The 60,948-nt window shown below is 48.9% G+C and overlaps 4 protein-coding genes and 1 non-coding gene across 7 annotated transcripts; 2 read left to right on the forward strand and 3 right to left on the reverse strand.

The window, feature by feature from the left end:
• Positions 1-11,419: 11,419 nt before the first annotated feature.
• CLTB (clathrin light chain B) lies at positions 11,420-30,618 on the forward strand. 2 transcript variants are annotated; one of them, XM_044917105.1, is made up of 6 exons: positions 11,420-11,810; positions 17,312-17,358; positions 25,089-25,206; positions 25,442-25,553; positions 27,240-27,293; positions 30,160-30,618. In XM_044917105.1, exons 1-6 carry the CDS (start codon positions 11,624-11,626, stop codon positions 30,329-30,331), a joined length of 690 nt encoding a protein of 229 aa, XP_044773040.1. In that variant the 5' UTR covers positions 11,420-11,623; the 3' UTR covers positions 30,332-30,618. The 2 variants fall into 2 exon arrangements, with proteins under 2 accessions (XP_044773040.1, XP_021556973.1); XM_021701298.1 differs by lacking the exon at positions 27,240-27,293.
• A 1,941-nt stretch (positions 30,619-32,559) lies between these two features.
• HIGD2A (HIG1 hypoxia inducible domain family member 2A) lies at positions 32,560-33,531 on the reverse strand. Its single transcript, XM_021701288.2, has 2 exons — positions 33,337-33,531; positions 32,560-32,976 (listed from the first exon to the last, which is right to left on the reverse strand). The coding sequence occupies exons 1-2, from the start codon at positions 33,488-33,490 to the stop codon at positions 32,810-32,812; spliced, it is 321 nt and encodes a 106-aa protein (XP_021556963.1). The 5' UTR covers positions 33,491-33,531; the 3' UTR covers positions 32,560-32,809.
• A 93-nt stretch (positions 33,532-33,624) lies between these two features.
• On the forward strand, positions 33,625-38,059 carry NOP16 (NOP16 nucleolar protein). Of its 2 annotated transcripts, XM_021701267.2 has the most exons (5): positions 33,625-33,885; positions 33,980-34,088; positions 35,377-35,446; positions 37,343-37,449; positions 37,658-38,059. In XM_021701267.2, the coding sequence occupies exons 1-5, from the start codon at positions 33,779-33,781 to the stop codon at positions 37,799-37,801; spliced, it is 537 nt and encodes a 178-aa protein (XP_021556942.1). In that variant the 5' UTR covers positions 33,625-33,778; the 3' UTR covers positions 37,802-38,059. The 2 variants fall into 2 exon arrangements, with proteins under 2 accessions (XP_021556942.1, XP_021556952.1); XM_021701277.1 differs by lacking the exon at positions 35,377-35,446 and having other exon boundaries at positions 37,658-38,041.
• A 4,330-nt stretch (positions 38,060-42,389) lies between these two features.
• ARL10 (ADP ribosylation factor like GTPase 10) lies at positions 42,390-48,982 on the reverse strand. Its single transcript, XM_021698570.1, has 4 exons — positions 48,742-48,982; positions 47,865-48,066; positions 44,625-44,800; positions 42,390-43,260 (listed from the first exon to the last, which is right to left on the reverse strand). The coding sequence occupies exons 1-4, from the start codon at positions 48,922-48,924 to the stop codon at positions 43,087-43,089; spliced, it is 735 nt and encodes a 244-aa protein (XP_021554245.1). The 5' UTR covers positions 48,925-48,982; the 3' UTR covers positions 42,390-43,086.
• A 10,289-nt stretch (positions 48,983-59,271) lies between these two features.
• LOC123325385 lies at positions 59,272-59,378 on the reverse strand. The gene has a single exon (XR_006540398.1). It is a non-coding gene; the product is annotated as a U6 spliceosomal RNA (small nuclear RNA).
• Between the last annotated feature and the right edge of the window lie 1,570 nt (positions 59,379-60,948).

Genomic DNA, 60,948 nt, shown 5'->3' on the forward strand with positions numbered 1-60,948 from the left:
AAGTGGGGGGACTCTATTTTGGGGCAGTAAAGAAGCTGAAAGTTGGGAGAACAAGAAAGACAGTTGCAGATCTTAGAGAAGAAAACATCAGGGTGCCTGGGTGGTTCAGTTCATGCAGGGATCGAGCCCTGCATGGGGCTCTCTGCTCAGTGGGGAGCCTGCTTCTCTCTCTCCCTCTGCTCCCCTGCTCCTGCTCTCTTTCTCTCTCAAATAAGTAAATAAATAATCTTTAAAAAAGAAAAGAAAAGAAAATGTCAATTTAGTGCTCAGGCATGAGGAGAGAGTCCCAGCACAGGCAGATCCTTTAGTTGGATGTCCCTGCAGCCTTCATGTGGCCTGTGAGGGCCTGAATTTCCTGGGCAGAAACAGGCAGTTCAGAAACAAAGAAGGATGTCACAAGAAAATTGTGAAATTCCAAGATCGACAACTATGGTGGAGGAATCCTCCTTCCCTGCCCCCCTGGGATCCCGTGCCCCATCTAGAACCAGCCAGAATGCACCAAAAGTGCCAGGACTTCAGAATGCTGTCTCCTCCATTTTGGGGGATGTGTGTTTCATTGTCAACCAGAAAGTTCTCCTCCAACTCCTTTGGAGAATAAAATTTTGTTCAAAAAAATGTCTCTGTCTAGTTTCAGCAACTCCATTAACTCTCACACATCCTCTAAGGAGAATTAACTCTGCTTTTCATAAGCAATGGTGTTAATCCTTTACAGACACATTTGGGTTGGTTTTTTTTTTTTTTTCAGACTTAAGAGGAGATACCTACTTTTCTACACTGACCATGAAGGAATAACAGGGTTCAAAATACCCTCCCACTGTAAACAACTGAAAAACTGGACCAAATATGTGCTAGAATTATTTTTAAGATATTGACAAGAGATGGCACAGAACTGTGATCCCTGCAAGAAGAGAAACAAACAAGATGAGCCCTGTGATTTTTCAGGCTTTCTCCCTGAAGGAATTTCTAAACTGTTGAGTAAGAAAGGGGAACTTAAAGAGGGCCCAATGGTCTCAAGAGTCAAGGAGATAGAGATAAGAGTTTGGGAAGGTTGAAGTACCTAGGGTTTACAGGGCAGGGTACTGGAAAGAGGGAGCTAGGCAAAGCAAGTATTCAGGAATATGCATGGAAGGTCCCCATGAATCTTTGGCTAAATAACAATCTGCTTGTGATGATGTGATCTTATATATAGAAAACCCTAAAGATCACACACACACACACACACACACACACACACACACACTGTTACAACTAATAAATGAATTCAAAAGGTAGAAGGATACAAAGTCAACACACTAGTTTCATTTGTATCTCTTTATACTAACCATGAACAATCTGAAAAAGAAATTAAGAAAACAGTTCCATTTGTATTAACATCAAAGAGAATAAAAGGGGTACCTGGGTGGCTCAGTCAGTTAAACATCTGACTCTTGATTTCAGCTCAGGTTGTGATCTCAGAGTTGTGAGATTGAGCCCTGCGTTGGGCTCTGCACTGGGCATGGAGCCTGTTTAAGATTCTCTCTCCCTCTGTCTCTTCTCCCCCTGCCAAAAAAAAAAAAGAGAGAGAGAGAGAGAGAATAAAATACTTGGGAATTACCTTAACCAAGGAAGAGAAAGACTTGTACAATGAAAAATACAAAACACTGATGGAAGAAATTAAAGAAGTCCTACATAAATGGAAAGACATCCAGTGTTCACAGATTGGAAACTTAATAGTGTTAAGATGTCAATACCACCCAAAGTGATCTACAGGTTCAATGTAAATTCAATACATATCAAAATCCTGATGGTATTTTTGGCAGAAATAAAAAAGAACCATGGCAAGAAAAAAATTTCCAAAATTGATATGGACACTCAAGGGATCTAATACAGCCAAAGCAATCTTTAAAAACTGGAGGACTCACACCTCCTGATTTCAAAACTCACAGCAAAATTACAATAATTAAAATAGAGTGATACCAGCATAAAGACAGACATATAGACAAATGGAATAGAATAGATAACCCAGAAATAAAACTTCTGCATATATATTCAAATGATTTTTGACAAGGGTTCCAAGACCATTCCATAGGGAAAAGACAGTCTTTGGACAAATGGTCCTGGGAAAACTGGACATTCCCATGCAAAAGAATAAAGTGTGACCCTTACCTAACACCGTATGCAAAAATTAACTCAAAATGGATCCAATTTAAGACCTAAAACAACAAAACTCTTAGAGGAAAATATGGCATAAAAGCTTCCTGACATTGGATTTGGCAATTGTTTCTTGGATATGACACCAAAGGCACAAGCAACAACAAAAAAGGCAGACAAATTGGACTTCATGAAAATTTTAAAAATTTGTGCATCAAAAGACACTGTCGACAGAGTAAAAAGGCAACCCACAGAATGGGAGAAAATATTTGCAAATCATATACCTGACTAATATCCAGAATACAGAAAGAACTCCTAAAATGCAACAACAAAAATAAAAAAAGCCCAATTCAAAAATGATCAAAGAACTTGAATAGACATTTCTCCAAAGAAGATATACAAATAGCTAACAAGCACATAAGACACCAAGCATTAGAGAAATGCAAATCAAGGCATAATGAGATACCTCTTCACACCCATTATGATGGCTACTATAAAAACAAAACAAAACACACTGTCAGGGACATGGAGAAATCGGAACCCTTGTACACTGTTGATGGGAATGGAAAATGGTATAGCTGCTGTGGAACTGCATGCTGAGGAACTGCAGATGATACAGCAATTCCACTTCTGAGTATATACTCAAAAGAATTGAAAGCAGAGTCTTGAAGAGAGATTTGCACGCCCATATGCATAGCAACATTATTCACAATAGCCAAGAAGTGGAAACAACTCAAGTGCCTATCAACAGGTAAATGGATAAGCAAAATGTGGTATATACATACAATGGAATACTATTCTGCTTTAAAAAGGGAGGAGATTCCAACATATATACAATATGGATGAATTTTTAGGGCACTATGCTATATGAAATAAGCCAGTCATAAGAAGATAACTTTATGATTCCACTTACACAAAATACTTAGAGTATTCAAAATCATACAGACAGTAGAATGGGGGTTGCCAAGACTTGGGGGAAGGGGAGAATGGGGAATTATTGTTTAATGAGTATAGAGTTTCAATTTTATAAAATGAAAAAGAGTTCTAGAGACGAATTGTGGTGATGGTTGCACATCAATATGAGTGTGCTTAATGCCCTGAGACACACATTTAAAAATGGTTAAGATGCTAAATTTTGTTATGTGTATTTAACATAACAAAAAATTAGAGGGATGCCTGGGTGGTTCAGTCGTTAAGTGTCTGCCTTCTGCTCAGGTCATGATCCCAGGGTCCTGGGATTGAGCCCCACATTGGGCTCCCTGCTTGGCGGAGAGCTTGCTTCTCCCTCTCCCACTCCCCCTGCTTGTGTTCCCTCTCTTGCTGTCTCTCTCTGTCAAAATAAATAAAATCTTTTTAAAAAATTAGAAAAAAGATAAGCTATTTAAATAAAAATGTCAATAATATATTGTGTGGTTTAAACTATACGTAGAGTTAAGATGTAGAATAACAATTGCACAAAAAATGGGAGGGAAGAAATGAAATTACACTTCCATTTGTTGTCAAGTTTTTATAAATGAAATATATTACATTATTTAAAGATAAATTCTGATAAGTTAAAGATCTGTGTCATAAAACCTAGAGCAATCATAGACAAATGAGCAAACAACAACAGCAACAAAAAAATACACAAAGAAGCATAGTTAATAAGCCAATAGTGAAGGTAAAATTGAACCCTAAAAAATATTCAGGCAATAAAAAGGAAACAAAGAACAAAAAGCAGGAGGAAAGAGAGAAAACCAATAGCAAGGGAGTAGATTTAAATCTACTGAGATTGATAATTATATGAAATGTAAATGTTTAAATACTTCAGTTAAAAGGCAGAGAATATCAGACTTGATAAATAAAGCAAGACTCAACTACAGGCTTTCAGGAAGAAAATAACTTTATTTTATTTTTTAAAAATTTTCCAGTTTAGGGGCGCCTGGTTGGCTCAGATGGTTGGGCATCTTGCCTTCTGCTCAGGGCATGATCTCTAGGTCCTGGGATTGAGCCCCACATCGGGCTCCCGGCTCAGTGGGGAGCCTGCTTCTCCCTCTCCCTCTGCTTCTTCCCCTGCTTGTGCGCTCTCTCTCTCTCTCTCTCAAATGAATAAATAAAATCCTTAAAAAAATTTTTTTTCCAGTTTATGGGTTTGGTATTTTTTGGGTGGGGGATTGACTTTTGAGCCTTATTAATGTTGACTGACAATTTTTTAAAAAAAAGATTTTATTTTATTTTTATTTATTTATTTTTAAAGATTTTATATATTTATTTGACAGAGAGAAAGAACACAAGCAGGGGGAGTGGGAGAGGGAGAAGCAGGCTTCCCGCTGAGCAGAGAGCCCGATGCACGGCTCCATCCCAAGATCCTGGGATCATGACCTGAGCCGAAGGCAGATGCTTAACGACTGAGTTACCCAGGCATCCCCAAAAGATTTTATTTTTAAGTAATCTCGGGCTTGAACTCACAACCCCGAGATCAAGAGTCACATGCTCCACCAACAGAGCCAGCCAGCTGCCCCATGAGTGACATTTTATATAAACGTTTCCTTTGTTTTTTTTTTTAATTTTTTTTTTTTAAAGATTTTATTTATTTGAGAGAGAGAGAATGAGACAGAGAGCATGAGAGGGAGGAGGGTCAGAGGGAGAACAGACTCCCTGCCGAGGAGGGAGCCCGATGCGGGACTCGATCCCGGGACTCCAGGATCATGACCTGAGCTGAAGGCAGTCGCCCAACCAACTGAGCCACCCAGGCGCCCAACGTTTCCTTTGTTTTATATAGAAGTCTAAATTTACAGAATAATAATGGGGGGGAAAACCCACATCAACACATTACCCACATTTGCCCATGTTCCTGCCATAATTTGAGAACTTTGCTTTTTTTCCGCCTGGCAGCATGGGCCTAATTTACAGGGCACTAAGTATATAATTGGAAAAGAAAAGAGTGAGGTTGCCCTATTTCAAAACTTAATTCCAAGATCCAAGTCAGACGAAATCAACCCATATTTCTGCTAAGGGTTTATCCCACGAGGCAAACTACTATCTTGTAGCTTGCCAGCCAAGTTGGCTGAGTGCCCCTGAGTACTGGACATAGCCTTTATTTCCTGATTTAGGGTCAGGCTTACTTTCCACTTGTTAGGCATGCCTCTGTGCGTCCGAGATTGTGGACTCCAAGGTGTGCCTTTGCCAGATAGCTAAGCCATTCAAACCAGTGCATCTACATTCACCTAATCCATCCACCTCTGCCTCGTCTCAGCGGATGCTCTGAGTTTGCACCAACTCACAGGTCTTGACCTTCCTCCTTTCCTCTCCAGGGTGCCCAAACAACTGCTAGTGGCCACTGCTTCCCAGGAGGGGTGAGGATAAAGTAGGAAAAACTGAACCAGATCTAGAGCAGAGCACCAAAACACACTTGGGAGAGGCTTTAGCACACCGGAGAGGAAAAATCACTCTAAATGCAAAGACACATTTAATGCATGGGGAAAGATATCATGCAAATGCTAATCATAAAAAGGCTGGAATGGCTATATTAATATTAGACCAAATAGATTTTGGAATAAGGAGTGTTACCAAGGATAAAAAAGATCTTATCATCACAGTAAAGGATTAAACTCATCAGATCTTACAGTCCAAAATGTATATGTACCTAATAACAGAGTCTCAAAATACTGAGAAGCAAAAACTGATAGAACTGAAAGGAGGAAAAGACAAATCCACAATTACAGGTGGAGATTTGAATACGTCTCTCTTGGGGGTGCCTGGCTGGCTCAGTCAGTCAGAGGAGCATGTGACTCTCAATCTCAGGGTCTTGAGTTCAAGCCCCATGTTGGGTGTAGTAGAGATTACTTAAATAAATAAACTTAAAACAAAAACCATGAATACTTCTGTCTCAGTAATCAATAAAACAACTATAAGGCAAAGCAGTAGGTATATGGAAGACAAAGAGCACAACCCACTACCTTGACTTAAGTAATATAAGACACTGCACCCCAAAACTGCAGAATACATATTTTTTTCAAGAGCATATGATAGACTCCATACTGGGTCATAAAACAAGCCTCATAAAATTTCAAATTATTGAAATCATGTAAAATATATTCACTGTAAAACTCCCAAGTCTTTGTAAATTAAACAACACACTTCTAAATGACTAAGTCAAAGGAAAACTCATGATGGAAATTAAAACTTATTTTAACTAAATTAAAATTAAAATACAATATATCAACGTTTGTGAGATGCAGCTACAGTTTTATGATTTTAGCTTTTGTATTTGGGTCTATGATCCATTTCAAGATAATTTATGTGTATGGTATGAGATAAGGATTGAGATTCATTTTTTTTCTATATGATGTCCACCTGTTCAAGCTTCATAACTCACCAATAAGAAAACAATCCAGTAATGTAAAATGGTACAACCACTTTGGAAAACAGTTTGGCTGTTCTTCTTAAAGTCAAACATACCCTTTCACACAACCGGCAATTCCATTCCTAGATTTTTATGCAAGAGAATTGAAATTATGTCCACACAAAGATTGTATATGAACTTTCATAGCAGCTTTAGGCATCATAGTAAAAACTTGGAAATAATTCTAATGTCCATCAACAAGTGAAAAGATACACAATTTATGTTATATTCATACTACAGAATTCCACACAGCAGTGAAATATTGACACATGCAATGACATGGATGAAGTAACAACAAGTAATCTGTGGTAACCGAAAGGAGTAGTTGCCTGGGGCTAGGGGTTGTGTTTAGCGGGGGGAGTTGACTGAGAAGGGGCACAAAAGAACTTTCTAGGGTAATGGATATGTTTCATATCTGGAGTGTGCAGGTAGTTACATAGGTATACATACCTGTCCAAACTCAGAGAATTGTACACTTAACATGGGTGCACTGTATCAATTATAAATTTTATCTCATAAAATTGATTTTTCAAACAGACTTAAGAAGCTTAAATAAATGCAATGTGGAGACATTGTTTGGATCCTAACAAGCCAACTGCAAAAAAAATTTATGACAATTATGAAAACTGACTGGATATTTGCTGATACTGATATTGTTAAAATTTTTGGTCAGTGATAATTATATTGTGGTTATATTGAAAGAGAGAAAAAGAAGTCCTTCTCTTTTAGGGAAGTACTCATAGATGAATTGATAAAACATGTGAGATATGCTTTAAAAGAATTAAAGCACAGGACAGTGGAATGGGTGTGGATGAAATAAGTTTGGCCAAATATTGATAACTATTGAGGCTGGGGGATGGGCACAATGGCATTCGTTATATTATGTTATTATAATTAAAATTTCATTATTGTACTAACTTTATTACCATCCCCACATTTGTACATAGTGCTATACCTATTTGCAATGTGTTGACCTTGTTTGGGTCCTAAATGAGCAAATTCATGATAAAAAGATATTTAAGGGGCAATTGGGGAAATTTGAATACTGGCTAGCAAGCAGCTGACATTGAGGAATTTGGGGGAGAAAGTTTTTTGGTGTTATAATAATTCTGTGGTGTCAAAAAGAAGGTAAAGATGAAGATGGGGGAGGAGGAGAAGAAATTGCAGCCACAGCAATGATCACACCTGGCATCCAGATCCTGGTTTCTTCATTTTCCGCTCAGAGGTACCAGGAATCCTTGAAGGAATGGCTTATTCTTAAGCCTGGAACATTTTGTTGTGCCAGAAAGTAAGAAAGTGTTCAAAGATGATGAAAACATTAAAAAAAACAACAACAACAACAAAACCCAGGAGTCAGCTTGGAGAGGCTCCCTCCTGACCCGATCTTGGACAATTTAAACACTAAACACAATTTAAACACATGATAGCAAAGTATTACGGCCCATGGGATAAAATAAGAGTGTGTGAACCCATGGAGACTGAAACAAACAAATGTTTTCCCTGTAGTAGAGAGCCAACTAATAAATGTATAAGGAATGACAATGGTAGAAAATTACCATTTGGCAACTATCATTGTAATACCTGAATCATGCAAAAATCAATAGATGCGCTAATGAACGAATAGGTGAAAGTCTGAGGAGTGACATAAAATTTACATAGTCTTAATGTACCTCTCCACAGGATATTTGTTAATTACAAAAGGAAAAATAGTGATTTTGCCGTGGAGAAACCTGACACCACCTTAACCAAATGATCAATGTTAACTTCACCAGTAACTGGGCAAATTGACGTGATGTGCTTCCCGATACAACACACTGAGAAGTCAGCATCACATCCTGGCTAATCCTGCCAAAAAGTATTTAAGCTGAATCTAAATGAGGAAACATAAGACAATTCAAGCTGAAGGACAAAATAACTGGCTGGTAATCTTTGAGACATCAATGGTCATGAAAGACCAAGAGAGGACCTGCTCCAGACTAAAAGAGATCAAACAGATAACAATGCAATGCGTAATCTGAAGATTTTCTCTTCCTCTATTGGGGCATTTGCTGAAATCTAAGTTATGTCGATTAGATAATGGTTTTGTATCAATATTAATATCTAGATTTTGATCATTGTATAGTGCTTATGTAAGTGAATGTCCTTATTTTTGGGAAAACTGTGAAATATTTAGGGATAAAGGGGGCATCATGTCTGCAATTTACTCTCCAACAGTACGGGAAAAATAGAAAGAGAGAAGAAAAAAGGATAAAGCCAATGTGATAAAATGTTATCCTTTGGGGAATTCGATCAGAGGCAGATGGGAATTATTCGCAATTTTCTGTAAGTCTGAAATTATGTCAAAATAAAAAGTTGGGAAAAAAGTGAAACAACAACAACAACAACAACAACCCACCAACCCTTGAAAGTAAAATCAACCAATCAAAAACAAAACAAAAAAGAAATTATTAATGGGAATGTAAAATGGTGCAGCCGCTAGGGAAACCAGTATGGTAGTTCCTCAAAAAATTAAAATAGGAGTACCTGGCTGGCTCAGCTGGCAGAGCATGTGACTCTTGATCTACTCTTATGTATACTTGAAAATTCCCTTAAAAAAGTTTTAAAAACTTCTCCACTTTAGACTTCATAAATTGAAATTCAGATTCTGTGAGGTTGCCCCATATGTTTTACTCAACTTTATTTACTGATGTCTTTTGACCATTACTGAGTTTCACAATTAAATGGAGAATTAGAAAACCAGGATTGTCTTTAGAGGTCTACAGATGGAGGTGTCAAGGTACTGGGAATCTTCAGCACATAGAAATGCTACATGGTCCAAAATATAACTTTAATAATGATTTTTAATATTAATGTAGAAAAGTGAGGGTAATGTACAATGTAAAGCACAGCTGCAGAATAATCTGGACCAGTAGCTTGTATAACTAAAACATGGAGTTCAATGCTGCTGTTGACTAAATTAGTTGGGCTCCAGAAGGAAGGAGGAAGTGGGAAGAGGGTCTACGGTGGATTTGCGCGTGGATATGCTGTGTTGTGTTGCCTGAGCTACTGACTGAAGTCTCCAGGAATCAGATAAGAACAACCTATGGAGGTCACAATGGGCACAGAGCTCATAGTCCTTCTGTCTCCACAAAACCTGGAGTTGACATTTATGGCTGGTTTGCTAAACTAGGAAACTTTCTGGTCTTTCCAGCCCCTGAGCCTGTGGTTGGGGGGAACAAGATGTATGTGATTATCGTGGAGTAGTGTGCTTGGACCAGGTTGTGCAGGGGCTTAAGTGTTTTTCTTTTTAAAGATTTTATTTATTTATTTATTTATTTAAGATTTATTTATTTATTTGAGAGAGAGAATGAGAGAGAGCACATGAGAGAGGGGAGGGTCAGAGGGAGAAGCAGACTCCCCGCCGAGCAGGAAGCCCGATGCGGGACTCGATCCAGGGACTCCAGGATCATGACCTGAGCCGAAGGCAGTCGCTTAACCAACTGAGCCACCCAGGCGCCCTAAAGATTTTATTTATTTGACACAGAGAGACACAGCAAGAGAAGGAACACAAGCAGGGGGAGTGGGAGAGGGAGAAGCAGGCTTCCTGCAGAGCAGGGAGCCCGATGTGGGGCTCGATCCCAGGACCCCGGGATCATGACCTGAGCCGAAGGCAGACGCTTAACGACTGAGCCCCCCAGGTGCCCCAAATGTTTTTCCTTTTTGCACTCCTTATAAACAACTATATTCTCATAAGATTGAGACCTACATAGAAGTATTACTGAGCAAAAGGGAAATTCCCCTTCACCCCAACTCTGCTTCTACTCCCCACCCGTTAAGAAAACCACTACTCACAGTTTAAGGCACATCTTTTCCTTCTCTCTTCCAGTTCATAGTTGACCTTCAAGTCTCAAAATCAGAAAGAGAAAAATCCCAATGTCCAAATCTGATGGTGGTTCTCTGGGTCTCCCAGGGAGTGTTTTTTAATGTGTTTAAATGTTTAATGTTTAAATGTCGGAGCACCTCACCCACGATGCTGTGATGGGCCATTTACCATCTACTGGTCTCACAGACTGTAATCTCTCCTTGACCAAGCTAGCTTTACTGCTAGGTTTTGTTGTCCTGGTGCTTGGTGGCGTGCTGGCAGGGAGGAGGCAGAGACTGTTTACTGAGGGTGGCTGGGTGGAGTGGCCCGCTGCCTGGATAAATTAGGTCTGCATTTCTCCAGCAGTTTCATACTTAAGGGATATTTAAGGGACCCAGCCTCTAAGGTAGAGGCCCAGTCAGGTCATCCAAACTCTGGCGGTCTGAGCTGAAGCCACCCTAAATGAAGAGAAATGTGGAAGAAATGTACTTTAGCCACAAGGCCTAGTGGGGACAGCCCTGGACTTGCAGGAAGGAGGCAAGCGGCAGTGGGACATAGTGTCACCTCTCCAAACGTAGTTCTCCTCCTCTTATAGAGGGGGAGGCTCACTATGATAAGATTCATAATATTTGCCCAGCTTAGGCAAAGAAACTTGTAGCATGACTCAGGAGCAAGGTCTGCGCAGTGACGACCCCCTTGGTGCTCCACCGGCCAGGGCTGCCTGCCCGCGGTGGATAAATTAGGTCTTTCTCAGGCCATTTAATACTGAAGGGACATTTAAGGGGCCCAGCGTCTCAGTAGGGGCCCAGCCGGCTCATACAAACTCTGGCGGTCTGAACTGTTCGTGCCCCGGCCACTTCGCCCTGGTCCGCTTGCCTCTAGACCCGGCGGGCGCTGTGCCTCGTCCTGGTGTCCTGGCAAAGAGCTAGCTGCCCCGGCCTCCGGGTCCCCGGGACTGCGCCGCCGTCCTGCTGCCGCCCTCCTGTGGCCGCTGCGAGGCGACCTCCGGCCGCGCTGCGGGCCCCCTCCCTCCGCTGGTGACATCACCGCATTCCCGTCCCGGCTCCTCCCGCCTGCAGCTGCAGTGACAGGCGAGCCGGGCCCGGTGGCGGAAAGGAAGTGTGGGGCCGCCGCGCCGAGCCCGTCCCAGCCGAGGCCGGCTCCCCGGGCGGCTCGGGTGACAGTGTCGCGGCCGCCGGGCGCAGCGCGGGGCACGCGCCGGGCAGAGCCGAGCGCCAGGCCGACGCTTCAGCAGAGACGCGGGGAAAATGGCTGATGACTTTGGCTTCTTCTCGTCGTCGGAGAGCGGGGCCCCCGAGGCGGTCGAGGAGGACCCGGCGGCTGCCTTCCTGGCCCAGCAGGAGAGTGAGATCGCGGGCATAGAGAATGACGAGGGCTTCGGGGCACCTGCCGGCAGCCATGGGGCCCTCGCGCAGCCGGGACCCGCGAGTGGGGGTGAGTCAGTGCAGGGGCCTGGGAACTGGGGGGCCTGGGGCTCGCACCCGGGTACCTGGCGGCGCAGACCGGGCCTCGGGGCCCTGCGGGGGAGCGACAAAGGGCCTGGTATGGCAGGTCAGGTGCAGGCCTGGGGCTGTGTGTGTTTGAGAGGGACCTGGTGGAAACGCGGAGGAATCTTCTTGGAGAGCTTCATCTGAGGCCCTGCCCGGGGCTGTGAACCTGGCTCTGTGCACAGGAATTTGTCAGGACATTTCAACCCAGGGCCAGCTCCACCACTGCCTGGCCCTGAAATCCGACACAGTCCAGCCCTCAGAGTCTCTCCTGAGCCTCCCCCTTGCCTGGTCGTCCCAGGCCCCCAACTAAGCCCCGCAGGTATGGGCAGAACACAGACCTCCCGGCCCCTCAGTCTTAGCTCTTCCCTACAGCTGGCAAAGCAGGGAACGCTGGGTGCTCCAAGAACTCACAAACCTTCCCTGGGGGAGCACCTGCATCCTGCAATCACTGCGCTAGGCACTTTACTTACATTTAGTCATTTCATATGCATTGTCAAACCTATTTCAGAGGTGGCAAAACTGAGGCTCAGAAGGTACCCTACTGAAACAACTAGTAAGTGGCAGTGAGGATTTAACCTGTTTCTGTTGGACTCGGAACTGTCTCCGCCTGACCGCACTGTCTTCCATATGACTGGCTCTGGGTTAGATACCAAGGTGGGGGCAAAGGCACAGAAGTCTTCAGTCAGATGTGGTCCTGCCCTCCTGGGGTTTCTAACTGTCTATGAATGGTTTTCTAAAGGTGGTCCAGGGCTACTGTGGTTAGCTTTAGATCCGGGTTCAGGGCCTGGTCCCTGTGATAGCATGTTTATCAAGGATATTCCTGTTCTGGTTCTGGCTTGAAAGGACAGTTTCTTAAAATATTTAGTTAAAGAGTAGATACCTTCATGGGCGCATCCAGAACACGCCATGCTTCTTGTTAATGTTGTTGTTTTGGTGGAGGTTTATGGGCCTGTTGGAATAAGTGATAGCTTATATTGAAAAAAAAAAAGTTTACAAGTTAGGTTCCTTATAGTCATATTTGTATTTGTTCACCCTTTACTGAGTGCCTACTATGTGCCAGGACCACTGGGGATACAGAAATGAATAAGACAATTTCTGTGGCTTGAGGAACTTGAAGCATCTCTATACCCCTTGATATAAGAAATGAACAAGCCTTTTGTAACATCTAAGAAACTGGAGGCCCAGAGAGCCTGAGTGTCTTGCCCAAAGTCACACAGCCATGAGTGGCAGACCTGGGACTTGATCTAGCTAGCCCTCCCAACTCTGGGCCCCACACTCTTTCAAATGCTGTAGCAGTCACCCTAGGAGGTGGTGGGCTGGACGGCTGGCTTTTGCCACCCAAGCAAGCCAGTGGTGGAGGGCTTCTGAAGCAGCAGCTCCTGGCACCTGGGATCCTCACACATCCCAGGGAATTCGAAGGAAATGCCTGCCTCTATTCATTATTCACTAGTCCACACCGCCTCTGTGAAACCACCAGCTTTCTCAGTCTGGCTTGGCCTGGAGGAGGCCCCGCTGAGAAGAACTGATGTCAGAACCTCTTGAGAGAGAAGGGCAGGTAGAGCTTAGGCTGAGGGCAGCCAGAGGCCCTGGGAGTTGAGCAGGTTGTGGCCTCTCCCAGGACAGTGGGGCTCCAGGGGCTCACAGCCGGGATGGGAGGTTCCCTCTGTGGCAGGGGTGGGGGCACAGATTGACCCCAGACCGGAGAAGGCAGGGGGAGAAGCAGACATGGCCCTCTGAAGGTCTTCCAGACTCATACCTGCTGAAGCTGCAAAAGTTCAGCTGCCCTCCTAAGTGGGGCCTGAGGATCAGGAAAGTATTATGGGATGGTGGCTCAGTAGGTGGCCAGACAGGATGGGATTGATCTGCCCTTCCGAGGCCTACGTGGTGCTGAGCAAGTAATCTTCTCTGACCAGTGATGAATGCCAGAAGCTCTGATGGGGTGGAGAAAAAGTGCCTTGGCCTGCTGGGAGCTGGGAGAAGCTGGCTTCCGGAGCTTCGGCCAATCAACACCTCTGAGTCTGTTCTCCTAGATGATGCCCCTGTGCTGAGTGCTCTGCTGTGGGGCTCCTGCTACCCCGGGGGGAAAGAGGTGTCTGGTCTAGGCCTGAGCCGGAGCCGCATTGAGTCTCTCCTCTGGGGCGGGATCTGGGGCCAGCAAGAGCAATGGACACTTTGTTTCCATTCATCAGCCTTGGGTAGGGCCTAGCAGGTTTACATTTTCGCACCCAGATTTCTGAGCCCCAGCCTGGCTGTGTCCCTGACTTGCCCAGTCAGTTCCTGGCAAGCCTGTTTCCCCTGCTGGGCCTCAGTAAGCTCCCAGGAATGTTCTGGACCCTGTCTGCCCTTGTTCCAAAAGAGGTCAGGAATCTGAGGGAAGCAACGCCCACGGGGTTATCCTTGGGCCTCATATCTGCTGTGCTCCTGTTCTGCAGGCCTCTGACTGTGGACGTAAGATTGTAAATGTGCAATAATCAGAAAGCACTGTGGGAACAGATACTCAGTTCTATGTGTGGGTGGGTGTGGATTCTCAAAGAGGCTGAAATTTCAAATCCAGAGGAATGTTCACGGGACTGAGAAACTGAGGCAGAGAGACTTTCTGAAGACCAGGGTAGGCACCAGCACTGTGGACCAGGGGCCCAAGACTGGTCTGGTCAGAGTGGGATGGGGTGGTGCTCCTTCCACTTCCAGAAAGGCCAAGCATCCAGCCTGGCATCATCGTGAATGACACTGATAATGTTAGGCCCTGAGGAGGGGCCCCAGGAGAAGAAGCCCCTTTGCAGAAGATGCTGCCACTAAAACCCCATCGCCCCCTCCCCCCAACTTAGGGACCAGGCCACCCATGCAGGAGTAGCCCTAGGGAATGAGTAGGGATGACAGGAGACAGTCGGTCAGAATCAATCACTGTTTGAAGATTTATATCAACCAGGGATTATTTCCATAAGATTAAGTATCCCTCTCTTCAGTCCCCAGGCTGAAATCAGTGTGGCCCTTGCTTGCAGCCCTTTCTGGCTGGTAAAGGTGTACTCGTCCATCTGTGGGAAGCTCGTGTGGCTTCCGGGGGCTCTTTGCTGGGAGGCATCACAGTTTCCGAGAGGCCGCAGGCAGGCCTTGCAGGTCACGGTGGACCCCCAGAGAGCAATTCGTCTTGCATTTAGCCAGTACTCACTGCTCGCCTGTTCTGGGCAGGAGCCCTTAGGAACTGAATAGGATACAGAGCCTGGCTTGACAGGGAGTGCATGGCCCTTGGGAGGTCACAGATAATTGCATAAAAGGGTGGGGAATGCTATACAATATTGTGGGGTGTCCCAGAGGTGAAACCTTTCTTCAGTGCCTAGAGAAGTAGGGGAAGTAATGGAGGACTTCCCAGAGGAGGTGACTTGTGAACTGGGTCTTGAAGAATGACTGATTCAAAAGAGTATTCTTTTGAGAGAAAAGGGAGGAAGAAAGGCATGAGTTGCAGACTGGTGTGTTTGAGGAAGGAGGAAGCTAGAATAGTTTTTTGGGTTTTTTTTAAGTTTATTTATTTACTAGAGAGAGAGAGAGAGAGCGAGAGCACACACATAGCAGGGAGTGGCAGAGGGAGAGGGAGAGACAGGCTCTGCCCTGAGCACAGAGCCTGATGTGGGTCTTGACGTGCTTGATCTCATGACCCCGAGATCACGACCCCAGCCGAAACTAAGAGTTGGACGCTCAACCGACTGCACCCCCCAGGCGTCCCCAGAATATTTGTGAGAGGGACTGGTGGGAAGTGAGGCAGGAAAGTGGGCAAGGCCAGAGTGTAGAAGTTCTCATGTGCTATGGTCTGAGGTTTGAGGTACTCATTCAACAGATATTTATTGAGTCCAATTATGTGCCAGGCACTGTTTTAGATGCTGGGTGCTGGCATTGGGCAAGACAAAGTCCCTACCCTCACGAGGGGCCATTCAAGTGGGGAAGATAGATAATACGCACCTACACAAATAAACGTGTCAGGCTGTGGTAAGTACCGTATGGAAATACTGCAGGGGCAGGAGGGTGGGCTGGCAGAGCAGTAGGTGTCCCAGGGGACCAGGGAAGGCCACTGCTAGGACAGCGTTTGAGCAGAGGCTGAAGGGAGTCAGGGAACAGCCCACGTGGTATGGGTAGGAAGGCCTTCCAGGCTGAGGGAAAGTCCCTGCCGGTCCCCAAGGCGGGAGCAGACCCTATAGGCCACCATGGTCCATGGGAGGTGGGTTTCTTTGTCATTTGTTTTTATTATATTTGTAAGCAGAGGAGTGACGTAGGTAAGTGTATGCCTTAGAGAATGTCAGCCCTTGGCTTTTAGTTTGAAAGAGGGTTGAGAGAGGGTGAAGCTGGAGTCAGGTCAAAGGCCTGCGAGCGGACAAAAGCCATCCGTTCTTTTTCTGATGCTTTTTTTTTAAGATTTTATTTATTTATTTATTTATTTATTTGACAGAGAGAGAGACAACGAGAGCAGGAACACAAGCAGGGGGAGCAGCAGGGAGAGGGAGAAGCAGGCTTCCCGCGGAGCAGGGAGCCCGATGCGGGCTCGATCCCAGGACCCTGGGATCATGACCTGAGCCGAAGGCAGACGCTTAACCGACTGAGCCACCCCGGCGCCCCTTTCTGATGCATTTATTGATGTTTATCTAACACCTAAGTTTCTGAGCTCTTACTAAGTCGCGGGTACTGTGCACGCGTCTGGGGAAGACACTGGTGAGGAGCAAGGACCCAGGTATGGTCTTCTAGGTGTTTGCCACCAACAGGGCCGACAGACTGGACAGGGGACAGAGAGCAGAGGACAACTTTGAGGGTCACCGTTGCAGCAAAAGCCACAGGAATTTGTGACTAATCAGCTGTCAGGGAAAGGGACCGGGAGGAGTCACTGTTGAGGGCAAAAGAAAATCCTCTGGGAGGAGCGGAAGGAGGAAAAATGGGCCAGGTGCTGCCTGGTGGGGGCTGCAGGTCCTGCTCTCCCAGGTGGAGCCGTTGCTCAAGGCACCGCGGGGACAGGCAGGGACGCGCTGGGCCCCTCTTCTTAGCGCTTACAGACACCGCCCTGAGCTGACAGCGTCTCTGCCTGCTCAGCAGGCGCGGGCTCCACACACAGGCCATTGCTAGCCGGGGCCGAGCGTCGACTACGTTCAGGTAGGTGAGGGGCTGTTACTGGCTGGTTGGCTGTTGGCAACCACATAGCCTCTCTGAGCCTCAGTTCCAGTATCTGTAAAATGGGTGGATAACTTCATCACAGAGTTGTGGTGAAAAGCACATGTGACAATGGCTGCGAGAAGTCTTTGTGAACAGTCACGGCTTGAGCCCAGCTTATTTAGGTATCCAGTATGTCTACATGGGGAGGGGCTTGTGCCTGGACACAGGCAGAGGGTGGCTCAGGGCGCTAATGTAAGACCACCTGTGCTCGCTTTAAGCTGAGCAACGAATAATGCCATTTCTTTGTTCTCTTTCTAGCTGGCTCTGAGGACATGGGGACCACGGTCAATGGAGATGTGTTTCAGGTAAGCAAGATTCTGTCATAACAGTGGTAGGAACTGACAGCCTGGGTCTCAGTAACTTATGGCCCCATCATCGGTAGGATTAGGGCTCCAAGTTATTCTATTCATTATGTCTGATGCATTGGGATGGGAACATAGCCATGGGTTTTGACATGTTTTTCTTTCCTTCCTTCCTTCCTTCCTTCCTCTCTTTCTTTCTCTCTCTCTCTCTTTCTTTCTTTCTTTTCTGTCGTGTGGGGAAGGGCACGAAGAACAAGGACCACTATAGACAGGGATTGATGGCGTGCAGCCTCAGGTTGCCCATGGTGATGTCCAGCAGGGAGAGATAAAGTGGCCCACGGCGGCGTGGTGCACGCTGGGCCCTGCAAGCATCTGTGCCACTGGTGGGAAGCTGGACTGAGTGGCCGTGTCTGAGCATTTTTTTTAAAAGATTTTTTAAATTTTTAAAAAATGTTTTATTTATTTATTCATGAGAGTCAGAGAGAGAGAGAGAGAGGCAGAGGCAGAGGGAGAAGCAGGCTCCCCACTTAGCAGGGAGCCCGATGCGGGACTCGATCCAGGACCCTGGGATCATGACCTGAGCCGAAGGCAGACGCTTAACCATCTGAGCCACCCAGGCGCCCCTGTGTCTGAGCATTTTAAGTGCAGGTCTTTGATCCAGAGATTCCACTGCTTTGAATCTTCCCTAAGGAAAGAATTGGACAAGGACTCCCAGATTTTTGCAGGATTATTTACAAAAGTAGACAAACTATGTGGTGAGCATAGCATAACATAGACGGAAGTTGAGTCACTATGTTGTACACCTACAATTAATGTAACATTGTATGTCAACTGTATTCAAATAAAAAGTTAAAAAAATAACAGACAAACTGAAATGACTTAAGTGTCCAGCATCAAGGGCCTGGGTAGGTAAATTGGAAAACCATGCTGTTGTTCAAAAGAGCAATCAGAGCTTTCTGTATTGACATGAAAAGATGCCCACAATATATCAGGTGGAAAAGTCCCTTGCAGGATAATATGCACAGTGTGATCCAGTTTTTTTTATTTTAGAAATATGTTTGTGCAAAATATCTGAAAGGATGTGCACCAGCTGTTAACAGTGGTTAAGAGTGGTTAGCCCCGAGGTAGGGGGGTGAGATAAGAAAAAGAAAAGGCTTTCACTTTCATTGGATTGTTTTAAAATTCCTCATAATGGGGGCGCCTGGGTGGCTCAGTCTTTAAGCGTCTGCCTTCGGCTCAGGTCATGGTCCCAGGGTCCTGGGATGGAGCCCCCCATGGGGCTCCCTGCTCCGCGGGAAGCCCGCTTCTCCCTCTCCCACTCCTCCTGCTTGTGTTCCCTCTCTCACTGTGTCTCTCTCTGTCAAATAAATAAATAAAATCCTTTAAAAAAATAAAATTAAAAAAAAAATTCCTCATAATGATCTTATACCCACCCCACCCCCCACAACACCTAGAAAGGATATTTCTAGTTAGACTACTTCTTTCTGTCCCCACCTCCTCCTTCCCCACATTTATACACAAATGGGTTTAAGAGTCCTTACACTGGGAGAACTTGGCCCACAGATGGCATCCCCAGGACCCTGCAGATGGAACAGTCCCCCCCACCCATGCTTGGGTGGGGTAAAGTCTTCACTGGATGAGGCTTTATTCCCACTGGACTGGGTCAAAGACCCTTGACCCCTGGGGCTGCAGCTTCAGGATCTCCTGAGCCCCACCCTATTGGGGCGCTGGCCTCCCAAGTCCTCAGTGGGGAATAAACAATACTTTCTTATGTAAGAGGGATAGGCTGGTACCTTACACGGGGAACCTAGCCAAGTCCCGTTTCTGGAAAATTACTCAACTATCAGCAAGCTAGAAAAGTCAGTCTTTAGGACTCTCGGAGCTTTGTGTCTCCTTAGGCCTGAGAGGACCCAGTAAACAGTATTTACTCCTGTACAATTCGGTAGATCATGGAGACCCAGGCTGCCCCTATCCTGGGCACACTCAAAAGGACTTCACTTGACCCAAAAGGTCTATGTCCTAAAGTGGACCTGGAGCTGGAGATACACTTAGAACTGCAGAAATAGCTAGAACACTATGAGCAAGATAATATTTCCCCTTTCTGTAGGTTAGGATCTTGAGGCTTCTCCGTCCCCAACCCCCCAGCCTTACTTTTTATTTGGTGGATATAGGAAACCCCGGGGCCTCCTTCCCAGTCTTAGTGGGAACTCTTATTCTCACTGCTACTAATAACCCATGTATGTTTATTTGTAAATCATTTCACTCCATGCCATCCTAGAATCCTTACAGGCAGGGGAGGGGTCATGAATGAGGTGAGTCACTGAGGAACTTAGTGGCAAAGCTCAGGTTCTCCTAGATCTCCTGCCCCTGATCTGGTGCCCTCTCTCCCATCCCTTGTGCTGGAACTGGCCTGCCACAGTGGTTGGATCTTAGGCAGAAAGCCCCTGTAGACTTTTTTAGGATTGACCATAGACCAGGGTGTGGTTCATGCTGAAGGAGGAGGGTAGGGGGAAGCCTTGCGTGGACATGCCCAACACTTTCAAGGGTCCTGGGCAGAGCTCTCTGGCTACATTCTTATTCTTTCCTGGCAACCTCTGGGCCACAAGGGTGTCCAGCTATAAACCTAGTCCTCAAGGCGTAAGGATAAGTCTGCCCACAGCTATTCCAGTCCCATCTGGCACTGCCAGGGACACGGATAGAAGGCCCCTGCAGACTTCCCTCCTCCTGCACAAACTCTCTCTCCCCCCACGCACTGCCATCATCCGCCTCTGAGCTACTTAGAGGAATCAACAGCTCAGCTTAGCTCAGCTTTAGCTGGACAATCCCAAAGACGGATATGCCTCATCCTCCTGGCTGTCTCTGGCGTCACAGCACATCCTTGGCCAGCCTGCCCCACGGAGGCTCTCATGGTCATGTCCAGCAGAGGGGTCCCTCAGCAGAGGGGTGCCAGGGAACTGGACCAAGATAAGCCTGGCCTGACTGTAGCCTTTTGGTCCTGGCCATTCCTGCCCCCTTCCCTGTTGAGCTTGGGCGGGGAGTGGGGGGGCGGTGCTCAGAGCATTCCTGCAGCCACTGGGGAGCCCGCCTGGGCTGCCAGCCTGTAGCTGACCCCCAACCTCACTGCTCACTGGGGGGGACCGGGCCAGGAAAATTAGTCCAGCAGGGCCAGAGAAGAGAAGCCAGCAAACCGCTTTTCAGGACTCAGCGGGCCGGCAGCACCGCGGTGCGCTTCCTGGTCGGGCCGCAGCACAGGCGGGTGTCCGCGGGGTCTGCCGGCTGACAGTGAACCGCGGAGTCGGCCTCGCTGATCGCGAACTGCACAGCCCCGCCGGCCCTCACCTGTGCGCATCCTCCGCAGCTTGCAGGGGCCCCACTTCATCCTCGGAGAGCAGTGGGATGTTGCCTCCCCCATTTAATAGGCCGTGAGACCCAAGGAGCCCAGCGAGAGCACTTCTCAGAGGTCACACATCCAATGCGTGGCAGGAGGGGACTTTTCCGCCAGCTCCCATGCCGTGGGCGCCGTGCACTGTGCTCGGGGTGGTGGATGTGGCGGCAAATCCGCCACTGTTGTCCTCAAAGAGCTGGCTTCTGACAGAGGACAGAGACCTGGAAAGAAGTGATGGCAGCGCAGGATGGTAAGGGCTCAGATACAGGGGTGGTGTCAAGCGCTAGGGGTCCGAGCTCTTAACAATGCGTCAGGCATCACCCAAGGGCTGTAAGTGTATTAGCTCGCTTCATCCTCCCAACACCCCCGTGATGGAGGTTCTGTCTTTATCCCCATCTCACAGACCAAGAGCAAGATGCACAGGGAGCTTTAATAGCTCGCTCTGGTTCCACAGCTGGGAAGGGCTGGGACTTGAACCAGGCTCCCGCGCCAGGTGCTGCGCTCAGTCAGGGAGTGCGACAGGGAGGGCCGCTGGAAGTGGGTTTCCAGGCTGCCCAGGGGCACGTGGGTGGTCTTGGCTGATAGGAAAGCATGTGCCAAGGTACAGAGCGTAAGGCACTCTCTGTGGGCCTTGCCTGGAGCCTGTGGCCTGCTGCAGACAGTGGTGTGCCGGGGGAGCGCAGAGAGGCCAGAGCCGCAGGGCTGGTGTGATGGGAGGGGAGCGCCCCCCGCCCCCACCCCTGGGCACAGCTCCCAGCCAGAGCCGCTAGTGGGCTGCGGGGCCGATGCACAGGTGGAGGAGGCTCATCTAGCTTGGCCGAGCTTCACACCCTGAGCCTCGGGCATGGCCACCTCTGGGCACAGTGTGCTTGGAACTACACTGACCGGTGCTCCGGGATGTGTGATGCCCTTGGATGTGCGGTGCGGCTGCTCCAGGGAGTCCAAGTGGCTCCTCGAGGCTGCTCCTGCACGCAGGCTGGGGTGCTGTGATGGGCTGCGGCAGAGGAGTTTGGATGGAATCAGTAAGGCCTGGGCTTCATTTGTGGCTCTTCCCAACCAGAAGGGCTTGGGCTACTCTCTTGACTGCTCTGAGTTGATTTCTCACTTGTCAAAAGGGGATAAGAGGCCCTGCCCTGCTGTCCCCACAGGGCTGTTGGGAAAAAGTGCTCTGCAGCCCAGGGAAGCTTCTTGTAAGTTCCTGGCCATGCTACTAAGTGAGCTGAGGGGTGGCAGTGTGTGGGTGTGAGAGATGGGGGATGGGGTAGGGGGCACTTGGAGGAGCGGGCACCGTCTCTAATCTTGGGGAAGTAGACTTATCAGGGAGACAGAGAGTGTGTCACAAATCACGTGATGCTGAAGTGACTTTTGTCCCTGCTGAGCTATGTGGCCAACATGTTTCACACCCAGGAATTCAGCTGGAATCTCAGCTCTGCCAGTTCCCAGCCTGGTGACCTTGGGACTCTGCAGCTAGAGTTTCTCTACCTGTAAAACACAGATGATAAAACCCATCATGTAGGGTTGTAAAGATCAAAGAGATCAGTTTAATTGTGATTCCTCTGCAAATTTTAAAGCACTAAAACCTGGGACTCTTAATTTTAGGGTAGGCTTTATGGGTATGGTGGGCCTGAAGGACACCAGTGTGACAAAACTCCTGCCTAAGAGACCCTTCTCCAGCTCACATCCCCCACCCCTTCTCCCATGCCTGGAAACATCGCTGTACTCAAGTTTCCCAGAGGCACTGGTCCCACAGGGTCCTTATGCTTCCAGTTCTGGTCTAAAATGGCCTCTCCCTGTCTCTTCCCATCCTAGTCTGCCCCCAGACTAGAATTGTGTCCGCCCTTGTCTCCGCTCTTCACCTGACTTGTGTTATAGTGCGTACCCCAGCCATGGTCCTCATTTGTGAGAGACTCCCTCTGCCAAACTCCCGGGGGACAGGTTGTCTTTTTCATCCCTGTCCCTAAGCCTGAGCATATGCTCATTCATTCAAGAAATGTTCTAGAGATCCTCCTACAGCCAGGCCTTCCCTGTTCTAGATTCTATACAGAGACACGGAGTCTCAGTCCTTATGGGGCTCACTTACTTGGGGCTGGGGGGGGGTGGAGACAGATAGTAAACATGTAAACATGGCATTTCAGATAGCCGGAAGTGCCGTGAGGAAAATGAAACACAGCACCTTAATAAGCACGTATACACAGAAGTAACTGCAGTTGTCTGCACATGGCATATCCTATAGGATTGGGTGGGGGAGGCCTGGTGGCCTGGCCTCAGGACAGGGTTGTTCCCGGAAGCGGGCAGGGTGGGGCACACTCAACATTAGTGATCAACTTCTGTTTTCCAGATTAGAGCCCTGGAAGGGCCCCTCGGGTGTGGTGAGAGGCTGTCTAAATTGAAGTGTAATTCTGTGCCAGAAAGAATAGGGCCGTGCTCCAACCGTCCCACCCAAGGGTGGGCCTAACCCCAGGGAGGTGCCAGGCTACACACCCTGCCCTGGGCCCGCCCTTCCCTCTCCCCCCAGACAGGGGGAGACGCCAGCCCTCATGTTCCCGCTGTGTGCTCCTTCACCCGGGCTGCCCACACCCCTTTGGGCAAACGTTTACCCAGCACATCTGGCTCCGGGGATATGCATCCATGCATACACTGCTTACTGAGCACTGATGTGTGCCAAGGACAGTGGGGAGCACCCCTGGGCAGAGGGCGGCACCGGACACTGTCTCGTGGGGTCAGGACATTGAACACCAATGTTACTGAGAGTTTTTTTTTTCTCTTTTAAAGATTTTATTTATTCATTTGAGAGAGAACACAAGTTGGGGCGAGGGGGCAAAGAGAGAGGGAGAGGCAGAAGCGGACACCCCGCTGAGCAGGGAGCCCGATGCAAGGACCGATCCCAGGACCCCAGGATCATGACCTGAGCCGAAGGCAGACGCTTAACCGAGTGAGCCAGCCAGGCGCCCCTGTTGCTGACAGTTTTGATGAGTGCTTGAAGGAGGAGCACAGGGAGTGATGAAAGGATGGGGTAGGGGTTCAGAGGCTATACATAAGGTCCTGCTCTGCCCACCGGGAGCTCCGGGTCCAGCAGGGAGACTCGTGCAGAAGGTGAAGGGGTGTAAAATCTGCCAAGGGGGGTGGTGACTCTAGAGGATGGAAGAAGATTTCATCAGCTGAAGAGGGGAGGAGAGGGCACCAACTGCAGCTAGAGCGGGAGGAGCCAGACGCCCGGGGTGGCAGGAGTGTGTGGGGTGTGTGCTGCTGGAATGTGTAGGTGCCGAGTGTCAGAGGGGGAGTGGCAGGACATGGGGCTGGACTGGAAAGGGTCTTTGGCTTTGCGAGACCACAGGGGGTCACAGCCTTGCTGGGTTGAGCTCTGAGCCCCCAGCACTTGAAGTCCCTAGCTCTGGCAGGCCGCCTGGGGAAGTGGACAGAGCCCCGGCCTGGGAGTCAGAGACCTGGACGCCCGCCACTACATCATGCCATCGCTCCTGGCCTCAGTTTCCTTCCCTGTAAGATAAGATTGAATAATAATTCTAGCTACCACTCACAGAGCCATTACTCCACACCAGGCCCACTTCTAGATGTCCTACAAAGACTGTCATGTCAAATCCTCACAACAGCTCTTAGAGGTAGTTTTATTATTATTCTCATTTTTGGGTAAGAAAACTGAGGCCCAGCAAGGTTGAGCAACTGGTCCCCGCTACACATGCATCTAGTAAGCAGTGTAGGTGGGATCTGAAGCCCGACAGCCCAGGTTCACCACTGTGCAATCTCAGCCACGGCCATCCTGCCCGTCCCAGGGCTGCTCATTCACCTAGCAGATGTTTACTGAATATCTTCTGTGTGCCAAGCACTGTGCTGGGCAAAGGGGACAGAGCGATGAGCAGGCTAGACAAGGACCCTGCTGTCACGGAGGCAGAGAGTGGACAAGCAAACATAAAGTGAGGTCATTTTGGACTGTGTAAGTGTTAGCAGGTGAATAAGGCTGCAGTAGAGACTTTAATAACAGGGACTCACTGTGTGCCAGGAAGTGTTCAAGGTTCTGTACATTTTTAAATCCATTTCCTCCTTCCGTCAGTGTGAAGGGGTGGCTACTCTTATTGAGCCTGTTTCATGACCAGGAAGGTGAAGCTCACAGGGGCCGTGTCAGTCGCCCAGGTCCCCCATGGGAGAGCGTCGCTGGTGAAGGCACAGCGAGTATAAAGGCAGGGTATAGTCACGGGAGGCAGCAGGTGGGAGGCTGCTGGGGATGACTGGCAGCCACACGTGGTGGCGGGGGCGGGGGGGTCCTGGTACTCAGCAGCAGAGGCAACAGGGCAGGTACGCAGGCTGTGCACACTGCTGTGTGTTTGCGCCCTAGGAGGCTAACGGTCCAGCAGATGGCTATGCGGCGATTGCCCAGGCCGACAGACTGACTCAGGAACCCGAGAGCATCCGCAAGTGGAGAGAGGAGCAGAGGAAACGGCTGCAGGAGCTGGGTAAGGGCAGGGTTGAGGCTGGGAGCGGCTCCCAGCTGGGTTGGCTGTTTGGGACATGTGGGGGTGGGGAAGCCTTAGGGTACAGGACCCCCACTCGCACTGCCTTAATGTGGGTATTGGGTGAGGATGGGCCCTGAGGCTGCCTGCCAGGGGGCGGGGGGAGGAGTAGCCAGGGCAGCTGTGCCCTCACATTCCTACTGCGAAGCTGCCACTTACTCTCCTGTTGGGGTCACAGATGCTGCCTCCAAGGTGACAGAACAGGAGTGGCGGGAGAAAGCCAAGAAGGACCTGGAGGAGTGGAACCAGCGTCAGAGTGAACAAGTCGAGAAGAACAAGATCAATAACCGGTGAGAGGAGCTATGGGGACGTGAGGGGGCTATGAGGACATGAGGGGAGTTACAGGGACATGAGGCCATGTGGACAGTGAGAGAAGTTAGGGGATGGGGACTGTCTTGAGGAGGGATGATTTGGTGGCAAGAACACAGAGGCAGGAGAAGCTGAACCCCTCAGGGCTGCTTCCTCAGTTGCTGGTGGTACTCAGAGCCATCAGGGGTGGAACGTCGTTGAGCTGTCACCTCACCAGGATAGAGAGAAGCAAGTTCTGCGGGCAGCAGAAGAGGTCTCAGGACCCCGGCATGGGAGCCAGACTGCCCGGGGCCCAGCGGTTAGTGTCACAGAAAGCACAGGCCTGGCTGGGAGTGAAGAACCAACCTGGGGACAGGATTTTACTGCTTGTAGAAATGGCAACACCTCAGCCCAGAGACGCTAGAGGATAAAAGGAAGTTAGTGGCCTGTATAACTGAGAAGGCCAGGGGTGGGACTGTAATACTAGGCTCAGGGGCTCAGACAAAGTCAACTGGCATTCATGTTTACTGTCTCTCGATGCTGCTTTCCCCTCTGGTCCTGGAATGGGGCAGGGCGGTGGGGGGAGAGATGGCCACCATCAGCTCCAGGCTTCTGCTATATTCTTTCCGTAACCTCTGTGAAACTAGCATCTTGTCCCAATAGCTCCAGCTGAAATCCTCGAACTGACCCTTATTGGTTTGGTGTGGGTCCTGTGCCTGTCCCTGGCCCAGTGACTGTACCAGGGGAGGGACTCTCTGATGGACCCAGCCTGGGCAATAGTCCCATTCCTTGGGTTGTACACGGGGTCGGTCTCACCCAAACCACAGGGACTGAAGTGGGGCCAGCCTGATCCTGCCAATGACAATCAGGGTGCCCTTCCAGGGAAGAAGGGGGATGGATGCTGGGCTGGCAGACACTGGATGCCCACTAGAGAGCACGTTCAGGGAAATGGTCTCAGACCACTTCTGAGACTCTGGCCAGCAGCTCTGCCTTTGAGGCTGTGTCCTTCAAGGTACCTGGCTGGCCCGGAAAGGCAAGGCTGGCCCTGGGAAGCTGCCGCACTTCTGTTCAGGAAGCTGCTGTGGGCCAGGCTCTGGGTTGGGCACTGGGGAGACAGAGTGGGGAAGGACCCAGTCTGTATCTTTGAAGAGCTCAGAGGAGAGAAGCACACATGTGCAGGTGAACTCACCAGTTCACCTCTCTAGGGGAAGGCTGTGGAAGCAAGGGGTGTGGGTGGGGGAGGGACCTCTGTGTCTAGGACCTGGGCTTTGAAGGATGATTAGAAGTTCATTAGGGCAGGGTTGGGCGAGAGTGTTCTAGACCAGGGAACAGCATAATATGAAAGGCTGTTGTGTCTTGGGCACCAGGGAATGGTAGGGAGAAGGCAGGAAGGAGGGGTCACAGGTGGAGGGCCTCCAATAACAGGGCTGGACAGAGGGGGGTGGTGAGGAGCCTCGGAAGGCTCGTGAACAGAAGTAATATGATCAGGGCAGTTTTAGAAAAGGCACTCAAGCCCGTGGAGGATCCCTGCTCTCCTCTCTGGGTTGTGGATAGTTGCTAAGACTTACAGGACTATGCTTCCTAACGCTCTCCAACTGGAGGTACTAATGCTGTCTCCCTTTCTCTTTAACCCTCTGCCTGTCTGTCTTGCCATCTGTCTTCCCCCACCTAACCCTTTTCCCCTCAAGGATCGCTGACAAAGCATTCTACCAGCAGCCAGATGCTGATATCATCGGCTATGTGTACGTGTCTTTGCTCCTCTGTCAGGGGGAGTGGGAGAGGGCGAGGGCCCCTCTGTATGCCTTGGGTGTCCTGCTTGTGGGGTATAAATGAGTGTGGCCAGGCGGGGGCTGGGGCTGGGGGCGGCAGGGCAAAGATCAGAGCAGGAGGTGGTGCAGGCACCCACCTTCGCCTCTATCCCTGCAGCAAGTGTTTATCGAGCATTTATTCTGCCTGAAGGCAGCTTTGCTAAATCAAAGCAGAACACAGAAAAGAATGCACTGGCCATCCCAGGTGGGAGGGGCAAATGGCAAACAGCCCAACTCCGTCCTTCTGAGATGCCTCTTAGGGCTGGGAGGTGGGATGAAGGAGTCTTCCGTTGAACAAAACATTGAGTGCCAGAGGCATAAAGAAGAGACGCTCCCACGAATACCCCCATCCTCTACTCCTGCCCCCAAGCGCACTGCTCCTCCTCAAAGCTTCAGCCCAAGTTTGGCCACCAGATCCTGCCTAGAGCACCGTGGGCCTCTCACATGTTCCTGTTTGGGGGCTAGCCAGGACTGTGCCTAATCTGGATTGGAGATGGCAGATGGTGCCCCGGTTGATGGGTAGTTGACAGCCTGGGGGGGGGGGGTTGGCATGGTGAAGGGGAAGGAAAAGCAGTGACAACTGTGTGATGTCTGCCACGAGCATGTGTGCCAGGTATTTGCTGTTCCTCACTCTGGGGTCACCCTCCGCAGGCCTCTGATGCTGTCTAGGCTGGCATTTCTCTCACAAGAGCACAGGACCCACTAGAGAAACAGCCTTGTGTTCCTTCCTTCTGTCCACTCTGCCATCTGTCCGGTACTTATTGGGACTTGCCCAATGCCAGTGTCTGTTGGAACAGGAATAAGCCATGGCCTGCCCCACAAGTTGCTCATGGTCAGGAGAGTGTTGTCCTAAGGGCCGTGTGGAAGGGCACGCCGAGCCCTGGGAGCCACTGTCTGCTGGGGGAGCCAGGGCAGGCTTCGGAGAGGCGGGACCTTCAGCTGGACCTCACAGTGTAAGAAGGGATGAGCTTGGTGGTGAGGGCAAGAAGAGGACCAGGGCAGCCTCCGTGAGTGGGGTGCGCGGCTACGGGGATGGCTGGGAGCTGAGGACAGGAGGCCAGCGTGGGGCTAGTTGCAACATGCCTGGTGGGCCAGGTCTGCAAGCTGGGACGTGATCCTGAAAGCAGGAAAGATCCATAGGAGGTTTCAGACAGAAGAGTGGGGACGACAGGACCATCGGTGCTGGGGAATATACCACGTAGGGGGTTCAGCGCTCTTGTTGCACTTGAGGAAATAGCACCAGGGGGTCCTGAAGAAGGGAGGAGTCTAGACCAGTGCTTCTCAGACTTTTCTGTGCCTTAAAATCACGGGGGACCTTGTTCAAAGGAGATTCGGATTCAGCAGGGCTGAGGCGAGGCCGTGATCCTGCATTTCCAGCAAGCTCCGTGGCGACGCTGGAGCTGCTGGACCACACACCACACACTGAACAGCCAGGTTAGCGGACAGCCTCTTGTTGACCTAACAGGGACGGCTCCGAAGACAGCACCCCTCAGCCCCACCGCTCATCCAGCTCCACGCAGTGCCTTACTCTTTCCCAAGCCTGCACACACTTGCCACTTTGTTAGAGTCTCAGGCCGGTGAGACGGATCAGCGAGGTGGAGGCTCTGCTCCTCCCTTTCTAGGTTAGGAAATGAGTACACAGAGGGAGAGCCAGGTCACCTGATCCAGAGCCAGCTCATCCTTGGCACAGCCTGTGGGGATCACTTGGAGAGCTCCCTGCCTGGCAGGTGGCAGAGCTGATCCTGTTTGAGATACGGAAGGGGCCACAAGGAGAAAGGGGCTTTCCAGGGACCCTTGCTGGCCAAATAGGACATAGACCCAGCCCTCTCCACTGAAGATCTTTTATTGTTTTTCTCTTAATGAGTCCCACATTTGGGTTTGTTCTCTACACTGTATTTCTCCATTGTTCCTTAATCAGTGGCTTCTGTAACTGTCCACCAGAACTTCTGATGAAGAAACCACCAGTTTTCAGCCTAACTTGATTCCAGCCAAAAGCAGAGACTCCCATGGAGTATTCCCCAGGCTGTGACTCCATGGAGATAAGTCATTCTGGGCTAAAAAGAGCTCTATAGTCAAATATACTTGGAATGTGGTAGATTCTATTTGCATGTTACAGTCCACCTGGGAAGTTCAGGATGCACATTAGCACATTAAAGGCTGTGAAAGTTTTGTTTTGAAGATCCTCCTTAACTGGATTTTCCATGTGTATTTGACCACAACCCTTTGCTGGAGAACATTTATAGAGTCCACAGAACACTGAGGCAATGCTGAATCACGTACTTCAGTTAATAAGGTGGTTGGTTAATGTCCTACCTCTGCTAAGTTTTTGGAATAGCTGAGGTACTGCATTAGTTCCTCCAAGGGTCTTTAGGTGTTGGGATTCGCAGGTTGGGAACTCTTGCTGGAAACGTAATGAACAGAGTGCTAGGCTGGGCAGGGGTAGGGGAGGGGGAAGAGGCTACTTTAGCTAGGGTGGCAAGGGACAAACTTTCTGAGGAGGTAAGACCTACATTCAGACCTGAATGAAAAGAAGTGGCAAGCTATGAGCAGGTCTGAGGGAAAGCATTCCACGAAGAGGTGACAGCAAGTGCAAGGGCCCTGAGGCAGGACCAAAGTAGGCTTCCTCCGATGCCAAGGCTGTTCCTGGGGGCCTGAAGTCACAGGGCACAGGGCTAAGAACTCTGGATAGACTAACCCGGAGTAGGCCGGGCAAAGCAGCCTTTCTCAGTGGGAGCAGAGCATCACTGATTCAGGGGAAAGGAAGACAGCAATGAAACCTCTGTCCTGTCTCTACCTGCAGGGCATCTGAGGAGGCTTTCGTGAAGGAATCCAAGGAGGAGACGCCAGGCACAGAGTGGGAGAAGGTGGCTCAGCTGTGTGACTTCAACCCCAAGAGCAGCAAGCAGTGCAAAGACGTGTCCCGCCTGCGCTCGGTGCTCATGTCCCTGAAGCAGACGCCGTTGTCCCGCTAGGTGCCTGTCACAAGCATGGCCACAAAGCATGGGCTGGGCCTGGGCACAGGAGGAGCCGCTGCTTCGGCCAGGATTGGGGCACAGCGCCTCCAGCAGCTGCTACCCACAGCCTGTTCTGTTCCTCCCCATCTCCTGAGGCTGGGAAGGGGAACCCTCCCCCCTGTCACCCCATTCCCTCCTGGCCCTGTGGCCCAGCCCCTCACACCTCCTCTTGGTCCACAAAATTGTGACTGTCCCTCCTGATGTATTTTTTTTTTCTTGGCTTAAAGGGTGTGTTGTTAACTCTTTTTACACTTATTTATTATCATTCTCATTTCTCTGGAAGCCATAACTGGTGTCAGGGCTGAGTTTGTGCTTAGAATTTTCCCAGCTTCGTGGCCTTGGGAGAAGGTGAGGCTATCCCCCTGGAAACTGTCCCAGCTGGAAGGAGGTGTCCCAACCTGTGTATGTTTGCTGCCCCCCTCTCCAGGAGGAAAGACAATCTCTAATGGAATGCTTTTGCAACCCTGATCCTTTCTGATCCTTCAATAAGCCTGTGATTTAAGGATTCTGTTGTCGTCGTCATGTAGCCATGGTCACCAAGGCTCCCAGACAGTCAGCAGCTTTAAGTGGGAGAGAAGAGGCAAGACCAGAGGTTCCCAATGGTAGCGCCCTCTAAGTCCGGGTCGAGGCTGGTGAAGGTAGCTGCTGCCAGACTCCGTTCCTTGGGTTTGGCCAGTACCCTCTGGATGTGGAAGGCTCACCGCTCTCCCTCCTTCAGCTGTCCTCCACCCTGTAGATTTGGGATAAATACTCAGTGACCACACCTTCTTCTTATTCAGCAGAAGTTGCAAACAGGCTGTGTTTAAGCCACTGTGACCTGCACAATGTTTAAAAAGATTTGAGTAACTGCCAACTGTCTTTATTTTCCTAGAGCTGCCATAACCAAGTACCACAGTGTCTGGCTTAGAACAACAGAAACTTACTGTCTCACCATTCTGGAGGTCTGAAGTCCGAAATCAAGGTGTCAGCAGAGTCACAGTCCACCTGAAGGCACTAGGGAAGGATCTGTCGTACAGACTTCTCTCCCAGCTTCCAGCAGCCTCAGGCATTCTGTGACTTGTAGGTGCATCACTACAATCCTGAGCTGATCTTCACATCATCTATGCATTGTCTGTCTTTGTGTCCAAATTTCCCCTTTTTATAAGGACACCATCAGAATGGATTAAGGCCTACTCTAATGACCTCATTTTAACTTAATTACCACTGTAAAGACTCTATTTCCAAGTAAGATCACATTCTGAGATTCTGGGTTAGGACTTCAACATATCTTTTCTAGGAGAACACAGTAACACCAACAGCTAAAAATAGTGGCCTTCCTCTTTAGAAGTGCCATAGTCCTCACCACTTCCTATGCCCTTGAATCCATCATCACGATGTACTGCTTTACATTTATAATCTCTGCCTTACAGCTGAGAGACCATGATGGGAGCAAGAAACTTAGTGGGGCCCTTCTCATACACTCCTCCACTTAGAAAGTTAGACTGTGTTAGGGGGCCCAAAAAGTGGGTGTATCTTACTTCCTCTTTCCTTTCTGGCAGCTTGCAGCTGGTGTTGAAATTGATGGGAGTCACACATGGAAGGAACCTGGGTCCCACCGAATCAACACTTTAGATCTGACCACAGTCCAGGAATATATGTTTGAGACTTTACATGAATGAGAAACTCAAGGTTGTCTCTTGTAGAGTTCACTCAAGGTCCCCAGCCTCTTTTCTTCCTTAAAACACTAGGTACACAAACCAGTGGCAAGCTTTGTGACTATGCTCTTACCACTCCACCAGGCTGCTCCTCTGAGCCTCAGTTTCCTGTTCCGTAAGATGCATCAAGAACCAAGCAGAGATGGTCTACATCAGTGGAGCCCTAGATGCTCTCAGGAGGTGGGAGTGGGGTGAGGAGCAGAAGCAAAGTGGAGGGCAGAGCCCTCCTGCCTCCGACAGGGCCATGGCTGGCCTCATCTCAAGGAAGGTTTTCCTGTTGAAAGTTTGAAAATTGTTGGAAAGATCAGTTTTTTTCAAATAGCACCACTCTATGGAATCTCTACTTTTAACAAGTTCCCCAGGTGATTGTTACCAGAGAAGTTTGGGAACCATTAGACTCTTAAGATTTCTAGGGGCCCCTACAGTCTTTAGACAACCTCCTCCTAAAACCAAAGACCAAAAACCCTGGGGGGCTAGACTGAGAATGAATTCACCAAACTACAAGTGGATCAGTTTATTAAGTAGGAAGAAAGTGGGGCACAAATAGAACTATGCAACACCCAAACTGAACCGAATCAGATTCCTGAAAAAACACCTGTCAGTTACACAATTGGCCACTTCCTCCCCCGCTGATACAGGGGCTTGTCAGGGGAGTCGTGGGAATAAGTCAGGTAGCGGGACCGGTGGTTGCTCCTGGGGCTGGGAATGGTCTCTGTGTAACTTTCACGGCCAGGTCTCGGACTCAGGATCGAGACTTCATAGCAGATGCAGCCAGACCCAGCAAGACGGCTGCGACCGTGAAGCCCTGGGCAGCGATCCGGGTGCGCATCATGAGCTGAGAGCGGTGGCTCTGACCCCGATGGAAGCAGTAGAGGCCGTAGGTTAGGGCGGCCGCCGTGCCCAGGCAGCCTGAGGAGGGGACAAAGTAAGTGGGGGAGTGGCACGTTCCGGCCCCGGAGGCCCCTCCCCGCTGTGGGCCTCCCGTACTCAGAGTCCAGAGCTCCGAACTACTGAGGGTAAGGGGGTAGAGCCTAGTGGGTGGGTCTGGTCGAGGTAGGGTCCTCTCAGTTACAGGGCTCGCCCCATCTCAGCCCCCCAATCCCGCCCAGCTCCCGCTCCAATCAGGATCGCTTCTCACAGCCCGGCCCCATCGCCACAGCTCCGGTCCGCTCTCACTCCCGTCCCCCTTCGCTTTCCCGGTCCTCCCCTAATTCATTCCGTCAGACCTCACTACCCTATCCGTCTACAGTTCCTGCAACACCTGCTTACCTATGGGTACCATTGGGTTCTCCCGGGTCTTGCGAAGAAATTTTTCCTTGAAGCTTTCTTGAGTGCTGTAGATACTGGGGCTAAAGCCCTCAATGACTGGGGGCTGTGAGGGTTCAAAGGGTGCCCCGGGAGTCACAGGACCAGGAGCCGCCATGTTCCCGGCAACTGCTTTGGGAGAAAATACGGACGCTAAACTCCGCCTCCTGATGAGGTCATGGAAGGGGAGGGGGAAAAGGAATTTGCTGAGCTTGTACGCAGGCGCCAACCGCTCATTGCACTCTGGGAATCGTGGTAATCGGCCTGATGTCGCTCTAGGGAGGACTACATTTCCCAAAAAAGCCTGGAAAGCCCTCGCGCGCATCCGCCGGAAGTGGTCTGCGACACGAGGTGCTGCGAGTGCGAGCCACCCCAGTTATAGGTTGCCAGTTCGGTGGTCAAGACAATGCCCAAGGCCAAGGGGAAGACCAGGAGACAGAAGTTCGGTTACAACGTTAACCGGAAGCGTCTGAACCGGAATGCTAGACGGAAAGCAGCGCCACGGATCGAGTGGTGAGGGGACCAGGGTTTAGGAGGCAGGGGACCTCGGCTGGGACGGCCGGCGAGATGACGGTTCCGCGATCTCTCTCTCTCTCTTTGCCTGTAGCTCCCACATCCGACATGCCTGGGACCATGCCAGATCCGTGCGGCAGAACCTGGCCGAGATGGGGTTGGCTATGGACCCCAACAAGGCGGTGCCCCTCCTTAAGAGAAAGGTACTGACATGGTAGGGTCCCGGCCCTTGACCCCTGTTTCCCACCATACTTAGCTGGGTTTCATAACTTCTTCGTGTCCGTTGCCACGCTCACGCTTTTCCTGGGTTTGCGACCTTCCCACAGCCAACTCCGGCAGCCAGCACTGACTGTGGTTGAAAGGCTCTTTACCACCACCCTCCTACTCCCCAGCACACAGTGAACCTGGATTGGAGCTCCCCCCTTTTCTTCTCCACTCATTTTTTTCCTCCCTCCGAAATTAACCTGTTTGGGTCCCTTGGCATCTCAGTAGTATTTCCCAGAATTTATCTTTTTCTGCCCTTAACTCTCCTAATAAGGACTCCCCAGAGTTTGGAATTTTTACTTACTCTTCCTTACACCTTTCCCTGTCATCTAGTTATCCTTGGTCTGAGGCTTCCTTAGTTTCTCCCAAATAAGTCTTTTTCTGCACCAGGCTTTCAAAAATAGGACTTTTTTTTTTAACTCAGTAATTTCTTCCCTGCTTTAATTCATAGCACTTGTAAATACTTGGTGGTATTTTATATATTTATCTGTTTAATGTCTGTGCCTCTTTTCCTCAACATAATCTCCGTGGGGACAAGGATTTTGTGTTTTGTCCAGTGGTGCTTAGGATGTGACTAGTGCTCAATAGTTAACTTAATGAATGGACTAAGATTTTATTTATTTGTGTGTGTTGGGGGGGGGAGGGCAGACAGAGAAGCAGACTCCCTGCTGAGTAGGGAGCCTGACACGAGGCTCGATCCCAGGACCCTGAGATCATGACCTGGGCTGAAGGCAGATGCTTAACTGACTGAGCCACTGAGCCACCCAGGCACCCCTGTCCCATTGCTTTTAGACAAGTTTCTTTTTATCCCTTCATGCCAGAGGAAAATGGCACTACTGTTTCTTGATCCAATGTGAAGCTATAGCCAAACACTGTCAGGTTGCTACTTTTCATAGAGAAGATATCTGATATCTTCTCATTGTAAACTATGAAGAGCTTTCATGGGCATTGTTTCACTTGATTAGCACACATGGGGTGAGGTAGGCAAGGAGTATTATGCCCACTTTATAGATAGGCACAGAAAGATGAATTGCTTCCTTGAGTCCCTTTTGGAAACTGTAAAGCCTCCAGGGCATTGGTTCTCTCTGTCATCTATTCCTGCCTGCATACGTGTAGGGATTCTCATGGGTAATGCAGTTGTGTTGGGATGGGCAGGACCCTCTAGAATTTTCCCTCATCCAGGATCCTTCCTTTGTCTACTGGTCTCATATGCTCTGTTCTCTGCAGGTAAAGGCCATGGAGGTGGACGTAGAGGAGAGGCCTAAGGAGCTTGTACGGAAGCCCTATGTGCTAAATGGTGGGTGCTGGCCACATTCCTCTAGGTCACCATCCTGCAGAGTCAGGGCTAGAAAGGGCCCTCAGATGTCTTCATTTTACAGATGGAAAAAAACAGGCTCAGAGGGAAGAAGGGAGCTGGTCTGGGGCTCACAAAGTTAAGACTGTGTCTATGACTGGGACATTTTCAGTCTACTTACTAAACTCACACGTGTGAAGTAAGGTCAGAGATATTCAGGGAGGATGCAGCCAGGGGCTTGAGAGGATAGAAATGAAACCAGTGAGTCTCAAGCACGTGTTCAGCTTGTCATGAATTTAAGGATGAACAGATTTTTATAGAGATTCCACCATCTCATGTAATCTTTTCAGTGACAAATCAATTTCATGTATATTAATGCTATAGAGACTGAATATTAAAACAGAGCAGAGTAAATTCTGCAGGGAAGCAGGAATACTCCGAAATTCCCCACCCATCTTCCTCTTACCTGTCCAAGATATTTAATGGTTCTCCTGAAGTTAAAAGGGTTTTAAATGGCCAGACATTTGATAGAGAATTCCTTGAGTTCCTATCAGTGATTCTCATAAGAATTACTACACAGGATTGCATAAATAAAGTAAGGTGTACTTATTGTCAAATTTTAAAACTTTCTCATTCTTTAAAGAATTTTTAAAATTCGTGGTCAAAAACATACCACATAAAGTTTATCATCTTAATCATTTTTAACTATATAGCTCAGTAGTGCTAAGTATGTTTATGTTGTCATGCATTAGATGTCCAGAACTTTTTCATCTTCAAAAGTGGAACTCTACCCATAAAACAACTCCCCATTTCCCTGCCTTCCCACCCCCAGCCCCTGGCAACCAAGTCAAAGATAATTTTGACTATAAGCAATTTAGCACTTAACCCCTGGATAACATTTGACCACTTTGTTTCCATGAGTTGTTTTTCTCCTAGTTGAGAAATGGGGAGTATTTGCCTAGCTATTTAATTTAATTAATTTTAAAGATTTATTTATTCCAGAGAGTGAGGGAGAGAGCGAGAGTCGGGGGAGGAGCAGAGGGAGAAGGACAAGCAGACTTCACGTTCAGCGCGGATTCCGACACGGGGCTCTATCTCATGACCCATGAGATCATGACCTGAGCCGAAACCAAGAGTTGGATGTCTAACCGACTGAGCCACCCAGGCGCCCCTAGCTATTTTAACAGTGAAGCCATGACTGGCTCCACAGCTTTGCTTTTGCCCTCACCTGGAGCAGTGAGGCACTGGGGCCCAGCCTCAGGCCCTGGTTCCTGTAGCATTCGTTCTCATTCATACCTTTCCATTTCACGTTATTATTGTAACATTTCAAGAAAAGAAATTCTCAGGGAGTTTTATTATTTTATTTTTTTAAAGATTTTATTTATTTATTCGACAGATAGAGAGCACAAGTAGGCAGAGTGACAGGCAGAGGGAGAGGGAGAAGCAGGCTCTCCACTGAGCAGGGAGCCGGACATGGGGCTCGATCCCAGGACCCAAGATCATGACCTGAGCCGAAGGCAGCCGCTTAACTGACTGAGCCACCCAGGCGCCCCGTCAGGGAGTTCTAGAGAGATGGAAGGGAGTCCCGACCTATGGTAGGCAGTGTATCTTCATCTCTGTCCCCAGGACCCGGTACTAAGTAGAGGTTAGTTTGGTGCCTACACTTCACCCAGCTGAGACCCAAAGAGAGATGACTTACCTTTTAGGTAGTTGCCACACCCATAGGTGATTGTGTCATGGCCTGGGACTCCAGGGACTGAAGAGCACTGCATTTGGGGATGGAGAGGCAGAGCCCATCTGATGGCCATGGTTTGGGATGGGGTAAAAGGATGACTGGGCAACTCAGAAAGTGCAGAAGGCAAAAACTCATTTTCTGTGTCCTGGTTTCTCTCACCCCAGACCTGGAGGCAGAAGCTAGCCTTCCAGAAAAGAAAGGAAACACGCTGTCTCGAGACCTCATTGACTATGTGCGCTACATGGTGGAGAATCATGGGGAGGACTATAAGGTGAGGGGTTCGGGCCTGGCAGGAAGAACCACTTGGGTCTGTTGGGAAGGCACCCTCGGCCATTTGGGGTTTGATCCGCTTGTCTCTTGCCTGAGGTGAGGAACCTGGACTTCAGGGACATGAAGTGGTTTGCCCAACTCAGGCAGTACTAGGACTTGAACCTTTGCCTCTGTCCAGCCCTCCTCAAGTGGCCTTTCTCCTTTCTTAGGCTATGGCCCGGGATGAGAAGAATTACTATCAAGATACCCCGAAACAGATTCGGAATAAGATCAACGTCTATAAGCGTTTTTACCCAGCGGAGTGGCAAACTTTCATTGATTCTTTGCAGAAGAATAAGATGGAGGTTGAATGATTGACTATACCTGCCTCAGGCTGAGGTCTCCTCCTGGACCAGAGAAGCTCCTTAAGGCAAGGAGGGGCATGTGGCCAGATGGGGCTGGCCAAACCCCATGGAATCAGAAGGTTGCGCACACACTCACACTCCCCTTTCTGGGGAAGGGACTGTCTCCAAGAGGCTTCTGAGGGCCCTGAGAAAAGCCAGAACCTACTGTTTTCAGAGTGGGTGGTTTGTTTACATATAGTCTGTACATAATAAAACAAGACTATTTTATTGCTCTGGTGGTTGTGTGTTCCCCTTGCAGCCAAGCCCTGGGACTGCCCCTGTGAAAACCCACTGAGCCGGGGCAGAGAGGACATCCTGCCCCTGATGTGCCACATTCCCACACCCTCTTAGGTGTGGCCTCCCTCCTCTTGTCCTGTGTTCTGGTTCCATTGCTCTGCCTTGGTTTCCTGCCCGGCATTAACCCTTGTACAGAAGCCTGCTGCTAACCCTGCGCTGCTTGGGAGGGGTCTGTCGCACCAACACTAGCCCCCCTCCCAGGCTGGAGGCGAGTAGACTGGCTTGAGGGCCAGAGGGTAAGTAGCTGTACTGCTGCCTCCTTGTGACTGGCCTTCACTGCTTGTCTTCAGATTGCTTGCCCTGAAAGGAACCCGAGGCCCCCAAATCTGCTGAGACTGTTGGATTGCTGAATAGCCCTCGACTGTGTGCCACACTGGCCATTCTCTGGGGCAGGCCTACCTAGTTTGGTGATGTGGGGTGATGACTCACATAGCAGGGTCACAGGCACATTGTGGGGTGGGCACTGGGCATTTTCTGCTTTTGATAGTTTATCTTCAGCTATTATAATACAAAACCCCTCTCATTCCTAATGCTTCCCCTAGAAGGGCCCCTCACATCTGGTTCTTACTGCTCTTAAAAAGGACTTGGTATTTTTACATAGATCATTTCACATAAAACCCTGTGAGGTATGTGGCTTTATTGTTTTACAGGTAAGGAAACAGGCTTGAGAGGCCAGTATGACGTTTGAAGTTAGTCCAACAGCTAAGCCTGGACTTTCACTCTCTATCCTTCCCTACAGCTCTTGAAGGCAGCCCATCAGTCCCATACTATCAGGGCAGGCTGGAAACGGACAGGGTCCCAGAAACCCCTCCTATGGGACCCAGCTGGCTTAGCCCCCAGCAGTGACTGGCCCTTGTAAGCAGTGTGCACACAGCCTTTGGAATCTAGTCTGAAGCTGGGGACTTCTTTTTTTTCTTTCAAGTAGGCTCCATGCCCAATGTGGGGCTTGAACTCATGACCGTGAGATCAAGAGTTACATGCTCTACAGACTGAGCCAGCCAGGCACCCCACTCCTGAGGGTTTTTATTTGGCCTCGTAACGTCCTCCATAGTATTCCAAATTCAGGCCTTGACAGCTGTCCCCTTGTTTTTTTACCCAATTCAGGTGCCAATTTTGGGAAGCTTTTCCTGCCACTGTCCCCCATCCTTAGGCTGTGTAAGTCTCCTGTCATCCCTACGTCCCAGACTTCCTGTAGCAATACATACCAGTCATAACTGCCTTGTAATCTGCTTGACATCCCCTGCCAGACTGGGCTTGAGTGCAGGCACCTTCCCTGGGAATCCAGAGCTGAGCCCAAGGCAGGTGCTGGGGGAATGCTCCATTCTGACTTCCGGTCCTGTCAGCTAGAACTCCCAAGGAATGGCAGCCAGGTTTGGATACTTCCCAAAAGGTACGAAGTTAGGCCAAAGCCCAAGTTCCTTACCATTTCCATGTGGGCTGAAGGGCCAGAGGACTGGGATTTGCTGTTGACAAATCATTGTGTCACTGGAAGTATTCTGGGATCACCCTCCATACCTGCCCCTCACTAGAGAACTGTGAGCACCCAGCATATACTCCTCAAAATCAGAATTCAAATGAAACCATATCCAAGTTTTGGGCATTTATTGTGTGCCTCAAATAGCCACTGGCTCTCCCTTATGTAGTCTGTCCTTGGCAACCCTGTGGGTCTGGATTTGTCGGGCTTGGGCTGGGACAGCAAGGCCTCTTTACTTCCAGATCTCTGATGGGAATTCTCCCCTCATGGTCCCACCTCACACAGGCAGCAAATGAGGAAAAGTTGGAGGTTCTTTTCATAGCTACTAGAAAGGACTGAAGCTGTGTGAGCCAACAAATGTGACAGAGAGACGGCTCAGACTATTCCAGGTCTGAGGTGTGGGCCGGAACCACACGTGAGCTTCAGCAGCTAGTTCAAAGTGCTGGCAGTTGCTATGAAGCATAAGAACAAAATGTTTTCCCAAGACGAGTGGGAACATTTTTTGCAGAATCTAGTGTTTCATTCAGCCAGACAGGCAAGAGTCCTCAGATTTTCATCAGTACCTCTCTGTGGAGGACTGGGAGCGCTGTGATGGACTGATTTCACCACCCCACCCCCGTCCTTATGGCTGGATACCAGTGTGTCCGTGCAAGAGGTACCAAGAGGTACCCGAGGAGGCTCCTTGGGATTAGCAGCCAGTCAAGTTGGTGGTCTGGGAGCCTTCTTGCTTAGACCATCCACATGACCAAGCTTTGGGCCAAGATGGCCTCTCCTCAGAGGGTTGACAGCAGGTGAGAGAATGGAAAATCAGAAGCCACACTGCATTAAGTAATTCTTAAGATCAGAAGCCGTCAGTGCCAGGGTGAATGATCAGGCATCGGTTCAACAGGCAAGCAGAAGCTTCCCTTCGACGTGGAGTGCCCACCTGCTCTCTCAGATCAGGAGCCTGCCTTCCAGTTGCCTTCATTAGAAAAGGAGAGGGGCTGACATCTAACCCCTATCCCATGCTCAGCTAATTTGGGAGCTGTAGTGTTGGGGCAGTCTTGTGGGGGCAGTGTTACCCAGGCTAGCTCAGAAAACTCACTTTGAGATGAACTCCAGATAATGGCTGGTTCCCAGGAGCAGGTGATCTGGGCTGGTGAATAAGAAAGTCATGCTCAGGAGCAACTGGGTAAGAGCGCCACAGGCCAGGCATACGACTGTTCACAAGAGAGGCCTGTTGCTCTACTTTGCCCAGTCTAGTCCTGGCAGAAACTAGAGCAGATGAGCGCTGTTTGGCGCTCTGCCTGGAGGACAGGCCAGCAGTCCCAGTAGAGCACAGTGGTCAGCCACAGATGTGATGAGGCACACCCACAGGTCAAGAGATGATCTGTATTCTGCACAAGCATCAGAGGGGTGGTACTCTGGACCTTCAGCACCGCCCCCTAGTGGTGTGCGTCTTCTGGTGTACCACTGGGACCTGTCAGTTCTGGGAGTGGTCTTCAGAAGTTGCTCAAATAGGTATAGTTATTATAAAACTATTCAAGTTCACTCCCCTCACTGGGGACTTTGAAAATTGTATTACATAATGATACTCATTAGACCAAAGGCAGATCTTAATTAGAAAAGGGTGCCCTACAACAATGCTGGTTCCAGAGGTAAATGTCAAGCACTGGAGAACAAGGTGGGGTTTACAGAACAAAGAAGTAAAGTTTCACAATCTTTCAATGTCAAAATGAAAAGCTGTCTGCAAAATTTCAAAGGCTACTCTAAAAGCCAAGTCATTCCTTAAATATTTAAAATAAAAGCAGACAAATCTTTCTTCGGCAGGAAGTTAATTAGAATTTCAAAGAACAGTGATTCTGTTGATACACCCACAGCCCAAGAGCACAGCAGGCCACTAACTACAGTCACACTTCTGGACTTCGGAGCATCCCACCCACCTTCCCTCCCTGTGCCTCTTCTCACGTAGGCCACAGCATGGAACTGAGGCACACTGAGTCAATGTCAAGTGAAATGAAGGCACATCATCTCTATTTTCAATTAAAAAGCAAACTGAGTTGGATATCTCCTCAAAAAAAGTCCCCCTGTGGCTATTGATTACTCAATGGCCCCTGGCCGACAAAAGGCTCCTTCCTTTGCCCGCACTAAAGAGAAGTGTCAATATATAGATAAACTAGCTGATCACGAGAAACAGAATCATGGAGTGTGCACTGGAGAGAAGAGAAATTCTGTCCAACTTTTAGTTGGGGAATCAGCAGGTCCAGAAAGGCTACGGTAACCAAAGCCTCAGGTACCCTATTGACTGATCTGCTAATTCTCATTTCTTTTTACCTGGATTTACATGATTGAAATTTCCTCTCCTAGACTCACCATCTACACGGAAGGGGGTTGTGTCCTTTTGACGTACTGAGCCAAGTGGTGGAGTTTAAGTTTCATGTGGATCAACGTAAAGTAGGATACCGATTATAGCTGTAAATGATGGGGGAGAGCTAGAGCTTTGTCTCCACTGACATGTGCAGGTTATCACACGTCTCACAATCCCAGCTATTTTCATCAAAGACACAGATTTTCCATGACAGTCATCTGGGGTTTTGATAACAGCACCTAGACACAGAACCTGAAACTTTGGTCTGTTCCTTGTATAAATAAATAAATAAATAAAACGCAGTTCTGAGGCCAACACCCAGCTCCAGTTGACAGTCTTCTCCCCAGGGACATAGGCTCCTTCCCGACTTCTGTAAACATGGGCATTGGCACAGTTAATGCAAGAGCAGCAGCTTCTGTCTCCACGTGTGGGGGAGAAAAGCCTTTCGTTTTTCTGGCGAGGGGTGAATACCGCTTGATGCCATCGTCTAGCGGGCAGGCCTTGGCTTGCAGAAGCAGGGAGGTTTCAGAAAACTCCCTGCCAGGATCTCCAGGTTCGTCCTAGCACTTCTTACCTTTATGGCTGGAAACTCTATCTCCAAATTAGAAAAAAACATGGAAATCACCCCTTTAAAGTGATGGTCCCAGGGCCTCGAGCCAGCTGGGTGGAGCTGGGGCTGCAGGACACTTCGGGCCTTGGAGCCAAGGCTGACTGTGTACTGCCCAGAACCGGCCTGCATGAGAGGGGCGGGAGGTCACCGGGAGGGACCGGTTCCCGCAGTACTTCTGACACGACCCCAGTTCTCAATCACCGGGACCGGCAGAGGGGAGAACTGAGCCCGCTGAGCACCTCACTGCGCACACCAGAGAAGGAGGGTGCCTTCCATGGTAGAAGTTGGATCCACTTCCAGCCTGGAGTGAGCCTCACCTGACTCCCCACTTCGGCCTCATGGCCACCGCACCAGGAAGGCTTCTGTGTGGTTCCTGGCCTTGCCCAGGCCCCGCTCTGGAGGACGGGCGGAGAGAAGGGATGTGCTGCCACGTGGCTCCTGCCTCGGGCCCATGCTGGCAGCGGGAAGCAGGAGCGGCCGGACTGGGGTCTCCAGGGTTGGCTGGCGAGTGAGGCGGCGGGGGCGGCTTAGGAGAGAAGCTCCAAGAGCAGTCTCCAGATATGCACGGTGCCGGGGTCTTCAAAGCCGGGTCCTGCAGGGGCGATGCTGGCTGCCAAGAGGAAAACCTCCCGCTGGCTATCGACAGCCTGCAGGCCCAGCTCCTCCTGCAGCTCCACCATACTCATGGACTCACTCAGGTCCTGGGATGAGATGGAGAAGCCAGTTGGAACAGAGCTCCCAGTTTCCCAGCACCCACACTGTCCTCCATGCAAAGAATTGTTCTTTGGCTATCCTGCGGAACACTGGGGCCTAAGTTCCCAGAAGTGGCCTCTAGGCCCCTTGGTCGAAATTCTCTTCCTCATCTCTGACTTTCCTTTGTTACCAACCCCTTTTCACACCACCATTAACCACTGTGGTGAGAAAACAGCACTTCCTATAAGCCAGGCATTGTGAGAGGCACTTAGACTTACTCTCATTATTATAGTTTATAAATAGAATGATGATGTAATTCACCATCTAAACCAGGGCACTTCTGAGACTTAAAGTGGGCACTATTAATCATTATACCAGAACAACAGGCATAAATGGGGACCATCCCAGGCAGACCAGGACATATTTATAAATGACTGTCAAGGATTTTCCGAGAGCGGAAACTGGGGCAAAGACGTATAGCTTTTCTCCCAGTCAGGTTGGAAACAAGTGCCATGGCTCTCAGAGACATGGGCTAGGCCACAGGAAAAATGACAGAACTCCGTACTGTGGCAAGGTTTTACCTGGTATTTGTTGAGAAAGGCACCTTGAGCCTGTGATGCCGAGGGTTGCTGGGCCAAAGGCCCAGGAGAAGTATAGTGTGGTTAAGAACAGGATCTTTGAGGAAGATCTGAGTTCAAGTCCTGGCTTCGCCACACACCAGTCTTAACTTTGGGCACTGAGGGATAATAATAAGGCCTATCATGGGGTTTTGTAGGATTTAAGTGAGGTCATGATTGTCAGGTACTTAGCCTGGCACGCTATAAGCACACTTATAAATGTTATTTATTACTGTTATTTCAACCTGCTCAACTTATCACTTCCCAGCTGTAGCTCTCTGATCTAGACCTGGAAGTCACAAGGACATGGCAGAGTGGAAAAGGCACACGTTTTGGAGTCAGACATCCCAATTCCACTATTTTCAAGGTGTACAACCTTGGGGAGATTACAAAACCTCTCTGAGCTTCAGATTTCCAGTCTGTAAAATGGGAATAGTATCCTATACCTGGTAGGGTCAATTAGAAGCATAATATGAAATGTCATTCAAAACCATACCTCACATGTAGTGGATGCTTAATCATTATTTTTCTCATTTCTCCAGGATGATGGATAACAGGGAGGCAAAGGGGAAGACAGACAGGATGAGGATCAGGGATGAGGAAAACGCACAGGTAGAAGAGTGGGGGACAGCATCTCAGCCAAGTGCTCCAGGTCACAGGCCTGGGCCTGAATCTCTCTCCTGTGCTCCCTGCCCCTGCCCAGGGATCAGTGGATCAAGTCCAACTGGTCTAAGCCAGCCTCCCGTGGCCCTCACCTGCTTGTTGGCCACCACAACGACAGGTAGGTCAGGGTCCTTGTCCAGCAGCTTGTGCAGTTCCTGCCGGGCCCAGGGCAGCCGCAGCCGGTCAGCCGAGTCCACCATGAACACCAGCACGTCTACTTCATTCACAAACTCCTTCCAGTAGAAGCGTAGGTTCTGGCTGCCACCGACTGAGGAGAGGCCAGAGGCCAGCTCAGAGCCTCCCTGGGCCCTGGCTCTCTACATATAGCCCCAAGACCACCCCACTTCCAGCTTCCCAAGGTTCCACCAGCCAGGGGCAAGGAAGACCACAGGTTCTGGAGCCAATCTGGTTTAGCTCTGGCTCTGACAGCTGGGGCTCCCTGGGCAAGTCACTACCTTTGAGCAGCAGCGTTCTCCCTCTCACTGAACTTACCCACTAACAGGTTGCAGCAAAACCCAAAGGTACCATATGCAACACACCTTTCACAGACTGGCATACAAGGTGCTCATTTCCTGGGCTACTTCCTGCCAATTCCTAGCTTTCTCCCCGGACAGTGATGGTGTGGTCAGAAGCCAGGACTCCCTGACCAGCCTATGCACAGCCATTCTCCATTCAGTGTCTCCTGTTCAGTTTGGTCATCCCGTTTTCTTTCCTTGCAAATGCCATACTCAGTCCTAGCACTACATGGCCGCCCACATAGTACCCCAACCTGGGTTGCCTTCTTGTCCCTCTGCACAGTCCCCATTAGCCACACTGCATCCTAGTGTTTCTGGTATACTTCTGACACTTGTGGACTCTATGCTCTTTAAGGAGCTGTTTACATCTGGATCCCCCCAAAGCCCTCAGCACAATGCCTGGCACATAGCAGGCACTCAACAAATATTTACTGAGTGCTTACTAGGTGCCAAGCACTGATCTGGGTGCTGGGGATACAGAGGTGAGCAAGGCAGACAGGGCCCTGATCTCAAGGAGCTCCCTCTGTAACCAAGACAGACACAGCAATAGCAGGTAAGCACATTTCAGAAAGGAAATAAAAGAGAAAAGTGAAAACGACTGGGGGTGGCTTTGGATTGGGTGGTCTGAGAAGGTCTCCCAGAGGAGGCAGCATGGGAATTGAGTCTGGGATAATGAGAAGGAGCTAGCTAAGGGAAGAGGCAGAGGAAAGCATTACAAGCAGAGGGAAGAGCAAGCTCAATGTGTTTGAGAAACAGAAGGCAGCCAGTGTGCCCAAGGCAGTGCCAGTGGAAGAGGGGAAAAAGCCACAGCCGACGAGGTCGGCCAGGGCTTGACCACACAGGGGCTGTCAGGCTACAGTGAGGCCGTTGGGGAGCCCCTTAAAGGTTTTACGCAAGAGTAACCTGGGTTTCTGAAAGATACTGCTGGCTGACAGTAGGGGACAGAAGTGAAAACAGGAAGACCAGCAAGGAGGCTATTATAGTCCTGAGATGATGGTGGTTCGGACCAAACAGGCAGTGGTGGAAATGGGGAGAAGTGGACAGATGCACAATCTATTGGAAAATAAAGCTGAAAGAACTAGCTAATAAAATGGACAGGATATAGGAAGTGGGGGAAGGGGGGAGAAGGGAAGAGTCATCAAAGATCCACAAAGGGCTCATCTTGGCTGGGCTCTAGGTGTAGACCATAGCCAAGTGAGTGTCGTGGGAAGGGAGAGTTCCAGTTCCAGGACTTGAATGGGAGATCTGGGTTTGAATCCAGGAGCGACCCTATCAAACCTCAGACTCTTGGGTAATATGAAAACACCAAACCCCTTCTCCCAGGTTTCGGGGTTGGGGGGTACTCTCTCTGCCAGAGTGGGAGTCAAGTGCAGAATCCCACTTGACCCTTTTGCATCCTTGGCACAAGAAAGGGAGACAGGGAAAATCTTGTTTAAAGGACCAAATTCCAGGTGAATATCAATGTTTGCCACAATCAGGGAGGAAAGATATAACCAGGCCCTCAGAGTCTGATCCCACCACCTAGTGCTTAACCAGTCTTTATTGTCTGAGCCCTTTGGCTGGCAGGAAGTCCACTAATCTCTCCCACCAAGTCTGTAGTTGGGACACAGGTGGCTAAGTACTGCTGTCCTCTCAATAGCCCCTCTGCCAACCTCTCCTGGATTCCCCCTGAGGACAGGGGCTGCCCAGACCCTCTCTTATCACTCACTCAACAAGCTCTCCCAGTTACCTGCTTGAGGCTGGGCCCTAGGGGCCAAAGCTGGATCAGACTCATCTGTGCCCCAGATGCCTAGTCAGGGACATAGGCTGGTATGTGGCAAATACCAGCTCAGAGGAAGAGCCCTTAACCTAGCTTAGGAGTCAGATAAGGTTTCATAGGGATATCATCATGTCTGACCTAAATCTTTTTTTTTAAGAGAGTCATTCTTCATTTTTTTATTTTTTAGTAGGCTTCACACCCAAAGTGGGGCATGAACTCACGACCCTGAGATCAAGTAGATGCTCTACAGACTGAGCCACCCACATGTTCCTGACCTAAATCTTGAAGGAGGTGTAGCAGTTTATCAAGGGAAGAAGGGCTTTCCAGACTGAGGGAACAGTGCAAGCACAGGATGGAAGAAAGAAAACAGCAAGTACCCTTCAGAAACAAGCAATGTAACATGGTGCTTAACATTGAGAGCCTCCAGGGGCACCTGGGTGGCTCAGTTGGTTAAGCGTCTGCCTTTGGCTCAGGTCATGATCCTGGTGTCCTGGGATGGAGTCCCGCATTGGGCTCCCTGCTCAGTGGGGACCCTGCTTCTCCCTCTGCCTCTCTCTCTCATGAATAAATAAATAAAATCTTAAAACAAAACACTGAGAGCCTCCAGCCAGAGAGTCTGCATTAGCAGACTGGCAAGCTGGGTGAGCCAGGATAAATTATTTAACTTGCTGGGCCTCCCTTTCCTCGTGTATGTAACAAGGGTAATAACTGTTTCCAATTTTTCCAGTTGTTGGGAGGATTTTATTAAGTAATGCCTCTCAGATGCTTGGCATAGAGGTAACTTTAGCTTTTGGTATCTCAGTATTAGGCATGTGAGCTTCAGTTGGGGTGAGGGACAGGCAGTGACCAAGCTGGGATTGCCCAATCATGAATGGCCCATCATGTCAGAATACAGAGCTTGGACTATATCCTGTGCCCCAGAGAGGCAGGGGAAGAATGTCATAGAGGGACGTGTCCTGCTTAGATATACATGCTGGAGCCACCCCCAAGCAATGATCCCCGGCTTGGGTCCAACTGAGGTGATGGGGAGACGGTGTGTGTGCAGGGGGTCTGCTCACTCTCTAGCAGGTCCACCTCGAAGTCCTTGGTGGGCAGCCGCACAGAGTTGAAGCCCCAGGTGGGGATGTGGCCTTCCAGCGGAGGCTTCCCGGACAGCACGCGCAGGAACGTGCTCTTCCCCGAGCCATCCAGCCCCAGCACCAGCACCTCGCGCTGCTCCAACTCCTCCAGCGCTGGCTCTTCGTCTTCCTCCTCTTCAGGCTGTGGGGCACAGGTCAGGTTGCGGCCGGCACCCTCCCGCCGGACCCTTCCCGAGGGAAGACCGAAGACACCAAAGCGCCCATCCCCGCCCTCCACGTGTCAACCGGCAGGCAGGCAGTTACGGTCTGGTGCAGTGGGACCAGCGCTGCCTCTGGACTCCTGAATCTCAAACCCCGTTCTTCTGGCTTTTCCTGAGTAACCTCGGTGAAATTTCTTCCCCTCGCGAAGCCTCAGCCTCCTTAGACTGACAATCCCCACGTCCCAGGGTCGCAGGGTCCAACGCAGGGGAAATATCCGCAACCCGCCCCGGGGCCGGAGGCCTCTCCCGGCATGCCCCGGGCCGCGGGCTGTGCGCACTGCGCAGGCGCCGGGCGAGCGCGGGCTGGACCCGGCGCGGTCCCGACATCGCTCCGGGGCCGCGCCCTCGGAGCTCCGGCGCCCACGAGGAAGCCCGGGTCTCGCGGCCGCGCAGGGCGGTGCCACCCCCCCCCCCCCCAAACGCCCCCCCCTTCCTCAGTTCTGGGACTCACGACTGCCCCGCGGCTGCCGCGCGCCCTTTCGCCAGGGGCCTGCGGGCTGCGGCGCCAGGTCCCCTACCCAGGTGCTTCTGCCCTCGCGGGGTGTCACACCCCTCAGCTGCACGTGCGGAGGCCCAGACCCCGGCCCTGCACTCACGTCCCACTCGTCCCACTCAGGGAGGCGGGCAGGCTCCGCGCCCCACCAGGCCTCGCCCCGGTCCCAGCGCCGCTCCCGTCCACGCCCGAAGTAGGCCTTCCAGAGGATGAAGAGTACTGAGCCCAGCACGGCCGCGGCGCCACCCAGCGCCAGCACCAAGGGGCTCAGCGGCCGCGGAGCCATCGGGCCGGGCGAGGGGCACGGGTGCGGGCTGCACAGGCCGAACCACCTGGCCCGCGGAAGATGGCCCCGCTGCGACTGCGGCGGCCGCGCCCACCCACCCAACCCCAGCCCCGCACTACAAGCCCCACAATGCACCGTTGCTGTCGCGACAGGCGGCCCGAGCCTCGGCGGCGGGAGTGGGGGCGCTGACCGGAGCGCGGGGACTTCCCTCTCCCGCTGCTACGTGCGGTGGGGAGCTGGAGGCTGTGCCTGGGCAGGACGGGAGCCGGTGATATTGGCAACTCCCGAGCACTTGCTGTATGCCTAGTGGATAACTGACCAGTGTTCTCGGTTACTCCGTAAAACAGTGTTTCCTAGAATGGAAAGCGGAGGCCCAGGTCGCACCGTAGTGCATTGGTACAGCCGGCACTCAAACCCCAAGCGATGTTTCCTGGGCATCTCAGGACCTCGGGGAACAAATTGAGGCAAGTCACACGGCTGTGGGGTGGCAGGTTATGAAATGGCAGAGGTAGAACTGGAACCCGGGTCCCTGACTTTTAGTACTCTACCCTCCCTTGGCTGCTTCCCAGACCCCAGGAGATCTGTTGTCTTGGGGTCCTGAGCGTGCTAATGAAGCAGGCAGGATTAGGGGTCCGTGTTTAGATCTCCTGATCACCTAGTCCTCCGCGACTTCCAGTGGCTGCCAAGGTGTCCAGGTGTAGCAGGAGAAACAGCCTGAGGTACTTCAAAAGAGGACTCCATGAGGGGCTGCAGAATGAATAGGTGTTTTTATTGTAAGCAACCCCAAGCCATCTTGTTGACCAGGAGCGTCTCCGGGTTCTTTTCTGGTCATTTGTGGGTAATGCTCAGATCTCTCTTGTTTCATGAAACTGTCCTCCCTCACTGGTTACTACCTCTCCTTTTCACTGCAGTCCTACTTCTGGGTAATGTGCGTTTCCTATTTTTCGCCCAACCCATCCAAGGAAACTTTCACCCGGGTCTCTAACAAATGCTTCCTTGTTAAATCCGTTGGTAACATCTTAGTTCTTATTTTGCTTGACCTCCTTGCACCATTTAACACTGTTAAATGGGGTCTTAGCAGAGATGCTGTTCAAAACCTGGCCAGGGTGCCAGCTCACTCCTTGAGTGATCACCTCCCTGGTGAGACAGGCGTGCAAGATTCCCAAAGAGAAAAATTAGCACCAGTGAGTTTATCCAGAACTTTGCAGTCAGAACATTGAAAAAAAAATTTTTTTAAGGGGTTTATTCTTGGCATTCATGTAAGTTTTATGTCATTTCAAAAGAGAGCACCTTAATCCCTTGAGAGCTAAAGGCTCTTGGAGGTCTAATTTGGCTTTACCTTACCTTTCCTGCCTCCTGACACACACAGTGGGTGATCATCCTCTTGTCTCTCAGCTGGAGTTCAGTCACCCTGGGTCATGTCTCTGCCTGAAACTGTCATTCCACTTGAGGATGTTGACCAGGCCTTTGTCATCTTGGAGTCTGATGTGCTTAGTATAAGAATGAGGCCCAGAGAGACGCCTGGGTGGCTCAGTTAAGCATCTGCCTGTGGCTCAGGTCATGATCCCAGGGTCCTAGCATGGGGCTCTCTGCTCAGTGGGGAGCCTGCTTCCCCCTCTGTGTGCCACTCACCCTGCTTCTGCTCGCTTTCTCGCTCTCTCTCTTTCTCTGACAAATAAATAAATAGATAAAATCTTTTTAAAAGTCCCTTTAAAAAGAATGAGGCCCAGAGTTCACACTTTAAGATTTGGAGAATTGGATCAATTGCACGTGCTCCTCCCTTGGCCTCTGTGACACATTCTTTTCTTGATCTTCTCCTTCCTCTCTAACCAATCCTTTTCAGTCTCCTTTTGCCTAGCATTGACTGCCATTAGCTGAAACTAACTGGACCATTTGGCAAGGAAACTTTGGAAATGGAATTGTCAGGAGTTACCCCCCTGTCATACAGAGCAGAGCAGGTGAAGGGTGAGGGATGGAGCCATGAGTCAACAGGCACATGACCAGCATAGTCCACCCCTTTGCATCCAGTTTTACTCTTATATCCATTTTTAACTTTGTGCTTCCACATACCATGATGCAATATCCATCAGAAAAACAGTCACTCTCCACCTTCTGAAAAAAGAGAAGGCAAAGTCCCATCTGAGAATATATCCATCTCTGGGTGATGTTAATTCCTCTTCAGTCATAACCCCATCTGGATATTCTACAATTAAAGATTAAATTATAGAGGCACCTGGGTGGCTCAGTTGGTTAAGCGGCTGCCTTCGGCTCAGGTCATGATCCCAGGGTCCTGGAATCGAGCCCCTCATCGGACTCCCTGCTCAGAGGGGAGCCTGCTTCTCCCTCTCCCTCTGCCTGCTGCTTCCCCTGCTTATGCTTTCTCTCTCTCTCTGTCAAATAAATAAATATAATCTTTAAAAAAAAAAGTTTATAAAGATAACCACTGCCACCTTTACTTATACAGTCCAGCTTCCATATTGCTACACAGCAGTCTTTACAAAAGAAAAGCTGGCAATGTCATTTTCAGGTTAAAATTCTTTAGTGGCTTCCCATCCCCACCAGGATAAGTACTACGTGTCTCTGATGATGGAGCAAGAAGGGCAGCACGGAACTGACATTTAATGATCATATACTATACATCAGGCTTTGTTCTGGTGTAAAATGTACTGCTGTGCAAACATTTGTCTGTCTTCATCTCCTGGGAATTGTTTTCCTAATGATTGCATTAACTGAAAACCTGCCATGTTTATATGACACTTGGCATGAATAATTAGTCCAAGGGTAATGACTTGGATCAGGCTGGACCAAGGAGACCCTTCCATGGGATTCTTAAATTTGTTACCCAGTGTCTTGAGATCAATCTGTCTTGGGTGGATTAAGATGTAAAACTTACCACCTATAGGCAGCCATTTTCCCCACCTATAAAGAAGAGGGCTTGAGGTCAAAGAGGCTGAGGTAGAGCAGGAAAGGCAAAGACAGAAGGCAGAGCTGGAATCCTGGTGCCATTTGCATCTGTGGGTACTAGTTATTCCTAAAGTCCAGGGTATATTTGTGTTCAACCCTTTTGTAACTAACTTATTTACTTCCTCCCTCCCTTTCCTCCCTTCCTCCCTTCCTTCCTCCCTCCCTCCCTCCCTTCCTTCCTTCCTTCCTTCCTTCCTTCTTGTTTCTTTCATCACTATCTGGGAATCACAATATGCCCAATCCACAGGATGCAGCTGCAAACAACATAGCATCCAATGAGGGAACCCGCTTTACAGTGAGAGGTGCAGGAGTGGCTCTCTGACCAGGGGTAGCCAGCTTCAGAGAACACTGGCTTATAAGTATGGCTAAAAGCCTTCTGCTTTTCAGTTATTTATACCTTTGTCATGCCTTTTAAGGAATTTTCTGAACCTGATCTTCATACTTGCTTATTTGGTCCTTGGCTATATCCACTCTGCTATTCACCACAGCCTTTGAGGGCTTTATTTCATATATGGTTCTATAGTTGGTTCTTTATGATTTCTTGTTTCCCCCTTCCAAAATCCTCTCTTTTTTTTTTTAGAGTAATATTTAAAATGCTTATTTTGAAATTAAAAAAATAAAATGCTTATTTTCATTCGTTGTCCTGCCAAGTCCATTAACTCTGGTGTGTCTGGATAAGGTAGTCCTGTATGTTGTCTGTTCTCTCGTTGGGTGTGTGGCCCTCAGGCATTTCTTATCTGCCCCTGTGAGTTCCTCTTTCCTTGGGGCCAGGACTAAGTGCCTGGGGGCTGTGGCATAGCCCAAGTGTGGTGTATTCCTGGTGAGTTGGGAAGGAGACTCTGGTGTACAGTCTGCACCTGTAGTTGGTGCCGTCCTGAGCAGCCAGCTGCATCCCTGGAGAACCCCTCTGTTCCTCTCTCCGCCCAGGTAAGACTTACTAGAAGCCACCACCCCCTGTTGCTATAACTTGGTACTTAGAGTCCAGGGGGAAGGAAGATGAGCCATGGAAGAGGCTGCTAGGGTGCCTGCCGGTTCACCCCCCACCCAGGTGGACCTCCCTCTCCCCCGCCAGTGCCTTCTCAGCCTGTGGTAACAGTGATAGGACTGGCCAAGGTCTGCCCAGGGCAAGGCAGGGAAGAAGAAAGAGTACCTCTGTCTGAAACCTGACAGGGCCTGATTCCCTTCTTGGAGCTCCGTCATCTGCTCTGGGTTTTGCCATTGTCCACACCAAAGCTGATGGTCATGGGGCTGGCCTCTCTGATTTGCCAGCTTCCCTTTGATTCTCAGGTATCCCCCGATCTGGAGCTGGCTTGTGCTCTCTGCCATCTGGTCAGCTTATCTCCATCTCATAAAAGAGAAAATAAACTTGAGAGAGGAGGTGGTTTCTCCAAAATCATATAGTGAATATATGAGGCAGCTACTATTTGAACCAGGTCTGTGTGTCTTGAAAACCATGCTCTTAGTATATTGTATCTCCCTGTACAGACCCTGGAATCTAGGTCCACCCATTTTTTTCAAACTTTTCTTCTGAAAAAGAAGGGAAACTCAAGGGATTGGCTTTGAAGTCTCTCACATGTGTCCTCAGTTGGATTTTAGGAGGTTTCATTTTCACAGACGTAGATGAGCTCTTGAGTTGTTCATCATTTTAATTAATCGGCTCTTAATGTTTTTAAATTTTAAAATTATTAAATATGTTGGGGTGCCTGGGTGGCTCAGTCATTAAGTGTCTGCCTTCAGCTCAAGTCATGATCCCAGGGTCCTGGGGTCAAGCCCCGCATCGGACTCCTTGCTCAGCAGGAAGACTTCTTCTCCCTCTCACACTCCCCCTGCTTGTGTTCCCTCTCTCTCTCTGTCTGTCTCTGTCAAATAAATAAAATAAAATCTTTAAGATTATTAAATATGTCAAACAAACATGTTCAGATACCCATCTTTGACCAAAACTCGAGAATTAGCATTTTGCCATATTCTTTTTTATTAGAAAAATTTCAAGCATAACTAAGATGCTATTCCTATCTCCTGGGGAGGGGTGCCTGGGTGGCTCAGTTGGTTAAGCATCTGCCTTTGTCTCATGATCCCGGGGTCCTGGGATCGAGCCCCGTGCTGGGCTTCCTGCTCAGCAGGGAGTCTGCTTCTCCCTCTTCCTCTACCCTTCCCCTGCTCGTTCTCTCTCTCTCTCTCTCCAATAAATAAATAAAATCTTTTTTAAAAGTCTTTAAACAAAATAAAATAAAGTATATCCTGAGGAGTGGAATTGTTGAGTCATTCTATTTGTGCATCTTCAAAGTTAATATTACCAATTTGCTCTCCAAAATGGTTGTCCTAATTTATAATCCATTCTAAAAACATATCGAGTCTCTATTTCCCCCTATTTTTGCCAACATATAGTATTATCAAACTTAAAATCTTCTGTAAATCTGACAGAAATGAACTTATATCTCTTTGTTTATTGGTATTTTTCCCATTTGGAGTGAGGATGAGGAACTTTTTATATAGTCACCATTCAGTTTTCTTCTTCTGTGATTGGTCATATCCTTTTCCCATTTGTTTAATTAGCAATTTGGATGAGTATCAGTTATTGGCTGTCTCCTCTGTCCCTGAGGGCAGGGACTGAGTGATTGCTGTGCCTCCAGCCCCCAGCACAATTCCTGTCCCTTCAGTATTCATCAATCCTTGTTGGGTGGGTACTGATTGCATCTACTGTGTGTGGACATCTACCGTTCTTTCTGTCCCCTCCCCTTTTTCCTATGGGATGCTTTTTCCATCCCAATCATGAGATTCCTAGAGAAGCTGACATTTTCTAACGTAACATGCCCCTGGGCACAGATGATTGATTGCAGTGGGAGGGAGCACTGACCTAAGCCAGGGCAAGCATGTGAGGCTTTCAAGATTTGAGAAATAGCCATACTCTTCTTGGCGGACGTAAAGCTGGAGAGCTGTCAGCATTCATGTTCCCTACAGACACAAAGAGAATGAAGATAACGTGAAAGATGACGAAATTTGAGGTTCTGGTTTCAGGTATTCAAGAAGGATTCTGTGAGCTAAGCTGGTGGAGTTGAGTTCTCTCCTTTTAACCTAATGAATTCTGACTGAAGCACTTTACATTTGGATTTTTCCCAATTTTTTTTCTTTCAAAAAATTCCAAACTTAAGAAGAAAATTGAAGTATAGTTTAGTGAACACTTGTAAATCCTTCATCTAGATTCACGAACTGTTAACATTTTGCCTTATTGGCTTATCTATCTCTTTCTTCGGATGTATATTCAGATACGCCCACATACATAAACACACAGATACACACAAAGTCTTTGAAAATTAGTTGCAAACATCACGGCATTTTAGCTCCAAATATGTCAGAAGTTTCCTAATAAGAACATGCTCCTCCATAGCAACAGTACCACCATCGCACACAGGAATTTTAATGTTGATATAATACAATTGTCTAATATACAGCCAATATTCAAATTTCCTCAATACTGTCCGTTATAACTGCTTTTTTTTAAAAACAAAGATTTTATTTATTTATTTTAGAGAGAGAAGGAGAGTGTGTGCGTGTGCACCTGTGTGGGGTGGGGGTGGGGCGGGGAACAGGGAGAGGGAGGGACAAGCAGACCCTGAGCTGAGTGCAGACCCTGTCCTGGGGCTAGATCACATGACTCGGAGACAGGACCCGGGCTGAAACCAAGAGTCTGCACTCAACTTACTGAGCCACCCAGCTACCCCATATAGCTTTTCTTAAACAGAAAAGCTGTGATTCAATCAAATACCATGTGTGGTTTTTAGCTGCTATGACACTTCGGTATACCTGAAATTAGAACAGTTTTAGTCTTTTTTGGGGGAGCGGGTCTTTTATGACACTGACATTTTGGAAGAGTCTGGGTTGGTCATTTGTGTCTTTTGTGGACAGTTCACAATTTGGATTTGTCTGATTATTTCCTTATGATTAGGTTTGCGTTAAAATGTTTTTGGCAGGGATGTTACTTGAGTGAGGTGTGCAAGGGCATCACAGCAAAGGGCACATGAATATCAGCCTGTTTTAGTACTGATGATGCTAATGTGATCACTTGGTTAAAAGTGGTGTCCACCACATTGCTCCATTTTCGAGATACCCTTTCCCCTTTCTGACTGCTAAGTAGTCTATGAGGTGATACTTGACATTGCTTGAATAGCCTGTTTCCCAAGTTAGCATCTATTGATCGTTCTTGCTTGGATTATGTTTGGATTCTTAATATTAAATTCAGTTTGGGAACTGTTTCTGTGGTCTCATTAGGAACATGTGACTTCTGTAAAGTTCCTGGAGATAGGTGAATACCCAGGAGGTTCCCTCCTCTCCCTACTCCCACCTCTTTACTGCCTCCAGGGACCCCTCATGTCCTCAAATCCTGGTTGGGAACCATTGCTGTATGAAAAGAAAACTGGTCTTGGAGTCAGCATAGTGGTATTGGAAAGATCTGGGCTCAGATTCTGGACCCACCGCTTATTAGGTCTATGACATTTATCATGTTACATAACCTTCCTGAACCTCTTTCTTCAACTGTAAAATGGAAGATAATGGTTGTGGCAGACACTGTTGGTGGCCTACCCAACACACATTTCCCTGTTTTTCTTGCTAACAGAACTCCGGTTGTATTTATTTGGCATGTGCCAAGCCCCCAGGAGGAGTCATAATTTAAAACTAAGCTAGGGGCACCTCGCTGGCTCAGTCGGAAGAGCATGCAACTCTTGATCTTGGGGTCATGAGTTCAGGCCCCACGTGGGCTGTAGAGATTACTTAAATAAATAAAACTTTAAAAAATAAATAAAACCAAGCTAACTGAAGCCTTCCAATTCCCCTTGGTCAGTGTTAGTTTAGGTGTAAGCATCTGGCTCAGTTCTGGCCCAGGAGATACAGGTAGAGGACTGCCAGTTTTCTGGGAAAGATTTTTCTCCCTTCTTATAGTGAGTGCTGTCATGCAAGGAAGCCATGCTTTGTGAGCTGGGGTGGCCATAGTGCAAACCTGAGGTGCAAGCCTGCAAGGAATCCTAACTTGCTGATGGAGGGCAGAGTGGGGGAAGGAAAGAATCTGGATCCTTGATATCATGGAGCTTCCCAGCCAATCCTAGGCATACTTTCCTCCAGACTCTCTGGTAAGCAAACACATATCCTTATGCCATTGTCGAGTTTTTCTCTTGCTTGTAGTTAAATGCATCCTTATTGATATAATGATCCTTATGATTGAGGTAAGGCGAGTGAAAGTGTCTATCCCTGTGCATGATGTAGGCACTCAAAAGATGTCAACTTCCTCCCATACTTTGACCCTTCATACTGCCCACTCTATTGAACCCCACCCCTGGGTGAATCCAACAAGCCCCTCTCTGGGCCTGCTTCCAGATTGCCAAATTGAGTTTCAGGAGACACACAACAAGGCAGATCAGCACAAACATTGACTTTTGGTGACCACCCTCAACTGGGTCGTCTGCACTTTCCGGGTAGTTTCTACTCTTCCACTCTCTGAAACAGCAATTTCAAAGCTTCTTCATGCTCCTTTCTCTTTGCCCACCACCGTGCCTCCCCGTCTCGGCTCACAGACAGAAGAAAACAACCTCATCTCCTACTTCACAGACAACAAAAAAGCCATCAGAGCGGGGCTTGCCAATCTTCCTCCACCAAATGTCCTGAGAAATTCTTCCTCTTCGGGGCCAGTCCCTCGTATGTCACACAGTCTGGCCCACCCCACCCCCCATGGTGGTTTTTAGATCTCCTCTGGCATTAGTCTGTCTTTAGAAGGCTCCACCATGTACCATACCAAACATATTCAGATGTACTCACTTCCTATATTAAATAATATATTTTTGCTGTAAAAATCTTAAATAATTTTTTTTAAAAATTGCTTTAATTATTTAGCTGCAGGTAGTTTGCCTAATTTGTGATTGGCTATGGTTTTTTTTTTAGGAGCACTAAGGTGCTATGTGGGATTTATTTTTTTTTTTAAAGGATTTTATTTATTTACTTGAGAGAGGGAGTGCAAGCTAGAGAGAGAGAAAGAGAGAGAGCACATGGGGCAGAGGGAGAGAGAGCAGCAGACTCCCGCTTGAGCAGGGAGCCTGAGGTGGGGCTTGATGTGAGGCTTGATCCCAGGACCCTGGGATTATGACCCGAGCCAAAGGCAGAAGCTCAACAGACTGAGCCACCTACTTGGGATTTATTTTAAGGTAAGAGAAATCTAACTCCCAAATTGTTTTCAAATGTAAATGCCATTTTGAACATTAAATATTGTCATAAAGGAAGTTGACATAATAATCTGTTGTGCCAGCACTTAATTAAACATTAATTTTGATTATTCACGGTTTAAAAAAATTTTTGGAGGCAATGATTTTACGTTTAGCACTCAGATTTTTTTATAGGTCCCTGAAAAGCTCCTAGGCCTTAGGTAGTTTATTGAATGCCAGGTGCCCCTTCCTGCCCCTCAGGGCTCTTAACCCCTCCCTCACTCACATCTTCCACACCTCCATCTCTGCTTGATTCTTCCCAACTGCATTTAGATGCACTGATTTCTGCCATCCAGATAAACCATTCTAGCCTAACAAAACCTAGCCTAGCAAAATCACACCAGAGCCCATTGCAACTAACCTTTCTAACTGTCCCCTCCCTTTGTCACCAAAGGCTGACATCAGAGTCGTTTACACTATATGTACTTTGAGATGGTCCCTTACTCGCTTGGCTTTCAGGGCAAAGACCGAACTCTGTACCTTGGCCTGTAAAGCCCAACCAAATGGGGGCTCTGCCAACCTCAAAGACCCCACCCCCAGCTCTACTTCCTCGCAATTCTTCAGACACAAGCTTTCTCCTACCTTTGGGTCTTTGCTCTTACCTTTGTGCCCCACTCGGAGCACTCTCTCCCACCTACTTATTTGCCGCTATAACTTGTACTTCTCTGGGCAGCCTCCCCTGACCTTCCAGAGTCAGTCCTTCTATTACATAGCACCTGGTGCTATTGCTTCATGACATTTGATATGTAGTTATTCATAATCAGTCATTGTGTCCTCATGTTAGTTTGCTAGAGTTGCCATAAAAAGCAGCATAGACTGGGTGGTTTAAACAGCAGAAATATATTTTCTCACAGTTCTGGAGGCTAGAAGTCTAAGATCAAGATGGTGGTAGGTTTGGTTTCTTTTGAGTCCTCTCTCTCAGGCTTGCAGTTAATTGCCTTCTCACTGTGTCCTCACATGGCCTTTCATCTATGTGTGTGTGCAACCCTGGGGTTTCTTCCTCTCCTTACAAGGACACCAGCCTTATTTTAATGTAATTATCCTTTAAAGACTTTATCTCCAAGTACTGTTCTGTTCTGAGTCACTGGGGTTTGGGACTTCAACATACGACTTTTGGAAGGGCACAATTCAGCTCATAACTATCAGGGACTGTGTCCTCCTTCCCAGTGTATCCCTTGTGCAAGGGCCATGCTAATCTCTCCTGTATCGTTCCAATTTTAATATATGTGCTGCCGAAGCGAGCACATCCTCCCCAGTGTATCCCAAGCCCTGAGCATCATGCCAAGACACAAGAACACATTTTCTATTTAATTAACTTCCCCAAGACTAACTGTGTGACATTGGCCTGGTTCCTTCTATTCTCTGTACCTAGTTGTGCCCCCTGTAATATCAGGCTGGTGATGCTGGTCTCTAAGGACCGTCGGACAGTTGACCCAACCTCCTTTAATTATCTCTTCTGTGAAATCTTTCCCCCTCACCACTAGAGGGAGATGTTACTTCTAGTTTTTTTCTCTGCGGGACTGTGCCTTAACTCTCTTGTCCCTGGGACATTAAAAGTGGAGGAGCTGAGGCCAAGGACAGCCTGCAGCCAAACTATCAGCAGGCCATTCAGCCCTGGGCTTGAATTTCAACTCTGCCTTTTCCTGGCTGAGGTATCTTTGCCAGGGTCCCCTTGAGAGTGTTAGTTTTCTCTGCTGCTGAGTGGGCAATGAGAATGCCTCATCCATGATGCTATGTGGGGCAGGCTTCCAGATTGAGCTCCCAGTCTAGAAACCCCAGAAATGCAAATGCCCCACTTGCTCCCTTCTCAGTAAACAAGTTCCTGTCTGCTGATGTGTCGTTGAGAATGTTGGCAAGTCTGTCTAAGGAGTGGGCCTTTCTGACGGCTTGGACTGGCCAGAGAGGGCAGATGTCCAGAGAAAGGCAGGCAGGCAGGCAGGCAGAATTCCGTCCTGCTGCCTGCCTCCTCCCCGACGAAGTAGGAATGTAGGATGCTTTGGGGCATCCAGGGTGGATGCAAGAGAGATCCTGGTCAATTCCAATTTTTGAGGCTCCAAATTTGTTAAAGTATGAAATGCCTAAATTAAGTGCAAAAAGGCAATTCGGAGACAAAAGCACTTAGAATATTAGTTTCATAGTAAGTGTATGTTTTAAACATACATTAAAAGGCAACCAGATTTGGTCACATACAGGGACCCTTGACTATTGTCTGCCCCCCAACACTTAACCATACAGTCAGACCTCAAGGACCAATTTCCCAATGATGCTGCCACCCCTGGGGAAATAAAGTGGCTGTGCATAGAACTGGAAGCAGGCTTGGCTATGAACCAAAACTAGAGTCAGAAAAAAGCACAAGGAAAAAAAGCTACAAGAAATCCACCCCACAAGCTGCAAAAGATGGCCTGAGTTCAAACAGCTCAAAACGTACCCTTCTTGGGCCTTGTGGATTCAGTTTTGACTGAATCCTCGGCTATGCAACCAGACCCTTTCAAAAAGTGGTTTACTTGCAAAGAAGCCTTCTAAGGGACACCAGGCTTTAAAATAATTTGCTCCTCAGTAAAAAATACAACACCCATTTAAAGGGGAAAACACCATAAGATCGTGAAGGTTAAAAGTTTAGTCTGTTTTTTGTGGGAAACAGCAATTTTCTTACATGATGATGATCAACATAATGCCATAGGTTCAGAAATTTGTACTATTAAAGTCAGGGATAAAGTTGTTTTAGTCAGAGAGTCAGGAAAGACTTGTTTCATTTGGTATATAGCCCGTTGCTGTTGGTTAAGTAAGTCCTAACTTACTTAAAATGAATTCTAGA

This window comes from Neomonachus schauinslandi, chromosome 7 (assembly GCF_002201575.2).
Source record: "Neomonachus schauinslandi chromosome 7, ASM220157v2, whole genome shotgun sequence".
NCBI classification, from domain to species: Eukaryota; Metazoa; Chordata; class Mammalia; order Carnivora; family Phocidae; genus Neomonachus; species Neomonachus schauinslandi.

What these genes read in the sequence shown, in the direction of transcription:
- HIGD2A (XM_021701288.2), bottom strand. Translation starts at nt 33,490, where the DNA reads ATGGCGGCTCCTGGTCCTGTGACTCCCGGGGCACCCTTTGAACCCTCA. An exon ending in GAACCCAATGGTACCCATAG is followed by an intron (nt 32,977 to 33,336) that starts GTAAGCAGGTGT and finishes TCCCCTCCTCAG; the next exon opens with GCTGCCTGGGCACGGCGGCC.
- ARL10 (XM_021698570.1), bottom strand. Translation starts at nt 48,924, where the DNA reads ATGGCTCCGCGGCCGCTGAGCCCCTTGGTGCTGGCGCTGGGTGGCGCC. An exon ending in CTGAGTGGGACGAGTGGGAC is followed by an intron (nt 48,067 to 48,741) that starts GTGAGTGCAGGG and finishes TGTGCCCCACAG; the next exon opens with CCTGAAGAGGAGGAAGACGA. An exon ending in TTGTGGTGGCCAACAAGCAG is followed by an intron (nt 43,261 to 44,624) that starts GTGAGGGCCACG and finishes ATCTCATCCCAG; the next exon opens with GACCTGAGTGAGTCCATGAG.
- NOP16 (XM_021701267.2), top strand. Translation starts at nt 33,779, where the DNA reads ATGCCCAAGGCCAAGGGGAAGACCAGGAGACAGAAGTTCGGTTACAAC. An exon ending in TGCCCCTCCTTAAGAGAAAG is followed by an intron (nt 34,089 to 35,376) that starts GTACTGACATGG and finishes TGTTCTCTGCAG; the next exon opens with GTAAAGGCCATGGAGGTGGA. An exon ending in ATCATGGGGAGGACTATAAG is followed by an intron (nt 37,450 to 37,657) that starts GTGAGGGGTTCG and finishes CTCCTTTCTTAG; the next exon opens with GCTATGGCCCGGGATGAGAA.
- CLTB (XM_044917105.1), top strand. Translation starts at nt 11,624, where the DNA reads ATGGCTGATGACTTTGGCTTCTTCTCGTCGTCGGAGAGCGGGGCCCCC. An exon ending in GCCGGGACCCGCGAGTGGGG is followed by an intron (nt 11,811 to 17,311) that starts GTGAGTCAGTGC and finishes TTCTCTTTCTAG; the next exon opens with CTGGCTCTGAGGACATGGGG. An exon ending in AAGAACAAGATCAATAACCG is followed by an intron (nt 25,554 to 27,239) that starts GTGAGAGGAGCT and finishes TTTCCCCTCAAG; the next exon opens with GATCGCTGACAAAGCATTCT.